We start from the raw sequence: 72089 nt of genomic DNA on the forward strand, positions 1-72089 counted from the left end.
CAAAGTGACAGTTATTGAATTTAGATCCCCATTTAATCAAAATGAGTAACCAAAACACTCCTTTGATTATTGATATAATACTTTGATACCTCATTCGATTTCTCAAAAAAGTCACCATCTCCAAGTAACCAAATGAGTGATCATTTTTCAAACCTATTTCAAAAAAGCACATTTAAATTAGCTCATTATAGCAAAATCCATCTCCGATATTAAAAATAATTCGCTAAAACTTAGATGGCGGATAAATTTGTTAGGGACTTGAGAATGTGAAGAGAAGATTATGGGAAGCATAGTTTTGCCATTTTATGAGATAGTTGAGTTTGCTTTGATTGCAGAAAGCTCGTTATATTATATGTTACTTGTAGTTGACATGCCAAGAACCTGGATTACTTGCTATTAAATCTTAAGTTAAAAGTAAAGGAATAAAGATAAGATGATAGAATAAATCAATGTGTGAATTTGCGAACACTATACACCCAGAGAATGGAATGCTAGCTCTCTCAAAACTCAGAACAAAAGTACGTAATAGAAGACGAACCAGAATTTAGAAAGGAAATAATACAGAAAAATCTAGCAAGATACTACCATCCTACACTAAGTTGAGATGGATGAAACACACAGAAGGCTCGAGAGATGCATGTCTACAAATATTGATACATACGGTAGGATAGTCTAGCCGAGATCCGGAACAGTAAAGAACTCCTCGTCGTCATCTGGCATCTCAATCCTCAGCTTCTTGTTGGGCACGCTAGACTTGGGAGGTCTATATGAGCTAACGTTGTTTGATTGGGACATTGGAAGCTGAGGAACTTCAGCTGCAGCTAAGGCTTCCTGAGGAAGTTGCTCTCCAAAAAGATTCATGTCTGTAAGCCATTCGAACTCCCCAAACTCAAGTTGCTCTTTCTGCGGAATAGAATAATAAGTAAAGTTAAAGAAAGCCAATGATTAAGCCTCGATGTGCTCCGTATACCAATAAAAACAACAATGATTCAGTAACATTGGCGAGAGAACTGCAGTCCCTTTTTTCTAAGAAATATAACTCCATCAGTTACCCCAGCTAGCCATGTATAACCTGTGCATCGTCTAGATTTAACTTTTAAATATTTGTGAAACTACCATAGTATTGTTCTCTACAATCACTCATCATGACATTTCATAGTAATGTAGAGATTTGCCTTTCGAATTCAAACCATTTTACGACTTAAATACTGAGTCAAATACACTTGATGATTAGTGGCTTCAGCTTAATGCAGCCAGGCTCAAAAATAATTAATACTAAAGCAAATATCTAAAGATATTTATGGTCATTCATCATGATGAAAAATCAAGTGCAGACACAAGTAAAGTAAAATACTATGCAGACTCTGCATAAATGTTTATTACCTTGTCAGACGATTCAAAATCTGAGAACTGTAAGAAGTCATCAACAGCCCATGGAGAAGTGAAGCTGGATTGTGGTTGCACGGGAGTTCTTGTAGACATTTGCTTTGAACCCTGATTTGGTTGTGGGTCTATGATGCTCTTTTCAGTACCCTTGGTGCAGCTAGAGCTCAAAGCCACCTGAATACCAGTAGCCAGGAACCGCTGGTGATTAGCAGAAAGGTTGCCAGCAGGATGTATGCGTTCATCGCAGTCCTTACAGAAGAGGGCTCTGTCCTCAACACAGAAAATGAAAGCTGCCTTCTCCTGCACACAAATGAATAAATGTCAGAGAGAGAGGGATAAGAATTAGAAGGAAAATACAAGGTGTGGGGAACAACCATGCTTGAATGTTGAAAAGTAAATTATCCCACAGAAAACAATTTTGAAGTTTGAATTCCAAGTTAGCAAGCAAAGAAATGATAGAGATTAAATTTTCCACTACCTAGACTAAACTTTAGCATTAAGGCAATGTTTGGGCATAAACCCAGGCGGCAAGTGTTCCCTTAACCAATATGTTCAGGTCAATATGTTTGAACATGGAAAAGTAAGACTCGGTTCTCTTCCAATGAGATCAAATTAATGGTGTTCCTCTCTGAAATCTAATCTAGATTCTCCAAAATAATAGAGCGAGATCACAATTCATTTTTGGGGAACTCTCGAGGCGTTTAAAACTTCTTCAAAGAAGTTTTTCCAACTAGATAAAGTGGCAGCATGTGTTACAAGCGTCGTTATTCATCAATTATTGACTTAATGAGGCATCTGTATATGTTGTTGGAACAAATTCACGGAATACTATGGAAGAATGAAATGGCTTCGAGACGTGTTGCAATGCCACTTTCCTTGAAGCTTTATTTGCCCCCACCAACAAAGCAATCACAAAGTAATAGAAACAGAATGACCAATTGTGTATGATTTTCTGCAGCAAACCATGTAGAAGATAATATCAGTTTTTAGCAGTTGTCTCTCTTATGAATTCACTTTGCAACTAGACACTTATATAGAGATATTGGTGCATGTTCTGAGGGACATGTCTGTTGGCTTGATGAGTCGATGACTCTTCGTAGAGACACTCTTTTGGCTTGGTGACTATCTATACAGACACATCTATTGACATCATACCTCTCCGTAAAGACATCTGTTGGCTTTAAGTCTCCGTAGAGACACGTCTTTTGGCTTGGTGACTGTCAATAGAGACACATCTATTGACATCCAACATATGCCAGGTGCAACATTTGTCTGCTAAGGACATGATTCCCCTATAATATGCGTGACCTAGTTCAAGTGGTTGGTTTGTCATCACACATACACCTAGGTGCAGGGAAACAATTTTCATTATCTCGGCTTCTGTAGCTTTATCCACATGAACTGCCAAATCTTCCCAAAAAGCTTTTTATGTAACCTATGTAACTATGTATATCGTTTTGCTTTTCATGATCCTATAAATATTTTTGCAATTGCAATCACTTTATAATATCCCCAGAATTTGAGTACGGAGCTTCAAGTTATTAGGCTTCTCCTAGTTAACGTAAATGTAAGCGTTGACATCTCATATCCAACAGCAGTTAAAATTTTCGTCCACACATAGCCATAGCTCATTATAGCCAATACAACCACATAGAGCCTCAATTTTGACAAATAAAACCAAACAATTTCAAAGAAAAGAAACCTGAAGAACTGACACCATTCAGCAAAAAAGAGTGGCACACTGGAACACCTGATCCCGTTTATAATGACCTAACTAACGTTTGTCATGTACTATGGCTTCTAAGTTCTAACCACATTTTTTGAAAATCATAAGACCCATTTTAGGACAAAATCTGGGCTCAATTGAGTTCCCAAGTTAGCAAGGAAGCTCTTCACAAAAAATTCCTCAAATTTTCATGACAAACAGACAAGAAGTCTAAAAGACAGACCAATAATTATTACTAGAACTCAAAATTGAACATCATAGATGAAGTAAACTACATCAACAGGAGGTTAAGAGATCAACATTACTTGGCATATGTCGCATCGAGGGAGCTTGTTGGAGAGGCATTGAAGGTGAAGCCTCTGGTGCTTGCTTGCTAACTTGTTTGCGGCATGAACTTCAACATCACATTTCTGGCAGAGAGCAGCCTCATCTGCACAACAAATTACTGTGGCTGGAGCTTTCTCACATACATCACACTGAATCTTCATTTTCAATTCCTTTTCCACTTCTCAAGTGTTGTAACTGATACCCACCTCTCTATATCTTCCTACAACCTTCTATCTGCCTTTAAGACGCACCCATATGCAGGATTTTCACAGAAAAAGGAGGCGCAAGTGGAGGTATGATCAAAATTGAAAGGACCCAAATGGAAATAAGCAGTTAAAGAGCCACTATCAGTGCCAAAACAACACAACAAATGGTTCTTGACAAGTTTTCATCTAATAGTTTCAACAATCTATTTGGTATGAACACATGCTCAGCATGACAGGTCAAGAAAAGGAGGAAGAGACAAGAGAGAAGGAAAAAAGAAACCGGAGAGTAGAAATTGAGAAAATATATGGACAAGGAGGGAGCAAGAAAACATGTGGAAGATACAGGAAGTGAGTGATTGATTGGTGGAGAATCGATGGAGATAAGGTACGGATGAATCAAAAGGAAGAGAGGCTGTTGCTACAGCAATGCAAGGTGAGGAAATCCCATTTGTGGTTGTGGTTCTTCCGCAAGTGCAAGTAGTCAGTATAATAAATGAGCTCTCTTTCAATGGCCTAATTCTTGATTAAGTTGATGGTACCGCTCAACAACCGTCAGCTTAATCGTTTTAAAATAAAAGTTTCAGAACCAAGCTTTTTAAAGAGCGGTTTGAAAAAGTGGAGCTGTTTTCCTTTTCTTTTTTTTTATATTTTTTTGTTTTAAAAATTAAGTTGCTCCCACGTCATGATTGCACTGTTACAAAACTCAATCGCTTGCAGTTACGAGTCACTTGGGCTTTTAGTGATTATTGAATGAATCATAGTCGGACATTAGACTTGGACATGCACTCATGGTCTTCTAGGTGTTGCTGCTTTTTTACTTCAACAACTATTCTTACTACACATTCAAACCAATTTTTGCATTCTTTGCTTCTCACTCTCTCCCTTCTCGAGCAATTAGTTTGTCTTGTTTGTGTTGGAGCATTTTAAGCAAATTTGGATTTGTAAATGTTTTTGAAAATATTCAAGTGAATGTTGTTTGACATGTGCATTAGCAACAATCAAGTCTCAATCTTAAAACAGCTTGAATATTCATCACCCCTGATAGAGTAAACTGGATGACATCAACCTGGAATTACTACAACACTCCATCATCAACAATATCAGGGACTAAATTGACAAGAAATCAGTGAAATGAACTTGTAAATACATATTGACATCTTGTCAACGAATAACATAAAACTCGTCGATTGCCAAGGTAATACACCATACACAGACTGTCAGACTGCAATAAATTTAGAACAAATGGATGGCTGCTAATCAAGAACTTCATGCTTCAATATGTGGGAGCTCAACCTGTGTCAGTATTTTTCTCAACTACGGGCATGTACAATCCATCTGGGGCATCTGAATGATTTGCAGATAATAACATTCACAGCAATTAGAAAAGGAAGATTTTCATGCAAAATATGAATGGTTTAGTTGCCATAAGCAATAATGTAATCCAGTCACGTTATCTGTAGAACTTCCAAGTATGTCAAGGTCAAGGACTATGCACATTAAGAAATAATTGTGCCAAACCTAAAACAGGCTCCAGATAAATACAAACCACACAGAGAAACAGAATCAGGGATGCATAAGCAGAGAATGAACGAAAAAGGGTCCTGCAGAGAGATTTGTGCGCATCATCTACCCTTCTCTTTTGTTCTTTTTTTCTTTTTCATTGGTAGGGTAAACTTATGCACCACTGTACTAGCAAGTATGGGGCCATCTAATCTAAACTCCTCTGAAGTTTATCACAAATATGGAAGAAAAGAACCTAGGGGCTTGGCAGCACACTGGTGCTGTGATTCTGGTGCAGTGATTCGATTCAAGTTAAAAATGTATAAATATGAGAGCACTCGACTTCATGGTCACGAATATATTATATGTGTATAGGTGGTCTATCAAGTAGCATATATGAATTATGTTTGATATACAATGATGGAGAAATAACATCTTAAAGATGCCAAGAGGAATTAATGTAATATTTACTTTATTCCAAGGACGACAACTTTCTGGCAAAAGGAAGCCAACTGATGTCAAATTTTTAGTCTTACATAACCAAAGGAAAACATGCATTTAAACCCTCATTTTTAGACAATTTTCAAGGTGGTAATCATATTGCAAAACACTTACCATTTCTTTGCATCTTCATTTCTACCTTCACGATCAACAACTCCATTAATTAGCATGGGCTGAGCCAGAGGTAGAACTTCCTTCTTGAGCACCCGGATGGAAATATTGAGAGAAGCCTTGCCCAATTGACTTCCAAAAACGTGTTGGCAACGAAGACTCCAAGTTACCAGCACTTGCATCTGTTGATAGTTCAATTGAGGAAGCAGAAGCAGGATTTAGTTCAGAGAATCTGAAAGCTCCTAGAATTTGTTCTGGAAACTCCGACTCAGTTTGGCTCTCAATGAGGAAAGCTATGTCTACTGCCATTGTCGTGAAGTAACCCAACGCAAGATGCATTATTACACTTGCAGCCATGGATGATCCAACATCAACATCTATTTCTAGAGAATTATTTGTAACACAATATTTACAGGAAAGAGTTTGACCAATTAAGCTTATGGCCTGTTCCCCCATTGCTTTCTTCACAATCCAAGGGCCCTTGACAATGTTGGCAATCAACTTCAGCCGAGAATTCCTAAAAGCATCATCCCCTTTTAAGAATTGATCCATCAAGGATCCCTCCTGAATAGGCTTGCTTACTGTGAAATAAGCTATAACACTATAGTTATCCTTGCTTGGTAGTTGTAGATTGAAAGCCCATACAAAAGGCCTATCACCAGTTGGGAACTCCTCTTCAAGGACCTTTCTGACACGGCTGTTTGGATGATTCAAGACATCCCCAATCTTTAAAGAGCCTTTAACCCAATCAAAACCAATAGGCTTGAGAAGATATTGACCACCAGCGATTTTATTCCTGGTTGACAAGTATTCGGGACCTCTGACCATGAAATTTTCTCCAGGCGGCGATGCCCACCCATATGAGCAATTATCTGGTCCAACTGGTGGAACTGAACCCCCAGACTTCACTCTTTTAATCCAGTCAGGCTCGTTTCTGCCACCACAGCTGGCCATATGTCCTGTTTGACAAAAAAATTGTCATATTTTTCAGACTTAAAATAAAGGAAACAAAATAACACAGTTGCTGCATTCAGTTGTTACAATCTTATAGTGCTTTTTGCACATAAATAGCCATGCCTAGTGAACAGAGTAATCAGAGAAAATGTAATATGCGCAAACAATAATAAAGATTACTATCTAGTGCAAGAAAGGACATTAAATACATCCAGAGTGAAACCTTAAGGTTTCTCAAGAACTTTTAATTATGCTCCCGACAAGATTTTCAACCAGTCAATATCAGGTTTATTTTACTTTCCATGTGCAATAAAGGGAAGAAACTTATAATTACCTTCTCTTTTTCTTTCCTCAAGATTAACTCATTTAAAGTTCTTATTGTATATATAAGCTGAATAATCAATACCAAGATGACAGGTTATTGTCGGTAATGAAATATACATATCCAAAAGTAGCAAAAGTAGCCTTTTCATCAGCTAAACAACGTTATGATATATCAAGTACATTTCACTAAGGATTATAGGTGTCGTGCTCAACATTACTGCAATACCTAAATCAATATTTTACCAAGAAAAACTCCAAACGAAGAACCCTATTCCAATTAATATCTAATAAATGAATGAAAAAATCCCAATAAATTTCCACCAGCATGAAATTCAAACAGACACAACGAGTCAAGGACGAGCCAGTAAAACCCACTTGATTTTTTGTATACTAAGCTGGTCATAATACCAACAAAAACAAAATCAAGCTGATCAGACTTTCACCAACCCGTTTTGCACAAAGTTAAAACTGAGTTCCAAAAACCAGCAAATAAGTTTCAATATATAGAACAGTTGAAGCTATTAGAATGATAAGGCAAACACAAACCTTGAGTTGTAGAGAAGCCCCTCTGAGCAACAGATGCTCCTGAAGAAACACCAACTGTGAAAGGATTGAGAGATCGTAAATAAGGGGTTGTGTCTGTGATTGTATCTTGTGATTTTAGTTGGGGAAGTTTCGAAGAGAGCCTCCTCCAAAAGTTAGTTCTTCCTTCTTCTTTTTATTTCCTTTTGATTTGTACTTTTGTGGGAAATTACTTTATTTCTTACCAACGGACAAATGGCTACTGCTGCAGAGAGGAGCAAAGGAAGATCCTCTTTTTATACATATGCTGGGAGGATTTTTACGAACTAATAAGTATTTGGGTTCACCAATAATTTTTGTCAAAAAGTGATGATATCTGATCATTCAACTCTTAATTTAACGGTTAGCGAGGGAATGGATTATTTTCTCTCTAAAAATTGTGGCAAATTAATATATATAAGTATATAACTATATACTACATAAGTATATAATGTAGTAATAATATATATATATATATATAATATATTACCAAATACAATTTTACATAATTAAAAGAATAAAATTTTATTATCATCTACAATCAACATCATCCATGAGTCATTTTAGAGATATTTTAAGGTTTAAATGACTTTTAAACCGGGGTTTAACCAATATTTTACACACAAAATGGTCATTTCCATACTTCAAAAAAAAATTGTCGGTTTTTAAGGTTTAAACAGTTCATGGTATATTTGTGGTTTAATGGTATTTTAGCGATTTAGACGGTTCAAATGCTTAAAAGGTATTTTAGATATATCGTACCGTTGAACCTCACAGTACGATACGGTTTTAAAAACTATGGCTTCTATCACTTTTTAGAGTAATGCTACATATTTCACATTTCAAAATATGACTCCCATTTTACTCCAAATTTAGGTGACATGTGAAATAGTCATTGATTATAAATATGTCATTTAACATTCAACACTTCACATTAATTGGGGATGAAATTAGGGTCATATTTTGGGGGTTTCAAGTTTTATTATACTTTTTATGTACTTACATGACACATGTGATTTAATATTTATTTCATGGGCCGATAAATTTATTTACACTAAAAAAATTAAATATTTTCATTTTGGGGAAAAAATGAGTTTGGATCACTCGATTCATTGGATTTGGGGACATCACAATTTCTTAGAGTTTAAAATTCACATTTAATGATGGAGAAAAATTTAGATAAATTTTAAAAATAAAAAAATAAAAATATGATGCGACACAACCCCTAAATCATTCAATTTTAATTGTTGAATATATAATTTTAAACGAATCGTGAACACCTAAATATTAATGAATGATAATAAATGAGGTGGTGTGATAGATGAATTTGTCCTGAACCAGTTAGGAGCTAGCTACGAAAGACAGCAACTTAATTGGAGAGAACATCAGGGGCAGGGCAGTTGCAATAAAGAGTTGGTCGTACCTGGTATTGCCAAGTTGATGAATAGGTGGTTTTTTGTTGGTAAATTAATACGTTAACAAGGACAGCACTATTGCATCTGCATGCATTCATGAGGCCGGCTGCCCCGTTAATATAGCATTTAAATATAGCATTGTCATGGCACCTACTTCGAATTTTCCTGAGTTTTAATGAAAATACAGATATGAGATTGAGAGGTAGCGTTGATTTAAATGCATATAAGTTTGCTGTTCAACAAGGATCTGAGACTATTACTATACAAGTATACACATACATACATATTTATATATATTAAGAATGAGATATAAGTAGCATTGGATTACAGCTGCTACTTGTAAATCACAACCAAAGGTGTAAAATGTAAATGGAGGATTCAGAATGAAGCTTTTCGGGGATCAAGACCTTGCTGATTTGCTTGCAGGACTACTCAGACATTGTGAAAATAATATATATATATATATATATGTGGATCGTGATTTTCCTACATGAGATAAACGTACAATTACTAGTAAACGCTGTCATTTTCGATTTTGAGGAAATATATACCACATATGGTTCATTTGTTGAGAATACTGACTGAGTCATAAACAAAAAATGTAAGCCATGCATGCGTTCAAAATCACACCAACTTGGAATTCAAAAGCATATAGCCATTAATAACAATAAATAGGCCATCAAGATCAAGTAGGACTCTGCAATATACATGAGCATTAACACCAACCTCCAACTGTGACCTGCCACAAATAACTCATCATTCTTCACATCATACTCCGTTTACTATCTCCAAATTCAAACTTCAAATAAATATATTTATTTATTTATATTTTTCAATAAAATAATTCTCTCAGGGCCGACTTAAAATAAGGATCTAAAGTGACCCACGCATTTTACGATCCAACCTATATTTTTTTTTGTGGACCAAACTTTGTAATTAATTCGACTCATAATTAGGCAAAATTAATTTAGTCCGGTTATACCGTTTACGCACGAAAAAGGACAAAACTCACTCTTTTTCTCTCTGGCTTTTCTTATCTCTCCATGGTGATCTGGGAAGGCATTAGAATTTTCAATCCAATACATATCAATAATATTGTCAGCTTTGGGTTATCCGGTTCCCGTGGATACATCAGGAACGCACGACTTTGCATTCCAGGAGATCACCAATCCCAATAGTGCTCTCGTAGAAGCATGTTTAACTGCGGAGTTACCACGAGATATTTTCCTCTAGGAAAATGTGTTTTTGATGGTTAGGAATTGATCAATTATTTATATATGTTAACACTCCTCCGCACTTGTGAGGTAGGTTATACCAAACCCAACAAGTGGACTGTATGGGTTAGGGTTACTTGTGGGTGGTCCGTTCGTTGGACATCCGAAAGGCCATACGAGTACTGCTCACCTGTGGGTGGTCCGTCCATAAGGACATCCGAAAGGCCAACATGTGACTCAAATGGGTGGAGTTGGCTCTGATACCATATTATAATTTTCATTCCAATACACATCAATAATATTGTTCGGTTCCTGTGGATACATCGGGTATGCACGGCTTTACCTTCCTAGGAGGTCACCCAGATCAATAGTGCTTTCGCATAAGCACGATTAACTGTGAAGTTACTACGTGATGTTTTTTTTCAGCAAAACACGTTGTCGATGTTTAGAAACTGAAATTATCTATATATGTCAACATAAGGATTTTCATTTCTTAAAATCTCTTTGAAATCCTCAAGTCTTTTTTCATTTGAAGTTTTGTTCTGAAATTGGTGCAATTTGATGAAAAGGGGGCTCATCTGGATATCCGATGTTGTTTTTACTTTTGAGCTTCCAGTTCTAAATTGGGTGACATATACTAGGTAATTTTCATATACCCTAAACATCATGGGAGCATGTACGCGTAGTCCTTTCCTGTACAACATCATGTGTGATTAAAACATATCATATATATACTTGTATAGCATGGTTATGAGTTTAATGAGGTTGCCTCAACGGTCTCTTATTTACGGTGTCCTTTTCCTGTACAATTTGCAGTATCAATCTTTATCATTCCAAAGTCTCTTATCTATATAGACATGTATATAGTTTGTAACTCTATCTTTTGATTCAATGAAAATCATCTCATCAAAACTTCTTAAAATTAACTTATAGTCAAATGTAAAGAGTTTTGAAGGAATGATTTTCATTACCAAAACAATTGAGTTACAAGCTACATATACAAGAGAGAGCAACGGCTCTTAGAAACAGAGGTTACAGAGATACAAGACATAAAGCTGATACAGCAGGTATCCGTTGAGACAACGGATATAATTCAAATGACTGACTGGGCTTGAAATATGGGTCAGAGTTATCTCTTGTTATGTTGGGCCACTTGAGTATTGGGTTCATTACCGCCCCTCAAGATATGTGGACTTGGTAAGACACCTATCTTGGATCGCAAGAGAGTGAAGCGTTGTCGTAGCAGAGATTTTGTAAGAAGATCGGCGAGCTGGTAAGTGGTGGATATTTTCTGAACGGACAGTATTCCTTGAGTAACGAGATGGCGGACAAAGTGTAAGTCAACTTTGATATGCTTCATTCGGGAGTGAAGTACAGGATTAACACTGAGATTGGTAGCTCCCTGGTTATCACAGTGAATGATAGGTCGAGTAGTAGGTGAGCAGCGGAGTTCACGCATAAGATGAGTAAGCCACACGACTTCAGAGGCTGTGGAGGCAAGGGATCGATATTCCGCCTCCGTTGAAGATCTGGCTATCGCACGTTGTTTGTTGGAGCGCCAGGAAATAGGGGTAAGACCGAGGAAGACAATGTAGGCAGAGGTAGACGAGCTATCATCTGGGTGACCAGCCCAATCTGAGTCAGAATATGCTTGAAGTTCTAAGTTTGTGGACTTGAGCACATTTAGACCATAGTGAAGAGAGCCTTTGAGGTAGCGAAGGACTCGTTTAAGTAAGGACCAATGTATCTCCGTGGGTTTTTGCATGAATTGAGCAAGACGATTTGCGGCAAAGCTAATGTCAGGTCTGGTGAGACTTAAGTATTGTAAGCTGCCCACTGTTTGGCGAAATGCTGTAGGATCAGTGAGAGGTAGGCCATCAGTGCTGCCAGTTGTGAAGTGAGCTGGGAGTGGAGTGTGCATAGACTTAGCAGCATCCATATGAGTTCGTTCAAGTATATCTCGAATGTACTTTTGTTGAGACAAAAAAAGACCTTGAGAATGAGACACCACTTCTACACCAAGGAAGTACGAGAGATTCCCCAATTCTTTGAGAGAAAAATGAGATGCCAGTGCTTTAGTTACTCTGTTTAAGAGAGTAGGAGAGGAACTTGTTAAGATAAGATCATCAACATGTACTAATACATACATTATATGTTTATTAGCAGTCAGTATAAAAAGAGAAGTGTCAGCATTAGAGTTAACAAAACCCAATTGAATCAGACAGGAACTTAAGGCTTGATACCAAGCCCTAGGGGCTTGTTTGAGACCATATATGGATTTCTTGAGACAGCACACATAGTCTGGATGAGCTAAATCTTCAAACCCCTTGGGTTGTTTCATGTGAACTGTTTCCTGCAGGGAGCCATGTAAGAAAGCATTATTTATATCCAGATGATGGAGTGGCCAAGCCTTGGAGACAGCAATGGTAAGAACAACGCGAATTGTAGCCGGTTTAATGACAGGACTAAAGGTATTGTGATAGTCTAGGCCGGGGCGTTGAGAGAATCCTTGAGCAACAAGGCGGGCTTTGTAGCGAGCAACTGAACCATCCGGGTTCTGTTTGATGCGAAAAATCCATTTGGAACCAATGGGCTTGATGTTGGGGTTTGGAGGAACAAGTGTCCAAGTGTCATGTTTGTGGAGGGCATCCATTTCTTGTTGCATAGCTTGTTTCCAGTGGGTTTGGGAGAGTGCACCTCTGACTGAGCGAGGTTCAGTGGTAGATGGAAGCGGATGTAATGTGGTTAGATTTAGTTTCTTCGGTTTATGAATATTATTCATAGCACGAGTGGTCATGGTGTGAGTTGGTGGTGTCTTTGTGGAGAGGGGGAGTCAGGTGTGCTGGTATTGGATGGAGGCAGAGTCGGTGTAGGTGGTATAGTGATAGTGGGTTCAGCTAAAGGAGATGTTTGAGGAGTGGTGGAGTTGTCCAAAACCACTAGGGAGGGGGGGGGGGAAGGACTAGATGAGGGAAGGGGGGAAGGAATGGAAATAGATGGTTCACTGTAAGAGGGGAACTCAGATTCACAAAAGGTGACATGTCTTGAGAGAAAGATGAGATTCGATTCCGGATCATAGCATTTATAAGAACTTTGTGAAGTAGAATACCCCACAAATATACAGTGTTTGGATCGGGGTTGAAGTTTGTGATTTGTGTAGGGTCGTAACCATGGAAAACAAGTAAAACCGAAGACACGTAATTTTGCGTAATTTGGAGCAGCTTGGAAAAGAAGTTGGAATGGTGTGGTGGGTGAAGTATGAGATATGGGGAGTCTGATGATTAGATACGCCGCAGTTTGAAATGCATGAGACCAAAATAGAGGTGGGAGGTTTGCAGTGTGGAGAAGAGTCCTAGCTGTTTCCGTGAGGTGCCGATGCTTCCGCTCAGCTAGAGCCACATGTTGAGGGGTATGAGGAGGAGATTGAAACCAACTGATCCCCTCCTGTAGAAGGTAGGTTTTGAGTTTTTGAAACTCACCTCCATTGTCAGTATAAAGAGATTTGATAGAGTACTGAAATTGTTTTTCTACTAAAGTTTTAAATTGGACAAAAACTGTATGAACATAAGATTTTTGTCGAATAGGAAAGAGCCACGTATATCGGGTGAAGTGATCAACAAAGATAATGTAGTAAGTATAGCCATCAATGGAAGTGGTAGGTGCGGGACCCCACACATCACTGTAAAGGATTTGTAATGGAGCATTGCTAGACACGGAGGAGTTGCCAAAAGGTAACTTATGACTTTTATTAAGATTGCAAGAAATACAAGTAGTAGAGGACAGAGTCCCAGTTGTAGTACAAGGAAGAGTAGCAGATTGAATAAGCTTAGATAGGAGTTTGGAGGATGGATGGCCAAGGCGATTGTGCCACATTGTAAGACTTGTTTTGGAGCCAATGGATGAGGTAGTTGTAACATTGCAAGACATGGAGCCAGAGTCAAGGTGATAGAGTCCTTCAGTGCATTGTCCCAGCGCCAGAGTGCGACCCGATGCTTGATCCTTTATAACACAATGGAAAGGATAAAATTCAACATAAGCATTGTTTTGCTTGGTGAGTTCATGTACTGAAATAAGATTTTTATTAACTGAAGGCACACACAAAGAGTTATGCATAAGAATGGGGTGTAGTTGTGTGTGAAATTTTGTAGTGCTAGTATGGGATATCGTCAAACCTGTACCGTCCCCAACATGGACAAAATCAGTTCCATCATATTCAGATGGGTTGTGAAGGTTGTTGAAGTGGGGAGTTAGCGTGTGACTAGCACCAGAGTCCAACAGCCACTGTGGTGGAGGTTGTTGATATTGTCCTGACATTGCATTGGAAGATGCATAGTTGGCCGAAGGAGGAACACCATTGTTTGCATAGTACTTTAGTTTTCTGCACTTGTTGGCAGGGTGACCAGGCTTGTCACATAGTTGACAAACTACTTGTGGTGGTCCTCTACCGTGGCCACCATTAGACTGGTTGCGAGTGTTGTTGTTGTTCCAGGAATTTGACCGAGGTCCATTCCAGTTACCTCTATTCCCACGATGTTGAGATTCAGAATTTCCAGATTCTTTATGATGAAAGTTAGCCGTAGCAACATGAGTGTTCTGAGTAGAGGTAAGTCTGGAAATGAAACCCTCTTGAGCAATCAACACATTTTTAAGTTCTTCAAAGCTAAATGGGTTTTCACGTGTACGGATAGACCCCACTATACCAGTATATTCCTCACTTAGGCCATCCAAGATGTAAAGAGTGAGATCATCATTTGAGACAGGATGATCTATAAGAGCAAGTTCATCAACCAGAGCTTTCACAGCTTGCATATACTCTGCCATTTGTTGATTGTTTTTCTGGCAGCGAGACAGTTGTGATTTGAGTTGGATAACGCGAGATCGCGAGGTGTTAGCGTACAACGAGTGTACCTTTGCCCAAGCAGCTGCACTTGTGGAAACATCCCCAACTAGTGGCAGTATAGTGCCATCAATGGAGGCTACGATTGCATGCAATATAAACTGATCCTGACTCTTCCAATGCAAGAGTGCCTGTGCAGCTGAGTCATCAGTATCACTACTGGTTGATTGAGCAGGACAAGGGATTTTACCATCAACATATCCCACTAGATTGTAAGCTCTGAGTAGAGACAACAGTGTTAACCTCCATGAGGTAAAATTTGTAGATAGAAGTTTGTGAGGAATGGCACTAATAGCATGAACAGTAAGATTTGTGCCAGGTACTGTAATAGAAGTAGAAAGAGAAGTAGTAGTCATGGCTGATGAAGAGGAACTTGACTCGGTGGAGTTCAAAAGCTCTGATACCATAAAGAGTTTTGAAGGAATGATTTTCATTACCAAAACAATTGAGTTACAAGCTACATATACAAGAGAGAGCAACGGCTCTTAGAAACAGAGGTTACAGAGATACAAGACATAAAACTGATACAGCAGGTATCCGTTGAGACAACGGATATAATTCAAATGACTGACTGGGCTTGAAATATGGGCTAGAGTTATCTCTTGTTATGTTGGGCCACTTGAGTATTGGGTTCATTAAAATGAACTTTCGAACTTTGAGCCTCTAATCGGTCCACTGGATACAACTTGTAAAATGATAAATCTCGTGATAAAATCATTCTCTCGCCAAAGATTGTATAACAATGCCGTCAACATGCAACTAAGCCCGTTTTGGTAATTTTGTCACCGCATAAACATCAATCACAACCGATCTCACAGCTAAAGTCAAGTGCAAAATGACTATCCCACCCCTCATTTGACACGTGGACCCAGCTTTGAGACATGTCGCATCATGATGTTTGCATGCAAAATATGAAGAGTGATTTTATTTGTTATCTTTACACTAACAATTTACTCCATATAAGTTTACAACATTTTTATCTAAGTTTACAGCAAATTATTATTGTTAATCCAAAAATACCCTTGATTTAAGTTTTCAACATACAAAGATGTTATCTTTACTCACAAGCTCATACAATCAAACCCACTTATCTAACACTTTTTTTTTTAATAAATCTGAGTTTCTTTTATTTATAGTTGACACTTTCTAAACGAAAACTATCGCCTCTACGATCGACATCTGACCATCATTTCCTCCAATTGGGTCACCGAGGACACCTCATTCTGCCTAATCATAACCATACCTTCTTGTTGTTAATTCTAACTCTTGCCATTCCAGATTTTCTCCGTAAACACAATTCACAATCGACCAATTAATGTGTCAAACAATATCACAAAATTGACATAATATATACACAAACCACTAGCATTCATATATATGTCAACAATATGGTGATCTCCGTGTATGTACGGACGTGATCTTTATGTATGTACTCACACCACTAACATAATTTGACAAAATTGTATATAAAACAAACCAAATCAATACATATTATATAAAACAAAATCAATTTATGACCTCTTAATCAACCAGTCAATTTTATATAAAGTAAAAATTCGTATAATTAACCCAGAAAATCATATTATATAACTAGAGAACAAACCTGTTTGTAGAGCTAGAATCAAACGGTTCAAATCCCTAAAAAATACCAGCTTTATGCCATGACAATTATTTTCAATGTCGACAATGGTGTTTCCGAGTTGCTGAACCTCATATGTACTTCTAATCTCCTTGGACTTATTATCTTTCATCTTCTATAGTATCCCAATGATTTCCTTCACAGTTGAATTGAAATTGAAACTCTATTACTACGTGTAGAAGTTTTGTTACGTGTAGACTTATATGAAACTAGTGGTGAACCCACAACGGTATTTTTTTAATTTATTTTTTAACAATGTACCTATGCAAACGAAGAAGCTTTGAAGTAATTCTATAGGTATATAGGTGAAGAAGCTTTGAAGTAGTTGTTGTTTAAAAATTTTATAGTGTTCGTTTACAGAGAAATTGAGATTCCAATGTCGAAATTTAAATTCCAATGCTTATCATTTTTGAAGTTGTGAATAAGATACAAAGTAACTACAATTGAGAGAAAAATGATGAGAGAAAGTAGAGAGGAAAATTGTCTTTAGCTTTGCAGCATTGTTTGGAATTGCGGGATTGTAAGGGTCTTATTATTTTTAATTTATATTTAATGCATTAAATAATCCAAGATATGATTGTAAGGATCATTTCCTTTTTTCTTGTCTCTTTTTAATTAATATTTTACCCATAGATTTGAAAGCATCATTTCGAATTCTAAGGAGTCATTTTTCTTTTCTTTTAAATTAATGTTTAATGCATTGAATAATTGATCATTTACTTTTTTTTTAATTTGATAATAATCCATATGTCCAACTCCTATAAAGCTTATTTGGTGATGTGATAACATGAGGATACTTCTTCAACTTTACTTAGGTTCCACTTTATAATGTATAATATATAGATTTAAAGAAACGAACCCAACATCTCATGTAAACTCAGCAATCTATGTTTCCAGGTCTATCCATATTTCCAGGTCTGGTCTGGATTGAGGAGTCTCCCCATCTCTTCAAGTTTTGTTTGTGTGGAGAAGGATAAATCTACATGGTTGCAATCAATTAGCGTATATCACCAGTTTGAGAATAAGTTTTCTCTCTCTGGTTGGATTGTATGTTTTTTATCTTGCTTATGGACATTTTGTTTTCGGTGGTAATCCACCAATGTTGGTGGCTCGAGTGCCTCATGACCTCACTTCTTGTACTGTTTCTGTCATTTGAATCCATATCAGGTCTCAAACCTATTTTTCACAAAAAAAGAAAAAGAAAAGTATAGTATCTTAGAGAAAAAAACAATTTGTGATTCCATACATATCTACAGCTGCAAACTTCATCAAGCTAGCATTTCAACGTGTTTCATCTAACTACAAGAGAGAAGCAAAATTTTCTCTAGTAAATAAAGAAAGCCTCATGAGGCAAAACTTGATATGTAATCAAAGTACAAAATAGGAACTTCATTTCAATCTTACACCTAGTTCTGTCTTCTGATGTCTCGGTATTAGAATTCATCAAAAATTGATAATTCATATTTCATGCTTAATAATTGTTATAGCAGATCACTGCAGCAGACCAGCAGACATGTAAATCCTATGGCAGTAACCAATTCCAGTGCCCATCAGATATAGAGGAAATCTCAAATAATTTCGCAGCACCGTAGGACGAAATAGCCTTGAGGGTTAGGCACAAGGTTCAAACAAGGAAAGACTTACGGTGGATACCTAGGCACCTTGAGACAAGGAAGGGCGTAGTAAGCGACGTCACACCACCGCACACTAATACTATCCAGATAAACAACACAGAAAGAACCCAGAGTACCATTTGGGGAACTACCACGACAAGGAAGAGCGACAATAATAGAAGGGGTTCTAGACTCCAAGGGTCAATCCTACAAATAAGCCGGAGACAGAACCATATTATATAAAGCTTAGATAGACATATCAAAACAGATTGCAACCAAAGTGCTGTCACCATTAGTACCAGGAAAGCTACATAATTCCAAATACGTTGATTAATTAAAATCAAAGTAGGAACTGCATATGAATAAAGGTAATATAGATAGTCTAAACATAATGGCAGAAAAAAGTTTAGGTGAACATGAAAAAGGTAAAGATTTCCCATGCAACTCCATATTTCTAACATTGATTTTCACAAGAAGCAACCCTTGATTTTCATCAGTCTTTGGTGGCTGGAGAATCAGCATCTGATGCTTTGTCTTTCTGGCCAGGAGGAAGTATGGATCCTATCACTTTCAGGTCCCCAGCTTGCTGTTGTTGCTGTTGGTGCAGTTGATGCATTTGGTGCGGCTGAAACTGATGTTGCTGCCTTTGAGAATGAAGTTGAAGTTGTTGAAGCTGCTGTGCGGTTAAAAGAGTTTGCATAGCGTTATTATTGGGATGGAATTGCTGACCAGCTCCAAATGAGGCAAAGTTCATCATGGGTCCACCATTTGCTATAGCTTGGCCAGTCAGTAACTTCAAATGCTGGATTTCTTCTTTCAGAGCATCATTCAATGCTATCGTGCAAAAAATACAAAAAGAACGAAGATAATGACTTAGAAATGCAATTCCATGCATGAAAGAAAAAAGCACGGGATTTTATCATGTAAAAACAGGGTATACATGCCATAAAATTAACTGTAGCATTATGGACTTCCTCACCAGAATGGGCAAAGAGAACCTTGAATTAAGTCGATTAAAGTTTGAAACCAGACCAACTATTGCTAAATTCAATCACTAATCCAAACACAAGATAGTTTAATTATTTTTGCTTCATTTGATTAGCCGAAAATGTTTAGTTAACACTATTAGTCATACTTGGTCCTTTATCAGTACAGTAGCAAGAGTACTAGAGATGCTGATATTCTCGTATGCAAACTAATTTTGGATTGTAAAATTACTTCTTAAATTGTCGACCGTGTCTCCGAAATGGAAACCATTCTTGTCTGTTAAGCTAGATATATTATTAGCAATGCACTAAGATCAGTAAAAATCCCAACTACTCTAGATTAGATATGTTATACAAAATGTAAACCATAAATTGAATTAACACGGTCATACATATGCATTATGCATATTATGCATTGTACATTTGCACCCCAACTAAACTCATTTTTTGTAAGCTAGGACATAGTGCAATGTAAGTTAATGCATGAAGCCTCTTTCGTACCATTATGTCATATCATATGAAAAGGAAAACCAGGGGAGAGTGAAACTGACTATATTATTTCTTTTCTTTTCTTTTGGTGACGTTGCGTGACACCCAGGCACGAGAAACTGACTATATATTCTGCTAAAAAAATAACATGGCTAGCATTACAACAGGTTATGGTGAAGTACGCATGCTGCTACCAATAAATACCAAAATGCCGTCAATGATGTACATTCAAGATAGAAAAACAAATGCAAGAAATCATGGAAACAAATGTAAAATTGACCAAAATGCTATGCATAACTATCACAAGATTCACGATGTTGAAAACAATAACCAGGAACCAGTTAGAATGATGATCTTATAAAGAAGATATATAGCAAAAGTTGCAATGTTCATTCATGGTTCAATATTCTGGTCTCCTAGGCGTAGAAGAACCACACCAATCCATCCAGAACTTGGTGGTTAAACTCTACTGCAGTGACGATACTGTCAGCAAAAGTTGCAATGTCCAAGTCACTCGGTGACAACTACCACAATCAGAGCATCACACACTATTTGTACATGGTTTAATATTGTCGGGCACTGATCTAACCCATACGCTGGATAACCAACCACAAACTATAATCAGCGGAAGAGTGTCACCTTCACATGGTAGAAGTCATCAGTTTGAGCTTGATTATCATAACCCAAATGTGAGTTTTTCTTGTTTGACTTGCTCCCCCACCATTGTAGTCGAATGAGAATGGATAAGAGGCTCGTGGGATTGACGTGAGAGGGTAGGGATGGCTCTATTTCTTGGAGCAAACTCTAGGGGCAAATATGAAGCGCATGGATACAAGTTGTGCTTTGGGATGAAAGACAATTTTGAATCCGCTTTTTCTATGAACAAGGAAGCTATAGGTAGAAGGGAGCTTGACTGCAAGACCCAACTGTCGAGCAGGGACGAAAGTCGGCCTTAGTGATACGCTGATGCTGAGTGGAAAGGAAGGTTTGACACCTCAATGTCAGCTCTTCGCCACCTAGGGTTGTAGTATATTCAAGGGATTGGGCTATTCGCCCATGAAAGTAGTACGTGAGCTAGGTGCAAAACCTATTAAGACAATTTGGTTCATATCCAGTGTAGGCGTTAGAGCATTGAGAGGACCTTCCCCTAGTACGAGAGGACCGGGAATGACTCACCCCTGGTGTACCAGTTATCATGCCAATGATAAACGATGGGTAGCCAAGTGCGGAGTAGATAATTGCTGAAAACATCTAAGTAGTAAACCGACCTCAAGAGGAATGTTATCCTATTTCGACTTCCCTAGAGCCTTCGATAGCACAACCGAGACAGCGGCAAATTCTCTACTGCGGTGGGCTTGAGCGATAGAAGTTTTGAGAATTCAAGATAAGGTCACAACAAAGAGAGACGGGCCGTTTATAATTACGATAGGTGTCAAGTGGAAGTGCAGTGATGCATGCAGTCGAGGCATCTTAACAGACCAGTAGACTTAAACCTTGCTCCGACATGACTTGATCCATTCGATCAGCCATTCGCCATCTCATCTATTTTCATTGTTCAACTCTTTGACAACATGAAAAAACGAAAAGCCCTGCCCTCCGTCTCTATCTAACCAAGGGATGGAAGGGCAAAGGCCTTTGGTGTCCCTTCCAGTCAAGAAATGGGGCCTCGCAATCACTAGCCAATATGTTTTTCTCTCATGCATTTCTAAGGTCATGGTTCGATATTCTGGTGTCCTCGGCGTAGAGGAACAACACCAATCCATCTTGAACTTGGTGGTTAAACTCTATTGCGGTGATGATACTGTAGGGGAGGTCCTGTGGATAAAAAGCTCGATGCCTAGATGATAAAAAGTAACACCTTTCATTCTTATTACTTTTGCAATATGAAAAAAAAGAGAGAAAGAAAAAGAAAAAAAGAAAAGAAAAGACATCTTAATCAAAATCCCAAGTATGAAATCTCTCTCTCCCCTACTTCACACCTCGAAACACACCATTCTCATAGACAGAGACATCTTCTTAACCCGAAATGGTTGGGGAGAGGAAAGGTTCCTTTTTAGGGTACTCTTGGGAACAGATCCAATGGAGAAAGAAGGGGCCTATGTGGGTCTTTTGTCGAAATGGAACAACCTTACCATTTCTTTTGATTTTATATTTATCATTAATATGGCCACTGAGGGCTAGTTTTATAAAGTATGCCCAGCTCAAATCAGCATATTTTTTTTGTTTTAAGCCTTGTAAAACTTGGGTAGAATAGCATAGCACGAGTGCAAGTAGTAGTAGCATAGAAAAAACACCCACCTATATAATTGCGGACTCTCGTGGGAATCAATGACTTCATGGTTTAATATTTGTATGTTTTTTAATGAATACATGTATATGAATGTGTTTCAAATTTCATGTCAATTAGAGTTCATTTAGTATGAATAGAGTAAACCTAAAATCATTTGAACTAATATTGCTCATTCGATTACTTTAACACTTAGCATATAATTCATGCACAATTCCAGCAGTGTAGAAGGCACATTTCATGCATCAAAGAATAGGCAACTTCACATAGATCATCACAATTTGCATATAAGGCCAATCGACCACCTTTTACCAAAACATGCTTAGTGCACAGCAAGCATAAAATTATCAAGGCATAGGCTCAATCAACTAGCACATACAATCATCAAATTCAATTAAATAGTGCATGTATATCATCACAATCAAAATGTAAGACTTAAGTAAGGTCCAACAAAACTAACATGGAAAAAAATCAGTGTACCATCGTTTGTATTGTCATATATATGAAAACTAGAAAATGAGTATAAAAGTAACACGCCTTCCTAAAGCATATGCCATTCTTTTTTAAGTAAACAGAAGTTGCTGGAAGTTAATGGCTATTTCTGCAAAACTATCTTCTAATCCTGATCTTAAAAAATTCTCAACTTCCCTCAATTCCACATTTCAAAAGCTTAGATTCCCAAAGGGACCACATAAAAAAGGGAAAAGATCATATCATTTTATGCTTTCTTTGTTCCAACAAGAATAGCTCACAAGATAATCTGCATTTGAAGCCCTTTAGTGGCACACTAGAAAAGTAGACAAAATTTTGTAAAAGGTAAAATCTGACAAAAATTTGTAGACAAACTGAAAAACAACTCAAGCCTTCTATAACTATACGTCATCAGTCACTAACCACCAACAGTAAATAATTCCACGCCACCTAAAACCACTGCCATCATTCCACCAGCATATTGCGGAGGATTACTACTGACCGTCAAAGTCATGCTCTGATCATAGAAAATGATCAATGACGAGTGCCATTAACTGTCACCATCAATCATCGTGACAGTACTAAGAGTAGAGTATTGTTTTCATAGCCACAACAAATCAAAAGTACCTAAAACATGACATTTTCTGAGACCACATGTTTCACTAAAACAGATTCTGAATATGAGTTATTTTAGGGGAAACAAGGAGAGCTAGGATTATTGATCATCATGGTTGCAAAAATCGCTAGTCGGCCGCAAGGTTTATGTCAAGGCCAAATTAGGTTTATTGTTTTCAAGCCCAAGTCAAACTATCATGTTAACCCATTCCAAGAAAAGCCCAGCCACAACTCTAGAAGTGTCCTATGTGAAAAAAAATAAATAAATAAAAAACAAATGGACTAAAAGAATGATGAGTAGTACTGTAGTAGTGGACTAAAAGAAGAGAGCACATGGGCTACAAAGTTGCTTTTGATCCCAAAGCTCCACCACTCATTTATAATTAAAAAAAGCTTCTAATCTCTCCTCAAAGCCTGTCCTTCGACGTAGCCAAATCTACCGAGATCCATATCCAGCACCTTTCACGGCACCCGGTGTCGATACATGCTGCAGCAAGTGTTCGCGAAGAAGATGAGAGGCTGTGCAAGTGTTCATCAACCACTGAACCAGTCGATCAGGCTGAGCAAGTGCTCTAGAGTGATCTGCAGCCAAGAACAGCTACAGAACCAGTCGATAGGAGTGGAGAACTGGGCCAGAAGAACCGGTCCCCGATTTAAGTTTCCCAATTACCCTCTAGTCGAAGAGGCAAGCCTCGACTAGCGACTAGTAGGCCGACTAGAGGGATTTTTGCAACAATGTTGATCATTCACAAACTTAAGAACAGAATACTTTGGTATTCAAAGAGAACAGAATACTTTGTATCCAGATTTGTAACAGACTAAAACACCTATGCTATGGTAACTTCTGATATCTCCAAGGTAGTAGAAGCTAAATGCCTAAAAGTAAAATTTTTACTAGCAAAAGAAGGTATTCCTCTGGATCTTGTCTTAAAGTTTAGCGAGACATACCATCTTGCAAGTGCACCTGCTGCTCCATTGTTTGCAGGCGCAGTTTCAGCTCACTATTTTCAGAAGTTAAACCATTTGTATCTCTCTGCATATAATCCACAAAAAAATAGCACAGAATTATATTCATCATATAAGCTGAAAAGAAGACGGGGTGGGGACCCCTAAGTATAATTGGAAGAGAAAAGGTGCACTTTATCATACTAATGAAAACCACGGATAATTGTACCAAACAACATTCCTACAAAAGGAATATGTACTGAACCAACAAGATGTACCTGCAACAAAGTCAATTGAGCCGACAATGAGGTTGCTTCTGTTTGCAGTGTATGCAATTTCCTTTCAAGCTCAGCTATATAACGCATCTTCCTTTCTTTCGACCTTGCAGCTGATTGCCGATTTGCCCAAATCCTATTACACGAAGAAAAAAATAAGAGAGGCGAAGATAAGTGAATAACATAATGATGAGGAATTATGCATTTCGAGAAATGAAATTTTGTACATGGGGTTAACAATCTCCAGATCAGAGTGGAAAAAAGGACGAGTTGATGACAAGAGAGGCCCACGTAGCCGCAAATTAATGAACCAAACAAACAATGATCGCCAGAAATCGGGAGAAAAGGGGGACAAAGGCTGCAGCTTTATCACTGTATAAATAAAGCAAATGTGAAAAAAAATGTAAACAACTCTCATGCACAAAACTCGTGTAGTGGGCAGGGCCGGGGATAGGCAGGATGTACTTAGACATTACCCCCACATTATATGTGGAGAAACTGTTTACAGAAATTGAACATGTGACCTCTCTAGGTTGTACCCCTACAACTCTACCACTGCGCCACGAGTTCACACGTGTATGAATGAAGTGGAAAAAAAACAAAAGAAAGGCATCAACAAAGGATTAATACAGTACTTGTTACAAATCAACAAAGGATTTCATTTAGCGAGATAATAAACCGAGAGACCGGCCTTTTTTCAGTTCTGCTGTGTATCGAGGAAGTGATGTAGAGAGATAGATAGAGGCAAAATATAAACCTTGGACAATAAAATGCAGGGTTAACAGATGTTAAAAAACAACATATTCGCATTTAACATCATGAAACGCGACAAAATTTCAGTATTAATACGTCCTTTACTTTTTATATTTAATGGAGGCCTCATGTTTGGTCAATTTCCTTCAAATTGCCAATAACAGATTCAATTTAACAACAGTCTATGCAACAATAGGAGAGTATATAAAACAGTTGAAGTAAGTATTAACTTTTATCCATTATTATCCGCATACCACGAGCAACAATTTGGATTTGTAAAGGAAGTGAACAATCACAATTTGTATAATTTAGTGGCTACAGAAATTGGATCGTCCAGCATTCTTGAAGGTTTAAATAAAAATGAAACTTGTGAGGAAGTGTTAGCACCAACAATTTAATCAAACTTTAGCATAACTGCTAATCACATGCACCGCGATTTATTTGTTTTTCTTTTCTTTTTTATATAGAATACATTTGTGTCAAGGTTGATGTATTTCCCGTCCCTAGAAGACCTAGACTCCATATAAAATCTTAAAACCCTAACTTTATTTTTGGAGAAATTATCTACTATTTTCTTAAGATTGTTGTCACTACAGAATACAAACACAATATGTTCATTCAAAATGTGCAAAATTGACACGATACGCTACCACCGAACTAGAAGATACTATGATTTTCTTTGACCATACCTCTTTGCACGCTTGGGATCTATAAGAGCAAGCTCAGCAAGCTTCGCTGCTGACAGGGATTTCCTCGCCTCAGTCGCAGAAGGTTCTTCTGACCCTGAAATGAGCATATCCGGCTTAATTGTCATTGATCCATCCATTGATTGGCTATGCTGGTGCCTAACTCTAGGTCTCTCAAAAGATCCACCAGCAAAAGCCTCCATTGAAGAAGTTCCAGCTCCTACCGCTGACACCTGCCCTGTCGCTGCAGCTGATGATTCACCGAGTTGAATTCCAGAAGTAACACATGATGAGTTAACCTTGTCCATATCAAGAAACATGGACATCAAGTCCTCCTCAGTCTCATCTGACAACGAGGGCTCAGCACCGCCTACTACACCAAGATCACTATCGAAGCCAAGATCATCAGGGAGAGAGAGTATCTCCGAATGTGCACGACGATGACCCAAATTCTTAACTGGGTTGTCAGGCATTCCACTAATATCATGACTAAACCGACCAGAATCAGAACTAGCACCAGGTGCCATTTGATGGAATGAAGAGGAAGCTAAAGGTTCAGGCTTCACATTAAAAGAGCTCCCAAGAGGAGAAAAACTAGAGTAGCGACCCGATGGGAGTGGCAGACCTCCACCATGGCTTGGGGATTTGTCCTTATCCATCTGCAAATCACCTGGAATCCCAATCAAACATCACTCCACATAAAAACCCTAGAAAACACAAGGAGATTAAATAAGCAAACAATTAAACCCTTGAAATGATTATTCCTAGTTGAATACCAACAACAACTCTAAAGACCAGAAATTTAAGCTCCAAGAAAACTATTCATCTTATTTAAAGTATCCTTATTATGCTTATAGAATTACTTCTATCGAATGAGAGACCAAGGGCGAACCATTTTCCCTTAAGAAAATAAGGGATAAACACAATTAAAGTTATTACCATTGTTAGCTCAAAATCTATGGTCAAAGTACAAACTCATGACATCCATGTAAGATCAATAGTCAATACCAAGATGACAGGGCATTGTCAGTAAGGAAATACTCATATCCAAAAAAATTACCAACCTCACTTCCAAATCTCTGCGGGCGAAATCAAAATGAGCATTTTCGTCAAGTTAACAAATAACAATGTTATGATATATCAGGTACATTGCATTAAGGGTTATAGGTACCGTGCTCAACATTACTTGAATAACTTAGGCAATATTTTACCAAGGAAAGCAGCAAATAAAAATTGAAACAGATATACTTAACCATCACTATTTAACTATGATATTCTAGAAGTTGGCTCTTCAATAACATTGAAGCCCATTAAGAAATCTCTAAACCAAGAGCACTATTCTAATTAATGGATAAAAACATTGCTATAAATCCTTCGTCTTTAGCAGTTATGAATTTTGAGCATATCTCCACAAACATGAAATACAAACAAACACGACAGAAACTAGTAGAACCCACTTGATTTTTAGTACACTAAGTTGACCATAATTGTACTTCCACAAGGAGCAAAAAATACCAACAAAAAAATGAAGCCCATCATAGTTTCACCAACCCGGTTTGCAGAAATTAAAAATTGAGTTTCAAAAGCCCAAAACCATGCAAATAAATTTCAATATATACAATAATCGAGGATAAAACATTTCAAGGTCCTCAATACACAAACCTTGAAATGCAGAGAAGCGCCTCTGAGAACAGATGCTCCTCCAGAAACACTAATTGTGAAAGGAGTGAGACATCCCCTTATTCCTTTTCGATTTGTGCTTTTTCGGGAAATCACTCTATTCCACCGCAGAGTGCAGAGGAGCAGCACCTAGAAGAAACAAGATTCAGAGAGAGAGTTTAGGCTCGGGAAGCAAGAGAACACGGCAACAAGTAATTTGGGAATTTTTTCCCCCGGAGTAATAGCTATGGGCCGAGAGGCCCATAAATAAACTCCAATATTTATTGGGTCTGATTGGCAAATATGAGTCCGTTTGGAGCACAATTTTATTAGTAGCATATATGGCAGATGATAAATGGTGGTAATAAATGATAGTAGAAATGGTTCTTGAAATGTTGATAGGTGTTTGGTACAATTTTGCTGTTAGTATATATGGTGTTCTAATTGTTGTGCAAATTACGTCAAACAGATTTAAATTAAAATCAAATTTAATTGTTAATACTTTATAAAACTGATTATAACATTAATAAGCAATCAAAAAATATTTATATTATAATTATATATTTTTTAATGATCAAATAATATAAGGCATTTATTAAAACGTAAATTAAGACATTTTTTAATGCTTAAGTACACACATTTCGCATACATATTCCAGCTAACAAATTCATACATATTTTTAAGGTGCCTAATAACTTTATAAATTAATCCCATACATATATTACTTAATTTATAAAAAAACATAATCATATCACACTGAATAGTTGATTTGCGAACATGTCATGAAAATAAGTCATATTAGCATTGTCAATCACGAGATAGTCGTCAACTTCATCATCCATAGCTTGATTAATTAGGTTTGCCACTGAAGTATCTCCCACAACAGACGACATGCCAATGTCATTAAAATCAATGTCCATAACAGCATGCACGCGTATAAAATTATGTAGTGTTATGCATGCTATTACAATCATCGTCTGTACCTTTATATCATACCAAGTCATTGCATTCAAAATCTGTCATTTCTTCTTCATAACCCCGAATGTCCTTTCAATGACATTTCTAAGGCGAGCATGAGCCTTATTGAATACTTCACGTGGACCCGAAGCGGGTCCTCCATTCTAAAATACAGGAATATGATACCTCTCTACCTTGTATGGCGTGAGGAATCCTATTTTGTTCGCATAACCGGCATCGACAAGTAATACTTTCTTACAAATTCAAAATGTTAGTAGATATGTGGTTTAAAAAGAGTTTAACTCTTTTATTATGTTTCACAAGAACAAAAGCAACAGATATATAAGAAAACAACAGTATCTCTTCACCTATTCCCTGTCTCGGCCACAAAGACCCAACGCCACCCTCTTTCTCCTTTTTATTAGCTACTGTCTAAACCTCAAAATCTGTATCTTTTTTTTCTCTATCCAACCTCCCCTTTCTTCTTCTTTCCCGTCCCTCATTTTGTTCTCTAACCGAGCCAACTCCCCACCAAACTCTTCCCTTTTTGCACACTTTGCTACTGCCTTTTTCCTCACCAAAACCCAGCCGGCCCCCACTCTCTATTTTGTCTCCAGACCCCCTCTTTCTCTCTTTTCTTTCCCTCTCCTAAAACCCAGGGGAATTTTGTAAAAATGACCTTCTCAAAAAGTCAAACCAGAGAAATGACCCATTTTTTTATAAACCGCAAAAATGACCTACCTTGTAATTTTTTGGACCCAAATACCCCTAATGTTGAAATATCCTTTCTTCCACTCACAATACCAGAATACACATAACCCTCTTAACAGCTATTTCTCATCATCTTATCTGCACTCGATCGGCTATTTCTCATCATCTTATTTGTTCTATAGAGCTCGAAAAAGCCAGATCAGGTTCGGGTTCTGAGTTATTTGTGATCTTCGTTATCGCAAGTCTGAAGAGAGGTTCGTTGGTTAACATTTCATATCACTTTTGACAAGCGAGTACATCTATATTCTGAGTAATTTTGTTCCATATGTTTCTCAAGTGCATGTGAAGTTCTGAACGAACACATTATCTACTCATAGCATCTGTGTAGTTAAGCATATTGAGTTTGTAGTCGAACAAATATATATGTAGTCGAGCATTTGTGTTTTTATGGTCGAGCATTTATGTTTTCATGGTCGAGCAAAGTTGTTTATGGTCGAGAATTTGTGTTTTTATGGTCGAGCAAAGTTGTTTATGGTCGAGAATTTGTGTTTTATGGTCGAGTAAAGTTGTATTATGGTCGAGCATTTGTGTTTTTATGGTCGATCAAAGTTGTTTTTGGTCGAGCAAAGTTGTTTATGGTCGAGCATTTGTGTTTTTATGGTCGAGCAAAGTTGTTTATGGTCGAGCAACTTATTATACTTTTTTTTATGGTTTTTTGTTATTTTCAGGAATGACATCTATTGATTTTGTGATCCTCTATGGTGGCCAATGGGAAATTTGTCGAGGGATTTGCAAATACAAAGGTGGGAAAAGCCAAGGTGTAATAGTGTCCGAAACAATTTCTTTTGCGGAATTTGTGGATTTGATATATGAGTTGATTGAAGTGGATCGTAGTGCTGGTGAATTGTTGATGAAATTTGCTTATAATACACATTTTGATATGGAACCGATGGTGCTAGGCAACGACCGTGACTTGCAATTCTTTCTTAGGCAAAATGATGATCCTCGAAGACCTGTAACTTCACTTTGTGTAACAATTCATCTGAGAGAGTTTGTTTCTCAAGATGTAAGTTTCATTCCTCCTCAGCGGGAACAATTTCATTCACAAGATGTGGGCTTTGTTCCTAATACGCAGCAGTCGTGACAGTGTGGCAGTGAATTACCTTTACATGTTGATTTTGACAACGATCCGATTAGTCCTCAAGCCGGATGCATGGGTTTTAATGAATGTGGTTTTAGTCGATACGATAAAGATAATGCAGATATTGATGATGGGGTTGATGACTATCAAGAAAATATTGAGGTTGATGACTTTCAAGTGGATAATAATGGGATTGAAAGTTCGGTACTTCATCGACACCCGCCTCCATGTGCGGGCGGTAACTTAGCGGATGGGCCTCCTAGCAACAATAACATTGGCTCAAATTCGCTTGGTACGTCGAACTTTGTTGGGAGTAATAGTAGCAATAGCTATTGGGGTGGTAAAGTTACGATTGGGCAGATTTATTCAGACAAAAAAGAGTTACAAAAATATATTGCTATGTATGCTATGAGCAAGAACTTCCAATTTCGCGTTATTAAGTCGACCAAAACTCTTTTTATGATTCAATGTGCTGCTAAAGGGTGCGAGTGGCGTATGCGATATATAAGAGTCAAGGATTCGGAGTTGTTTAAGGTGACGAGGCTTAATGACAATCACAAATGCTCTTTGGACTTTATTAATCGAAGTCATATGCAAGCATCAGGAAAGGTTATTGGAGAATGCATTAAGTCAAAATATAATGGTGTTGGTCGTATTTACCGACCAAAAGACATAATACAGGATGTGCGGCAGGAATTTGGTGTTAATATTAGCTATGATAAAGCTTGGAGGGCTAGGGAAGCTGCCTTGGAATCAGTGCGAGGAACGCCTGAAGATTCCTTTTCTTACTTGCCACACTATTGTGCCGAGTTAGAGAAGAATAATCCTGGTACGATAACTTATATAGAGTCCGATCACGAGAAAAGGTTTAAATATTTTTTCATGGCTCTCGGTGCTTCGTTAAGAGGATTTCGGAGTGCAATGCAACCTGTCATCGTCGTTGATGGTACTCACCTAAAGGGCAAGTACATGGGCACGCTCTTTGTTGTCGCTGCTCAAGATGGCAACAAGAAAATTTATCCAGTGGCTTTTGGGGTTGGAGATTCCGAGAATAATGCATCTTGGGAATGGTTTTTCGAGAAACTGCGAGTTGCACTTGCACTTGAAGATTTCTCGGAACTATCATTGATATCGGATAGGCATAAAAGTATTGAGAGAGGTGTTTCACTTGTATTTCCGGAATCTTATCATGGGCACTGCATGCACCATATCTAACAGAACATGAAGGCCAAAAAAATTGATGATGTCGTGTTTCCCATATATTTCAAGGCAGCAAAGGCTTACCGTATTTCAGATTTTGAACATCTAATGACACAGATCCGTGGTTTTGAAGGTGGCAAGGCATATAAATATCTAGAGGATTCCGGATTCGATAAGTGGTCTCGTGCACATTTTCCCGGATATAGGTACAGTATACTCACTACCAACATTGCAGAAAGTATGAATGCTGCACTACGTGATGTGCGGGGTCTTCCAATAACAACGTTGGTTGAGCAATTGAGATCCTTAATTCAAAGGTGGTTTCATGAGCGTCGTACAAAAGCGGCATCCATAACGTCCCAATTGTGCAAGAAGGTTGAGAAAAAAATGACAAAGCGGAATGAAAGGGCTTTACGTATGTTGGTTGAACCAATAAGTCATATCGAGTTCTATGTACGAGATGGCTTCGGAGATGGCAAGGTGAACTTTCCTGACAGAACATGCACGTGCAGGAAGTTTCAAATGCAACAATTGCAGTGCGTTCATGCATTGGCTGCTTGCCGATTTAGAAATGTCACTGTACATTCTTTGTGTTCACGGTATTACACCAATGAAGCTATTATGGTGGCTTATGCAGAACCAATATACACAGTATCTCTTGAAAATCAACGCATAGCAAGCCGAGATAGAGTTTTATTACCGCCAGATACAAGAAGATCGGGAGGGAGACCAAGAGAGCGAAGAATACCATCAGCTGGTGAAACAGTGGCAGTTAGACTTTGTGGACGATGTAAGCAACGTGGACATAATCGTCAAACTTGCAAGGAGTCAATATCGTTGCATCCAACATGAAGAATTTAATAATTTCTATGTAACATAATGTATTTTATATTTCTTGCTTTGATAATAAAAACTCCATATTTATGACTTCATTTTATTCACTTCTCAATAAGTATAAGTATGTAATTGTACAGGTTTGTGCGTGTTTTTTATTGAATAAGTTCGTGCATGTTAACTGGGCAGGTGTGAACAAATGCTTGACTAAAGAAAGCAGATGTTTGACTAAGAAAATACGTGCTCGACTAAAGAAAACAGATGCTCGACTACAGAACATCAATGCTCGACTAAAGAAAACAAATGCTCGACTACATAAAAATGCTCGACTAAAGAAACAAATGCTCGACTAAAGATCATATGCTCGACTATAGAACATATAAGCTCGACTACTTTAAAAAATGCTCAACTAAAGAAAACAAATGATCGACTAAAGAAAACAAATGCTCGACTAAGACAATACATGCTCGACTACAGAACATACATGCTCGACTAAGTAAATGTAAGCTCGACTACATTAAAATCAGACTTTTTCATATACTATTCACAAAAACTGGCAAAATATACATGCTCGACTGACAAAAAAAGTTGCTTGACCATGAATATAAAGCATATTTACATTAAAAATTCTCCACCCCATGCCTCTATAGTGAACTTTTTCCTGTAGAATACCATGTCCTCTTGAGTTATCAGACTAACTGGCATGCTTGCAGTTAATACTTCAATGAACTTGATGGTGAACATGCCACAATCTCCTCTGTCATAAAAAAATATGTTAATGTCCTAACTAACTCATGTAACATGGACTACAATTACACACAGAATTTGAACTTAACTTACCCATTATTTTGTTGAGGGCAGGATGGTACCCTTTTAAGTTTCCAGGGAGAGAGATTTTCATCATTTATCGCAGCTGCTCTTAATATGTATGGCATCATCAACTTCAAGGGCTGCATTAATTCATTAAATTTTGGAATTTTTGTGCAGCTTGTAAGTGAGTCATACACGTTAATCTGTCTTTCCCCCAAGATCATCTCTACAGCCACCCAATGTGCATTGTTGAAGTTGGCAGGGAAGTAAACGTAGTCTACGTTAGACCAAGACACAGATTTCACTGGACTTTCTCCTATTACATAGTCCAAAATCAGATTATCATTGTCCCAAGAACAATCCTTGCTTTCATTGAAAAGTATGAAAGCCTGCGTAACCCGGACCTGTTCAGTTTGTAATAGGTTAAAGTAGCTATTGATATACTTTACAAAAGTTATGGTCTAACTAGTTGGAAATATACTTACAAAGAAAAAACTGTCGAGCACTGCAGACTTCTTCTTAAAAACTTCAGGGTTATTGGCAATCCTTCTACGAATATGGTACATTGCCACATCAAGGTGCTACATAAAGATTATGAATATGTTAAAGAAATTTTCATCATATATCTTTTCAAAATAAAAATTTTCAGTACATAATAATTACCTTGTCCGATAACCAGGTTTCTGGTCTGATGGCATCCACAAACCAATTCTTGTCTACTTGACATGGCTCCCAACTTATCAACTTACTTTCAATCTCAGGGTTGTGGCGATTATTGTCCTCATCTCCAAACAAATTCTCAAACGCATCCACCGCAACATTGCCCTCATCCGCTACATTGCTCTTCTTCTTTGAGCTCTTCTTCTTTGTCTTGGAGCTCCCCACAACATTGGTCGTCTCCTTTAACTTGTGGCTCCCAATACTACTCAAATATTCCTGCCCTAACTCTAAATCAGTAGGGACAAACGTATCATGCACTTCTAGCTGTAACAAATAAGCATGGAAAACATTAATATATATATATATATATATATATATATCATGCAATATATACCATGCAATATATACCTTTTTCATATCAAAATATTGGAGACAATAGCATTAGATTCTGGAGTGGCAGTGCTGCTCCAGTTCAATATTCGGGGAAACCGGTTTTCTTCCCTCACATTTGCATAAGACATACCGATGCGCGGCACCGCTTCATAAAGCCATATCTGCAAACAACATTATTTTTCAAAGATATATTCACAACAAACAAAGCATAAACTTGTTTCAAAATAATTTAAGTACTACCTGAAGTACTAGCGGGAATCCATATATGCTGTACTTTTCCATCTTTGTCGATCTTTTTTTAAATTTTTCAGCACGACCTACCATGACAGATGCAAGAGACTTTGCAGTACGTGCGTAGCTCACAGATCCCCATGGATACTTATTAAACACATTAACATTATCAACCAATTGCAACCACTGAATATCTATGTTCCTACTACGCTCCCTAGGCAGTAAAACAGAATCCAAAAAATATACCAGAGCTAGCTTCAACACATCTTCTTCCTTTCCAGGTTCAGGATCACAACTCATGAAAACTTCATCTAACTTATTTCTACCAATGCTCTTATTTCCACCAAAATACAAGTCCCTAATCCTATGCACAGAAGTGTCAATCAAGCTAGACAGGGGAGGGACATCACCACATAACAAACCAGTGATAAGAGCAAATTCAGCAATAGAAAATGTTGCCCTCTTTCCAGCAAATTTGAACCTGAATAATATCACACCAGATTCTTCTTTAGCAGAGTTTACAACTTGTCGTAGTAGAGCTTGATGTACCAACTGGCCAGAGAAATTCATGTGCCCCACATCCAGAAACATGCCAAAGCATGTTCTCCTAAACATCTCCAGTTGATCCTCACTAAGCTTCCTTTTGATTTTGCTTATGGATTCAGATATATTTGAAAAAACACTAACCTTACCTGGGAAATGATTTTTCATTTCAATCATGTAATCCATTTCTTTGAAAAATTGTCTATCTGAAAAGAAATAAAATAACCAAATTAATATTCACTTCAATCATCATACTCGACCAAAAAAACACATTTGCTCGACCACAAAAATAAATATGCTCGACCACAGTTTCATAAAATGCTCGACCACATAAAATTAACAACATTAAATGCTCGACTACAACAACAATGCTCGACTACAACAATTCTGCTATGCTCGACTAATGCTCGACCTACACAACAATTAAGCCCGACTACAACAATTATGCTATGCTCGACTACAAAGTTAAGAATACTGGAACACACATAATGCCCGACCCTAAATAAAACTGCTCAACTAATGCTCGACCTACACAACAATTAAGCTCGACTATAACAGTTATGCTATGCTCGACTACAAAGTTAAGAAAACTGGAACACTCATAATGCCTGACCGAAATAAAACTGCTCGACTAATGCTCGACCTACACAATAATTATGCTCGACTACAGAACATACATGCTCGACTACAAAGTTAAGAATACTGGAACACAGATAATGTCCGACCACCTGCATGCAAGCACCACCAAAAACCCAAGACTTCACCCACAATGTCACCCAATTAAACAGAGTTTCACCAAAAACCCAAGCCGGCCATAGGTATGTACCAAAATGCAAACCTTTTCATGTAATACCAAGTTAAAATCGAGTATATGTTAGGCAGAAAACTGAGCCAGTAATATACTAACCTCAGAGGGGGAAAAATCTCTTATCTGTTGCCAAAAACTGATGATCGGAAGTTGTACGGTAATCGTCGAGCAGCCCGTCGAGCAAAATGAGTTTGAAAGAAGTGGGTTTTCGTGGGAAGGGGAAAAGCCAAAGGGTGGGTTATGTTTTCTAAGGATAATTTGGTCTTTGTAATATAAAACTAGGTCATTTTTGCGGTTTATAAAAAAGTGGGTCATTTATCTGGTTTGACTTTTTGAGAGGGTCATTTTTACAAAATTCCCAAAACCCAGCTCCCTTTCCTTCTCTGTTTGCTGCGCCTCCTACTCTATTTTTCTCCCTATTTTTTCTTTCCTGCTCGCCCTTTTTCATTCTCTTCCTCCGCAGCCGTGTTTTTTCTTTTTTTTCACTGTAGCGGCCCTCCCTTATATCTTTGGTAGGAGACTTTTTAGCCTTTGAGGTTGTGGGCTCTTGAACTTTGTGGGCTTGGGTTTTTTGAAAGATGGTAAAATTTGGGCTCTTGACACAGGTTGAGTTTTATTGAATTGGGTATTTTGCTTGGGAATTGAGCTTTATTTGAGAATTATGCTTTTAATATGAATTTGGTTTGGTTAAATTAAATTGGGTTTTGGGTATTTTGTTTAGGAATTGGACTTTATTTGATAATTGGGCTTTTAATATGGATTGGGTTGGGTTGAATTAAATTGGGCTTTGGGTATTTTTGCTTGACAATTAGACTTTATTTGATAATTGAATTTTTTTGGTAGGTTTATCTGAAAATTGGGTCACCTAAAATTAAATAGGTTTAAACCTTTTTCCCCTTTTTGTTGATTTTGAATTTAATTAAAAGAAGTTTAAATGTATAAATTGAATCAAATAAATCCAATGGTCTATCTATACGGAAAGAAAAATATTTACTGAAAAATCGACCCGGACAAAATTCAGGTATTACGTCTTGGAAAAATATTTATTGAAAAATCGATCCGGACAAAATTCAGGTATTACGTCTTGGATCAAATTAAATGCAACCAAAGAGATGAGATTAGTTGCCTCCCTACATGACCATTATTCCCTCAAACTAGGAGATTGAGCTGCAACCTATTCCATGCATGGGCAACTCCTACATACAACAAGATAACTGACACATACAATTAAATAAGGAAAATTACTAACACAAATTAATAACACTCCACGTACAACCACCACTCCCTACACATAGTACAACACCACCAAACTTCTGCTAAGGCACAAGTGTACCTAACTGCAGCTAAGGACACGTCTGTACAATAGTGGTACCTAACATATATATATATATATACATATAGTGCAAAAATGTCTCTGCTCTTTCCTTTGCTTTTTCACAAAACAATAATTAAAATAATTTTGTCCAAATTAAATGATACCACTGCAAAAATGTCGCATCTAAATCTAAAAAGTGGTTTTTCCACTATATAATGTTGGCATAAAGTAAGTATGGTAATTAAAGGCACATATATATTCTATTCAAATCACTACACACAAAAGCAACACATGGGGATGGGAAAAGGCTAATTTCTTGCTTGCCACCAAGGTCTCTTCTTGGCCCCATTTTTTTCTTTATGTCAATTTAAATTATTTGAGTATTATTAATTTTACTTCTCAATCAATCTTTTACCAATAATACAGTTCATGCATTTGTTACACATGTCAATATATATGGCTTCGTTAAAAATAAATTAATGTTCTTATACTTGTGTACATATTTATTATGCATATATATAAAATAAAAAGACACAAACACACAAATTAAGACAACACCTAGAAGTAGTTTGGGGTGAATCCTTGTGCTTGGGGACCAAGTTTAACGCCCTAAAACATTCAATTTACTCTGTGATTTGCAAAATACTTGAAACTATTGGATATTCAAAATATAATTTACATTAATCAAAAGAGCTATGATTCTTATCATTAGAAATAAAAAGAATATTTCAGATTTCAAATAATAAATAAAAAATTAGTTTATATATGTATAAAAACTTGAACGTCATTAGTGATGTCATCTCATATCAGTAATTTTGGGAATATATATATATATATATATGTGTGTGTGTGTGTATATGTATATATATGTGTATATATTTATGTATATATATATGTATGTATGTATATACAATTTGTCTCATATCAATGTTTTAAAGAAGGGTTGGATTCTACAATCATTGTTATGCTTTGCTTTCAATACTACATAATTAATTAAAATACGACATAATTAATTATTAATCCATCCATGCAATTCCACAGATATGCCATTGCAGGCCGCCTAGTATGTACATGTCCTCAATTGGTTCCAAAACATATTTATAGATTTTTACTGATCAATTAATTAATTTGTCTTTTATGGATAGATTAATAAAACCCTAGATAGCAGCTATCCACCAAACCAATTAATATAATTGTCGTGAATATATGCACTTTTTCAAGTTTTTGATATTCTTTTTAAAAATATTTTGATATTGTCAGCGGACCAATTTAGTTATTTTTTTTTAAATATCACATAGAAATATGTTTGTAGTTGGAATCGAAACTTGAGCGCACAAATGCCTAACCCAGTTGATTGTCAACCGAGTCACCTCTCATTGGAACCCTTTAGTTTAGTTTGTTGAATTTGAAAGTTCTCCTTAAATCTAAGACTGTATGTTTCACTTACCTAATCTATTAGTCAACAGATGATGAGATTTAAGAGAAATTTCTATTTATTTAGGGGTTTGACCATCAAATTTAAAAAGTGAAGAGGTCGGTTGGCAAGTTCGCTTATTATAGAGATATCATGAACAAGAAAAGGGGTTTTTTTTTACGGTATAATTGTATATTATTAATGAACTAATATTATTATGTTAATTTTATCTCTATAAATCTGTATGTATTTATTGAATAACATAATAAATTATGATGAGGGAAAGATACTGATCAAGAAATGCTAATGGGGAATGCCGAATGGGAGGTTGGAATTGACAGTGGATGGAAATAGTGCAAACACCTTCAAACAAGAACAATGATCTAAACGCATATGCATAAAAAAAAAAGAAAAGGAAAAAAAAAAGAAAAGGAGAAAAGCAAACACAAAGTCCCAAGCATATATAACTAAACCTGGAGACAAAAAGATAACCATATACAGTATTAATGTTCTTTAATGCAAAATCTAGACATATAGGGAACTGAGTGTACTACACTACTACGCCCATTTCTATGCAAAACCTCAATATATGACCATGGCTATACATTTTACACATGGCTTCTGTGGATGAATATATATATATATATATATATATATATATATAACACTTTGTATGTAGAATTAGGGAAAAGGGGAGGCACTATATAGAATTAGGGAAAGGATACAATAATGGGGGAGGAGAAGGATATTGAGCAACAAATCCAAATGGGAACTTGTACAAACATGAACAACTAGTGCTCTAAAAAGCAGAAAAGAAGAAAAGCAAAGCACAAACTCCCAAGCATATAATGGAACGTGACTACATAAAGTTGCATAAACGAGAGCAAAGCAATGAAACTATGAAAGGGTTTCCTAGCTAGCTAGTCCTCCCATTCCCATTTAAGTAAAATCATAGATATCCATGGCTAACTAGAGCTTCCATATATAGAAACATATTATGCCATAAATTCTTTCTAGGGTTTCCATACTGAAGCCCATGCAACAGGCTCATCTTTCCATGTTAAGTAAACTCCTGATGATTGAGGAATTTGATTATTCTTATCATCATCATCATCATCTCCTCCCCCTGATTTTGGTACCATAACTGACCATCCAGCTTTATATCTCTTCAACAATGCTTTGACATCATCCACAACATCATCACTAAACCCAACTGGTGAAAAGGAAGCATCTTTCATTCTCTCACACCATTGGCTTCCTCTCTCTCTCCTCTCACACCACCCTTCTTCTCCATTACTACCGTTCTCATTATTCTCATTCTCATCGTCATCATCATCACAAGCCAAAACCTTGACTATGCTCCTTGAACACTCCCTCTCCAACATCAACCTTTCATTGCTTGTTGGGGCAAAGCTCTCCTCTAGCATCTCAAAGTACAATGTGTAGAATCTAAGGCACTCTTCAAAGCACTTGACAAAGTCATATCTTGTGCTTGTGAAATCAGCTTCTTCTTCAACAATTGTCACAGCTTTAGGCTTAAGTGATTGGAAGAATTGGATCAAAGCAACTCTTTCTTCCACTTCAACTCTTCTTAAGGCCCCAATACAATTCACAGCTATAGCTTCATCATCTTGAACTCCTAGTCCTTCCTTTGTGAAGTGGTTTAGACCACTTACTACATTGAATTCAAATGGAACTCCCATCAACCTTGCAAACTTCTCCATTCTTTGCCCTATCTCCTTCATGACTGATCCTACAATGGATGCAGTTACAACAACCGTGAGCTTCAATCGAGGCGTCTCGTCGTTTCTTGTAGCTAAAGATTCCAATAGAGTAGGCCACTGAGTGCAAAAGGTGTTGCTTATATCAATTATGTGAAGCTTGGTTTCACCATCTAAGGCCTCCAAGATTGCACCATTTGAAGCTACATGACCAAAAGTTGTCCATGGACTTACCTCTTGGAACTTGAGTATTAACTTCCTAGCTGAATCAAAGGAGTGGCTCTTCTCAGCTACACAGGTTAGGGTTTTGTAGCATCTCCGGCCGGAGCCGGTCGCCTTACAAAACAAGGATTGCAAGAAATAAGAAGCCAATTTCTGATCACAATCTCCATAAGGAGATGCTAACTCATTCAACATCCATAGGAGTTGGTGGATTTTGGTGGAGTCCTTATCTGAGATGGCTCTTGCACACTCATTAAGAAGCCTTGAAGCCCATTTGTTATCAACCGGGGAGGCGGCAGCGGCAGCTGCAGTAGATGGTGGCTCACCGGAGTCTGATGAACGGCTTGTTGATGTGTGGCTTTGATGATTGCTGGAAGTAGCCATAATTGCTAGTTGTTGAAAATGATCATTGTTGATGATCATCTTGTGGTGATTGGAGGGTACAAGTGTGTATTTATAATTGTGTTATTGTTTAGATGTGAAGAGAGGAATCCTTATGTCCATATGTAGAAGAGGGTGTAGACTTCTTTGAGTCTAGAGGCTCCTTAGCTAAACTTATTTGAGTTAGAAGTGGCTAAGTACAAAGTTATGATTTAGGAAAGTTATATAGTATTATTATATTTATTGTCATGGTCATATTATATTGCATGTATACATATATGTATATTACTATATGAGAGTACATCATTTTCAATAATTAATTAAATTTCATTTATATAATTGAAACCTAACTTTAAGGACTAGCAAGTGCATATATGATTTGACTTATGCAACATAATTCCCTTTGCTTGTGGAAATCCGGATTTTTTTGGTAAGTCATATATAGATTGTTAATGTTGAGAGTTAAACTTGAGTCTACACAAGAAATTTTTTTATCCCAACCAATTCGGCCATACAATCTGATTGTTAATTAGAAAATTAGAAGATTCATCTATGGAAAATGAAATATTACTCACCAACCTAGCTATATATTTTTATAATATGGGGCAGTTTTGGATGCTTTATATCTAGTGATAGGGGTCTGTTGTTATAAAAATTACAGTAGACCCTGCTGTAACTATTTTGATAGTCAATTTTTTTTATTTAATTCTTACAAATTGTAAATGTGTAGTATTCCTGTCTAACGAATCCAATAATCTATTATTCGTTCGAAACAATAATCAAACTTATCGCGATCTAAACTTTGAGTGTTTTGAGTTTATATATATCCAACTATTTAGAATTGTTATGCATTTCTCATGTGTGAATTTGATTTCTGTTTAGAACAAAAAAAAAATACATTGTTGAACTAGTTAGGTCGAATACTATACATTTATAATTTATTAAAAATAAAATAATTCTTTTTTGATATTAAAATAACATTACAACGGGACCTACCTGTAATAATTTTAGGGCATGTCCCCATCTCCCCTTCATATCACTCACAAACTTTTCCTTGTAATTAGACTCTTGACAATGCATATCACCCTACATTTTTAAGTGACATTAGACTCAATACCTTAATTGCCGTTAAACACAAAAGTATAAGAAAAAGAATACCACTAATGATTAAACCTAAAACAACTGGGATAGGGGTTGGAATCATTCCAGCTGATTCCATAGATCTAAACCATTGGAATGATTTTGAGCCCCCACCCAATGCATTGGATGTGACAACTATACATCCAATGCATTCAATGGTTTGTGTCTACGCAATCAGTTGAAATGATTCCAGCAACTCCTATCACCAAACGACTGAGGTTAAGTTTAGTGACCAAAAAAATATCATATTCCTTATCTGTAATTAACAATAATTAATTAGGCCTTAGAAAAAATTAATTAGGCCTCAGAAAAAATTAATCAGGGCCGATCACCGTCATTAACAGTAGTCATGACGAGATGATTTGGAAGAGAATAAAACATTTATTCCAAAAATAAAATAATATAATTAATACTCTCAAAGGAATCCTCATCTTTGAATGGCCACTGAATAATGCTAAATAAAAAAAACAAGCAACATATTTTGCTGAGTTAACACAAAGAGAAGGTGATAAAAGAAAAGGGAACATTAGTATATTATAAGTATATGAAGACATGATTATTCATTATTGTGATTAATGTTGGTGACAAGCTTCTTCTTAGAAAGCAAACATTGTCAACTTTTTTAGTATACAAACTCCGTCATGCAACATAACAATTTGTACCTTTCCTCTTGGCCATTATTGTCCTTAATAATATAAATATATATGATAATAATAATATATATATACATATATATTATAATACACATCATCAAAGTGATGTCTGGATGAGTAAATTAATACAATGATGAGATGATAGCTTAAGTCTAGTCGGTAAAACTTTCTAGAGATAAATCGTATGGATTAGCGAGATCTTAAGTTTGATTCTCATTATGAGAAATATTCTTATGTCAATGGATACTTCACTCCCAAATTTAATTTTACGGATATACAAGTTCTTAATTAATTTTATCAATGATGTCTTTCAAAAATGAAATACTGTAAGATCAATGGTCCAAAACTATGACAGAGGGTGTTAGAAGTACTGCATAAACATTATCTTATTTTCTTCTTCATTTGTTGCTGGTTTAACTTTACTTGAGCAAACAATTCAATATTTTATTCCAATCATAAACTCTCACCAAGTGGGGTTTTAAAATATTATTTGTTTATTTCCAAAACAAAAATTAAGGGGTATCTAAATGAAGTTTATTCCTGGTTAATGAGTAGACAATAAGACAAGGTTTAGACTCCTGCTTTTCCATCCAATTCCAATCATTTGAGAAAATGTCTTTGCCTTCACAGATAATCATTTCTTTAATCTTTCTTGATATGTCTATTGCACTTGTGTGGTCAATGATTTATATTGCAGCCTGCGCTGTCTCTTTGTGTGTTTCCAAGTTTAAATATTAGAAAAACAAAAATTCAAAACTAAAACAAAGGGTTTATGCAAGGAATTTCTGATTGCCAATCTAATAGAATACCACATTTAAGGTTCTTTCATCGCCAGCTTCACATCACAAAATCCCTGATCAGTCGTGAACCAAAATGCATGTCAAGTACATACTTGAAGTATATCTGAAAAACTTTGTGTACTCAGATATCTACAATTTATGGAACAAAATACGGAATAACAAAACGAATGTAACACTACAATTTTACGAGGAAAACTCGGATAGGAAAAACCTCGAGTCTATAGAGCGCTTAACCTTGAAACAATAAACTATGATGAACCTTAATTGCACCACAGTTTTTGCTCAGTACATCTCAGTCTAAATAAATCACAGCTTAAATTAAAACAATTATGAGTTCACTCCATTTTTCAGTTTTTCAAATTTTCCAACCTACACCCCATGCACAACAGTTACAAAAACAGAGTATCTATACAAAAACATATACAAAATGAAACCATAATCATGTAAACAAAATCATTTCAATAATTTAGATCAATCCTACACAAAATCAATGTTCTTCATATCAGTCCCACACAAAATCAATGTTCTTCATATCAGTCCTATACATAATCAAGGAGGAAGTCATATAAATCCTAAACAAAATGAACATAGAAGTCATATCAGTCCTAAAAAAAATGAACATAGAAGTCATATCAGTCCTAAACAAAATCAATTGAGACATTGCCCTGAATCAATCTATCAACTCCACAGTCGCTATGTTACTTGGTTTACACCCAAAAAGTGTCTTGAATTTTTCGATCCTCGAAGAAAACATTTCTGGCCAACCTCTGGCATTGGCTTGATGATGATCTGTCCACATCTTTGAAACAGGAGGTATGGGACTATCTTCTGCTAATTCCAGTATGATGGAGTGGGAGTCATTTATATACCTGAATACCATGATCCCTTGCTTATAATCCAGTGGCAGTAGATCCCTAAAGGTGAAAAATGTGAGGCACTGTTCTTGTGAAATTAGTGCAACAACAACATTGTAACAAGTAGTTACCACATTTCCCATATAAGGCATGATCATCCAATTTTTTCTATCTGCCATAGTGGGAAAACACTCAACACTGGATAGCAGCTCAAATGTGCTTGAGATAGGAGCTAGTACCTTGTCATATTGACGTCTATTCATGCGAAGCTCATTTGCAAGATCTTTCCAAGCTATTTTCCAACCGTCGTCACCCCAATCATAAAACAATGCCACAACTCTGAACCCACAGTGGCCATCTCCAGGGACATCAAAAATTTTAGAAATGGAGTTTTGTAAGAAATTAGGAAACATGGACACCCACTGTTCCTAGTTCTATAAATCTTCAACTTTCCCTTTTGTTTGACACTCTGCTTTGAGTTCTGACTATTTTGAACATCTTCAAACACATGAGACTCAACAACATGCTCCAATAGGGTATGTCACTAAGTGGGATGGCCTTACCTTTATTTCTGTAATACCTCAATTTCTGGTTCATAACGATGTCTTGTAACGTACCCATTCTCAGTTAATAACATGAACAACTATTGATATGTGACTTACCGGCAGTCTCAGAAAGCACATGCAATGCCGTTTACGTAGTGAAAGGAGATATCTGAACTAAACCCTAGCTTTTGGTAGCGGTTGGGATAGGGTTAAACTTACCAGTTCTTCATCAACGTTAGGTTCTCCGTCAAATGAGGCTTTATCATCTTCCATCGTGGCCTCGTAGTCCATATCATCATCGTCGACTTTGCCCATCGGAGAGAATGGCGTTGCAACAGAGAGAAAATCGTGTGATTTGAGAGAGAGATAAAGGCGTTGTAGAAGACAGAGAAGAGGGAAACGAAGAAGAACGATAGAAATGGGAGGGAAATGGTAGGGTCAATAGGGGGTGTGAATAGATGAGGGTCTTTTGTGATTTTTTGTGGTGTACTTAGCAAAAGTGGGGGTGCAAATAAGATTCATCATCAACTATAATGAATTTTAGATTACAAAGAAATTACTTAACCTCCATTAAAACCTTTAGTACATCTAGACTCAGTGTATGCCTCAACTTAGCAGGAATTCTCCAATGCTAAATTTGTTTGGAATCCATCAAAGTCTTTTTGCTTGTGTTGACCTTCAATTGGATTCCACCAACATGAATCAATTCAGTACCTCGAACTCTTCACTGCTATGGTCTTCACCAGCGTATTTCTCAAGCAGTTATCAGATGCGTATAGTCACTCATACACAAATCACTCATAACCTCTGAAAGACTCTGATACTCTAATTTGCAGTTGGCTGACTTCAATCTCTTTCAACGTCGTTGTTAGAATCTTTCAAACCTTCTTTATAGTTTTGTATGGGATATGTCTTCTATTCTTCCATGTCAATCTATTTGAAACCAAACTTAACAATCTTTAAGATATATTGTGAATCCACGAGTTTGTTGAGTCACGGTTTAAGATAGGAGTTTGCTTTATCAAAAGAGATGTTTTACTGTATCATAGTAAGAAACATATCTTTTCTCAGCATGTTTAAGATGAAAGACATTAGAGAAAAATTCTCTTACCAAATCAGCACAGGCTACTCCCTTTAAATCTATGGAGGGAGTCCAAGAACGAGATTCAAAGATGTATGTCAGATAGCATCGTCCAGTGTGTGAAAACGAAAGCATCTCTCAGTGTTGAGAGCACAATTCTCATAAAATTCTTTGTATTCCTCTTCGGCTGGCTCATTGACAAATAGATTGGCTGGTGGACGCCTTTTAATCACGATTTTGGAGTTGACAGGGTGTCAATATCATAATCGTTGCCCTTGCACTTCCTTGTGTTCACCATGATTGAACTTTGATGATGACATCTGAAAGCAGAGAACATATACCCAAAGAAAGAATCTTGATAGAAGAAGAGATGAATGATCAAATCATGTTAAGAGATTGTTGTAAATCAAGATTGCAATCAAGGGTTTCTTGGAAACCAAAGTTGAAAAGATGTCCATTCACAAAAGAGTTACTGCGAGTATAAAAATCATCACAGGACTTACAGGAAGTTCGCGCCCAATTGATGACAATAGATATTTTGGACTGCGTTGCTATTTTCACCAATCTAATTTGCTTCTTTCACCCCCACGTCATAATCATATCATATCATTTCATGTGTCATAATGACAATTAAAAGATTCCATTTTATTATAATTTTTTTTGGTTTTCGTTATTGCCAACATATATATACACATATATACATATATATGTAATTCTATTTAATTAAGATTTTTATTTTATTTTTATTACCGCAAGCATAAAAATGTTTCAATATACAAATAAATTTTTATTTTTATTTTCATTTTATTCTTTACTTTAATTTTAATTAATTTAATTTAATTTTTATTTTTATTACTGCAAGCATAATTTTTTTATTTTTATGCTTCAATAATCTTTTTATACATATATATGTTTTGATGCACTCACTGATTTTCATTGGTTTCACTTATAAGCTGGCTCTCTTTGCCAAATATTCAACTAAAATACAGACAAATAACATTTCAATACTCAAAACATATTATGTAAATTACAACACCGTGATTTCAGGAGTAAATATAGAACATCTACACTTAATAAATGCTTCTAGTTGTTCTGTGTACAACGTAACCCATGTAGCTGCCAATCGTACCTGTATCTAAACTATTGAATCATAATGGGAGGCATCGGGTAATCGTTTGTCAAAGCAGCTTGGACAAAGTAATTATTGTTAACGAACCCGATAGTGATAATAACATGTTCATACGGCGGTGGAGGCATTGATCGCAACAGCAAAAATGTCAAGCACTGTTAAGAACTAATAAGATGTAATATGACATTGTACCTTGAAGTAATCAAGTGACCCATGTCTGACATTGTCATCCAGTTCTGAAGTGGTGCTGGTCTATCTGATTCCTAGAAGTTTAGTGAGTTGTAAATGGAACATGCCTGACCATAACCACCAAATATATCAACACACTCTGCCCAAAATATTCTCAACTCGTCATTCAAGTTTTGCCGGACGTTTACCCATGCATCCTCTCTAAAACCAAGTAATCCAGCAATAGCCCGGAAACCACATGTTCCATCAGCTCTTACATCTTTTACGAACATAATGTAAGGATGCAATATAAGTGGGAACTAACTAAGATATACATGCTCATAGGCAGTTGACCTTGATCTTGAAATCCTTTGCATAGGAAATGGGGGAGTGCTATAAAGAGATAAACAACTATGTCTACTTGGTTATTGAGAATAACAAAAATCTTGCTAAATGAACTTGAATGCAGACGTATCACCACTAGCAGATCTGTCTACTTTCTTCTTTGAGGAGTGGCGAACTGATGAGCAACTGTGTCTACCTGAATCTTAAGAATGATTCAAATTGTGATGAACAAAATCAAATGTATACTGATTACCACGAGTAGATATGTCTACTTTCTTCTTTGAGGAGGAGCATCCACGAATATTTGTTTTAACAACTATTGAAGGAGTGCAGCTACTGATGGATTAATTATCTCCCTCAACTTCCTCAGAAGACTGACTTTACCATGCCTTGACTGATGCTTCAATTGTTCTGTGAACATTTGTAGCTCGACACTACAATCGATATTATCATCTTTAGAAGAAACACATGGCGATAAGTTGAGTTTTTTCCAAAACTTGTCAATGCAACCAAGTGGTATAGGATGACCTTTATTCGTGTATATTGCAAGCTCGTGCGCACATGGCAGTCCATTACTCATTCGAAGATTACATCTGTAAGAGTGGATGTCTTCTTCGATAACTTTAGACTACTCAAATTCTACTGAGATTAGGTTCAATGCATCAACTTAAACAAAACCCTGTAACTCTCGCAACAGCTTTGTGTTGAATCGATGTTGGACAATATTTTTACTCTTTTCCAAACTAGTTTTTATTGCTGTGATCTGACATTGGATAAGCTGATGAATAGACGACATTGTTGCCTCCAAATCCGTCTGTGATGTTCCCAAATATCACTTCAACTTAGAATGTCGACTCTCAGCTCTGTTAGTTGTAATGTTTCAGAAATGCATATAGGAATCTGTCTAGGCGGATATAAACATCTCTTTATATGGCGTCAACCATACGTCTTTAATATAATTCACGATAGTGGAGTCGCACTGTAAATTTACCTCAAAAGTGGATAAATTGTATAAATATATATTCTCAATTTATGATTCCAATAATGTGTGCCACATGGAGTAGAATGCATCCAGGATTGCTTGTCTTTGATTATTTTTTACAGTTCATTGTACCAGCTCTATTAATGTGACATCTACAGAGCAGTTTATTTGCATCGGGAAATACTTGGACACATGACCTCATCAATGCCAAATCTCTATCGATGACAATAACTCTTGGAGTATCGCATTCATCCATTGTTGACCGCAAACAATTTAGTGCCCAAGTATAATTGTCCACCTTTTCTGATTGCAAGAATACAAATGTTATACAAAATGTCATCGTCATTGAAGTCACGTCGACAATCTCAAATAGAAGCATTCTGAACCTGTTAGTTTTGTACATCGCATCCATCAATAGCACATGCGGAAATGAACGCAATAGTTCTAACGCGCCTGGATGTGCAAAGAATAATTCTTCAAGCTCACCGGTTTGAGCATTGCTCTGATGAAAGAAAATCTACCCATAATGATGTAGGAATGACATGAGTTGTTGCATTTGAGATTTACCAACTTTCTCTGTAGTCTGAAACTTCTGACGTGCATTGTATATAGTTTTGATAGTGGACAGTTCTTCAGATCCCTGTTCTTTAACTTGTACAAGATGTTTCATGGCTTCACTAAATTCTTAGATATATCTATCAATATATCATTTTCTGCAGCAAATAACCTACCAAAGTATGAATGGCCTTCCATATACAATATTGTGATGGTTATGCGTTCCACATACCACCCTTACCATCCAAGCATCATTTGTCTTCAATTTCATCCCTTTCACTCTGAATGGACAATCTTGTTTTTTGTGCCAGTTGTCTTTGTGGAGGTTATCTTGCTTTTGTGTGTGCCACTGTGATCACATTGTAACAATAATTTGTGTATTCTCCTGAGTCCACCAATCTCTGACCTTTTGGTAACAATAACAAATCTCAAGTTATGCCCAATATTTTGAACCCATTCAATTAACGATTGACGCGAATTGAATACCTGAAAATGTATTAATTTTTAATAAAATTAATAAAATATAACATATATTAATTAAGTTATTCAGCATACCATTGCAAAATTCATTTGTAACATCAACTTCAATATTTTCTTTACTTTCATCCACAACCTCAAGTTCTTCTTCTTGTTTTATTTCATTTCCAATAATATCATCCTGTGAACAATACAAATTCACTTATCTACAATTAATCATTATAATGTTTTTAAAAAATAAAATTAATATATTTACCTTGTCACTAGAACCACTTGACAACCTTAGATCTTCAGCCCATAGTTTTAGTTGATCCATTTTTTTAACCTTGAATGGGAGAATCTGACTAGAAAAAGAGAGAGAGAGAGAGAGAGAGATGGAACTGATATAGGCAGTATACAAATTCTAACTTCTTCAAGTCACTACTCATGCAATTGCGCATGATAAGAAGAAAAAATAGTTGCCCCCTTCTTATACTACTTCGGTCTCTATTATTGGCACACAAAGGACTGTCGCTACTTGGGAAGATAACTACAATTATCAAGTTACATTTTCAAAAACAGCCAAACTGAATTCATAGCTCAAGAGAATCTTGGTTCAAATAAGTCTTGTGCTGTACTTTTATTCTCTGACAAATACCAAAGGCGAGGTAGAAATAACTAGAATGCAGTAATAAAGAGATTGAAGTTACGGAGAGAGAAAGTTGAGAGTGAAAATTTTTATAAGTCAAACTATTTTTGATTTCATGTGACAGCGAGATAGTGGGTGGGTTCCACACCTGAAAGTAATTGACAAAAAGCTCATTGCGTTTAGGTGCTTGGACTTGTCTTTTCAATAAAGGGTTTAAATAGCAAAAATGGGGTGTCAATAGCAACACCCTATTTTGAAAGCACAAAAAGATTTTTATAGTCAAGCCATCCTATGAGAAACACAAGAAAACTAAAATATGCAATACCATGTGAACATCAAGTCGTCCATCATCTTTTGAAATCAAACAAAGAGAAATCCGATCTTGTTATTCTAACTCATGATAAGTGTGTGAAAACAGAGCTTGTAATGAATCATGCATTAGACGTAAAATTTAAAAAATTATTTTCCCAAGCGGATTGTCAAATTTAGGGACCCTAAGAAAACTTTTTATTGGTGGCTTTCATAGTCAGATTTTCGTATCCTTTTTTACTTCAAAAGGAGATTCCTCAAAATTGAAAATCCCTCTTTATTTCAAGAGGTGATATTCTTTAAGTTTACATCACTATTTATTTCAAGAGGAGAGTACCTATTTTTTTCTTGATGGCATAGCCCTTTCCAATTTGAGTGGCATTTTCTGATCCTCAGGTATCACTGTTCAATAGAATTATGGGACAATAATTTCAAGAATTTTTGGCCAGTCACGATCTTATAAATTGTTAGTGCAATACATTCAGCAAATAACCAGACCTTTTCACAAAGATGATTCATTCTAGAAGATTCATAAATGAACTCATGGATTTGAATGATAAGAGTTCCACAAGATCAACCATAGAAGAGTCATGCATGACACATATCCCACACAATCATCAGGCATATAAACTAACTACCTAATTAATTGACACAATCCCTAGAGCTTTCGACAAAGAGACAAATCTTAATATATCAAGAGAGAGATTTTGTCTTCAACAAGTTCTCGGATAAAATGATGACGGATATCAATGTATTTAATCCTAGAATGTTGAACAAGATTTTTTGAAATATTGATTGAGCTCATACTATCACAGAAAACAAACATCCAATCCTGGTTCTTACCATAATTCTTTGGCATCAATATCATCCAGAGCAACTGAGTGCAGCAACTTCCAGCAGCAATATACTTTACCTCTATAGTAGATAAAGAAATAAAGAATTTTTTCTTATTGTGCCAAGAAAACCGTTGGTTACCTATGTAAAAACATCCTCCAGAGGTGCTTTTTCTATCGTCACAGCTAGGGGTGTGAATTGGTCGGTTTGGTCGGTTATTTTACATTGGGACACCCGGGCCAAAATTTCATTTTTTTAGATATAGAAAACCGATAACCAACGGTCACGCTTATCTTGACATGAAAACTGTCCAACGGTTTTCGGTTATTATGGTCGGTTTTTCGATTTTTTGGTTATTGGTCAAATATTTGGGCTTGATACACTAACTTAGTATACTAGCTAAATATGTGAAAAATTAAATAGCCATTTGGCCCTTGCCCATAAGGCATATGTTGCACATCCAATATCCATAATTCAAAGAAGTAAAGAAAGATTGAAAGACTAAAGTAAAAAACGAATTTAAGGTCTAAGGACCACACTTGGGCCATTGATTCAAAATTCAATGGTCCAAATTACAATTATCATTATAGTATATTTAAGTCATTAGTAATAAGAAATTATTAAGAATAAAAGATTATAATTTTATAAGTAAACTTGTAAATTTGTAAATTTGTAAAACTTTAACTTACTTAACTATATTATATATTTAATATTTATAAATATATAATTTCGGTCGGTTTGGTCGGTTTGTCTTGATAAATAAAAAACCGGCCGAATTTTCGGTTTTTTTAACCTAGCATAACCGATCAATTCGGTTTTCACTTACATGTATTATATGAACCGCCCAATCGGTCGGTTCGGTCGGGTGGTTCAATTTTTTCGGTTAATTTTCACAGCCCTAGTCACAGCATCCAACCCAGTCTACATCAGAATATCCTACCGGAGATATGTTGGCTGCAGCCAAGGACACAACAATTCAGGAAGTATGTCTCTAAACCTGAGTTAACACAAAGAGAAGGTGATAAAAGAAAAGGGAACATTAGTCTATTGTACGTATATGGAGACTTTTTTTTGTTGAAATACTGTTGAGAAATATGATTCTCATTGGAATTGATTTTTCATTATTGTGATTAATGTTGATGACAAGCTTCTTCTTATCAACCAAACATTGCCAACTTTTTAGTATACAAACTCCGTCATGCAACATAACAATTTGTACCTTTCCTCTTGGTCATTATTGTACTTAATAATATTAATATATAATATATATATATATATATATATATATATATATATATATATATATATGTAAAGGAGTTCTCATAAGTTCATTCCATTTTTAGTTGATTAAGAGCATGTCCAACGTGTCCCTCAAAATGGAGGAAAAGTCATTTTGAGGGACCACTTTATAGAAACACTCCATCCAACCGGTCCCTCAAACAATCCCTCAAATTAGAAAAATCCCAAAATTTTCCCCAAACTTGGAGAGATTCCAACCTCCCCCAAACCATTATTTTATTGTTTTCTCTTTCCTCAGTCTCCTCATCTTCTCTTTCCTCTCTAATAAAATAATTAAAATCAAAAGAATTTAATAATAATAAAATATTTGATGTGATGTTAAAATGGGGGATGTGGTTGGAGTGGTGTTAAAATAAGGATCCCCTAAAATAGATTTTTGATTAAAATGGGGGAGAGGGTGTCCCCAAAATGATGTTTTGGGTTGAACTTGCTCTAAGAGTTGATGTTGCCTAAGAAAGCTATATTTGCATATTGTAGGTGCTAAGGCAAGAAAGGGAGGAAAAGAGTGCAAAATGAAGATTTGGACTCCAGAAGTGATTTCCGATCTACGGAGCCATTCCCGATCGATCGGACCTGCCAAAACAACCTTGAATTCATGGAGACAAATTGCATTTCCAATCAATCGGAATAGTGTCCGATCGATCAGGGTTACTATTCACAGCACGCATAGTTTCACGAAAAAGTTTTGAATTCACGTGTTTTTTAGCCAAAACGACCCCAACTTGTTTGGGAAATGACATAAGAGTTTGGGGAAGTATAAATGGGCATAAAATAGGGTTTTGGGGGTATTCTTTGAGCTGAGATTTATTCTCTACCTTGGAGGTCACCATTGGAGCTTGGAGAAGAAGAGGGTTCACAAGGGGGTTTTTTCTCTCCTCTTTTATCTTAGTTTTTATGGTTGTTTCCATTGCTTTATGATGTATCTTGACTCTATGAGTGACTAGATTTCTTTACTAGGGTCTTAATGTAATCAAACCTTGAAGATTCAATAACCTTGGTTTCCTTATTTCTTGATTTCTCTCTCTTATTGATTGTCTATGGGTGTGCTTAATGTTTTTGGATGTTTGGCCATCATTCAATTGATTTGTTGCTTAGATTGAGACAGGAAGGAGATATCTAGGATTTGTCTCTTGTCATAGACGACAAAGGTTGCATGAATCATAGGAATATAGGGGCACGACCTATGCAATCGCTACACGGTTAATCCATAAATCTTAATGGATTTTTGTCTCTTGAACTCGAATGTTAGGAATAACAGGGATTAGGGATAAAGATACTTCCGGTGTGACTAGACATAGAGCATTGGATAGGATAGGGAGACCGATTGTCATTATTAAGAGAGGAATTAGGGATTAAGGGACCAAGGGAGTTGAATTGGATAGGTGAGGTGAAATTAAGTACTCTAATGCTTCCCATCTTTGATTACATTTGTGATTACTTAATTGCTCTTTTGTTCTTTGCTTTAGTTTAGTTTAAAAACAAAACCAATCTCGAATCCTTTTTCCCAATTTACATAGTTGTTGCTTGTTTTGACATTGATTTTGATTGCCAACATATCCTCGTGGGAACGATAATTTACTCATCTCTTTATTACTTGTGCGATTTGTGCGCTTGCAATTAAATCCACATCAATTGTCAAAAGAGAAATTTATGTGTACGTCGGACTGATGGCCCGAATTTATTTCCATATCGAATGTTCAAAAAGAAAATTTATATGGTGTCGTTATCGGTTATCAAAAAGAAAACACTAGTTGTGAACACGTGTAATTACACCAAATAATTTGGATGTCAATTATTCTTAAAGAAAATGCATGCATATCAAGTTCGAAATTTGAGAAACTTGAATTTTTCTATACCTCATATGGGTTTTCTTTCTCTTATTTTTTTATTTTAACTAATGTCTGGACCCGTGCGATGCACAAATAATAAAAAAAATATTTATAATTTATCTAAAATGATTGATTATAAAAGAATCAACACAAATTGAGTTTCTCAAAAGTGTATGCATAATTGTGTTTACTATAAAATATTGATCTAGAAATATATTGCTAAATATAAATTGAGTTATGTATATATAGTTTTCTTGAATACATAAGATAAAATTTTCGGAAAAAGAAGTAAATACATACCCAAATTCTACCAAATAGATTACTAAATAAAAAATGACATTGCCAATAGAAGATTTGGGCATGCAAGCTAGCTTATCATCACCACACTATGTCGGTGTAACCAAGAAAAGTCCCAATGATATTGAGAACAAAGTCAAATCCTAATAAAAGAAAAAAAAAAGACATTAACTTTGAAACCATTGAAAATACAATTACAGAAAAGAAAAAAAATAATGTATAGTCCTAACCTTTAAGGTAGTCTCGATAGTGAAATTGAGTGAATCCATAATAGTACTTGAAGGATGTTTTTACGAAAACGATCAATAAAATAATGTTTATGCTCACTCTAATTGATGCACACTGGACTTTGGCATGTATGTAGGCCTAACCCCCATTGTGTCAGAGCAAGCCATAAAGTTAAGGTTCAACCATAATCAAATCGAAAAAGTAATTTTACAACCTTATAACTCCTCATAATCTACTGTAAATAAAAAGATAAGATAGTGACGATAATGATTTTGAACTTCTCTTCTGTTTCTCAAATTAATGGCCGCGAACTCAACAAATGAGAACGTAACCAAAAGCAAATGAGAGATATGATTGATGTTCAAATTGAAATTATGAAAATTAAATCCTTTTATAGAAATTATGAAAATTACTAAAGTCATGATTAATGTTGAGATTGTAAGCACGTATTGTGGCACTCAACCAGTTCCATAACTTTATACCAATTAACTTGGAGGAAAATACCATTAAATTTTTTTACATTTACAGAATGAAACAAAATGTGGTTCCTCACAGGTTGAGAAGATGTAAGATAGAGCTCCAAACCATAATCCATGGCCTCTCCGCAGCTGGAACTGCAAAATTGAGCTCAAGCTAGCATCTCCTTTGACATATTCCCACCTTCACAAAATCCTACATGCTTTGCTACTATATATATATATATTTCAGCACTCTCATGCAAATGCTTCAAGTACACCCGAATCCATTCACATCTTGCTTACAAACTGCAGCTTCATCTGTATAGTCCTAGCCTCGTATAACTATGTTGCTCTGGTTCACAAGCCTTGACCACTCCAATATAATTCAATAACTAGCCAAGCCTGTCTTTCATGAAGTCTTTATCGGTGATGCCAAACGCACACCCGATCGAGCAGCAAGAAGCACATTTTCATCTTAAGAGAGGTGCACTAAAAAGACATGCGTAAGCATTTGCGTTTTTCTCAACAGGATTAATTATTAATGATGTTTTTACCTTCCATCCTGTTGCGAACAACTAAATCAAACGTCAAATATGATTATTAATTTATGATAAACTAGTATCTGGACTCGTGCGATGCACGAAATTTTTTTTTTTTTCATAACTTTAATGAAATACTTATCATAAAAGAACCAACAGAGTTACCGAAAAGTATGATAATTTTGTTTGCTATGGAAGATTGATCTAGAAATATATCGCTAAATAGAGATTGAGTTAATGGTATATACAGGATACACAATTCACAAGCACCATGTACTATTTTTTGAAGTTGTTCTTACTTTAGAGAGTCTCTAGAGACATAATCATCCTGCATACCAAGGAAGGAAAATTCAATGCTTCCCTCTTTGTATGGGTTTGAGGGTATTTCTTGGAACTTCGACAAAACTTGACAATTTGAAACATGGTTACATTCCCCAATGAGAAAGCATTAACATATTGAAACGAATACCAAAACATAGGAGTCAAATTTACCGATGCAAGTCACCCACTTAACTTAAAGTTCATCAATTTCAAAAGGGGTGCCCTAACTGCGTATAGTGCACATTGCCTATTGTAGCAGTATTTCAATCCAAGCTTTCTAGTATCTGATGACCACCCAATTAAAATCAAATATTGATAAGAGCTTCAAGTAAATGGAGTCCACACGACTTGGCCAATGCCCAAAGTCGTTTTGATCCCTTTAACAGCTTGTACCTATCCACTGCTAACACAGTCAAGTGAATCACATAAAAAGAGTAGCTTAACTAATAAAATTGCATCTTAAAATAGATAAAGAGAGGTAGCATGAAACCTGTCAACACTAATGCAAAGAGCTGCATAAGAAAATTTATCCTAATCTACTACGATATTTTTAAATTCAAACCAATATAATGTATTCTTCGTAATTGAGTGAACCTCAAATCAGTGGTTGCTTGTTTGAGGGTTCCTAAAACAGCAACATAAGCAAAATCAAGCATAGTTTTCACAAAATAAAGTGAAACTAACCATTAGAAGCAGTTTTTCCCCCCCAAATTTAAGACGAAGCACTTATGTTGTTATGCAAGTCAAACCCCCGACTTAACTCAACATTGTGAATGGAATGATTGCTGGGCTAGCATCCTCAGAGCATCCATGCATGCTAATTCACCTTCCCATGCAAGGTTCTGTGCAAATCAATGTAACCTAACTTTCTAGTAACACTGATGATAATCATTAATAAGCACATTACTTGTTGCAGTGAAACCATATTGTTTGCAGGAGTTGAAAAAAATATTAGAAAACTTTCAAAAACATATTACATGAAAACAACATCCTTCCTTTCTGATCTGAGACATTTCCAAAGGAAAAAAAAGCAACAGAAGAATCATTCATACCTTCTTATACTCAGATGATCATACAACTAATTTCTGTATTGGTTCTTCTGTGCTTTTATGGTCTAATGGAAAATAAACATGTTGAGGACAAATGAAACCAAGTAAAGATGGTGCAGTTCTCATAAAAAATCTAAGTAAACAAACGTACCATAGAATTTGAGTATGGAGCCTCTAACTGTCTTGGAAAACCATAAAACACATTAAGATCGAACAATTTTCAACTTTGAAGACTCACGTTTTCATTGTTTGGTTGGCTCTTACATCTTTCTTTCACCACCTTCACCTGTGGCCTTAATGCAGTTTAGAAGGACTGTTGATACGTTATTCCTACCAGAGGTGGGACTTCCATCACCGTCCTGAACTCTTCGTCACTCTCTAAACCTGGTATCACAATCCAGCAACAATTTAGAGAATAAAGCTCATAATTATTTTTAAAATTTGCAACAGAGGAAATGGTGCAAATCACCTAGAATGGTCTCTAAGAAGCGATTATCAGCAAATAAAACTCATAACAAACCCCAAATCACAGAGAGGTTCAAGATGAATAACAGAAATCCAGGATAACAATCAAACAAATCCAAGAACATTTTAAGGTAAAAATTCATATCAATCGATGCAATAAAAAGAATTGTTTGGATTGAATTGGGCACCTGATTCCTTCTCAAGAACACCAAATTGAACACTCAAGAATCGATCAGGCAAAAGCAAAGCTCCTGCCAAAAAAAAAACAATCAAAACCAACAGTAATCATCAAGGTTATAGTGAATGTAATGCACTTGATATCGATATAAAGAATGTATAGAACTTTCCAGTACATTAACAAACATGCCTTGTTTGTTAAGCTATTGGCACAGTACCTGGTATTTATTTAATCATTGTCTAACTTATTAAGCATCAATTACTGAGCATTTGTCAACAGTCCCATGAAAATGCAATCGTTTGGGCCATAAATGTGATGCCCAATTGACCGATTGCTTACTCTGTAACATAAAAACATCAGAATATCAGTTTAAACCTTAATCTTCGCTTAAACATCTCTAAAGACAACAATTTTAAATGAAGGATTAATAACTTTAAACTGATAACACAAAAAATTAATGAAATAAATATTACAAACGTCATAAAACATAGAAACATAGTGTAAATGTAAGAGCAGGGAGCTTATTGTCAAGACAGCTAGCAAGAGAACTGGATAGGTGGATGTCTTCAGGGCCTGCCCAAGATATTGATAATGAAGTGAGACATTTTCAGTATCAGAAAAATCACCGAAGGTAACTTGGCCTGTACTCTGGATATTGCTTCGTTCGCTCCTAGAACAAATCAGCCTTTTGTGTTTCTTCTGGTTTTTTTGTTCCTCTCTACGCTTCAATCCAAGGATTGTATGAGTTGTAAAAAAGTCAAAGTGAGGGAAAGAACCCAATTATCCATACCAAAGAGCACATGCATCTACAAAACCCAAACGATTACCTGAAACAGATAGCCGAGAATAGAGAAAGAACCCAATTATCCATACCAAAGAGCACATGCACCTACAAAAACCCAAACGATTACTTGAAATAGATAGCCGAGAATGGATAAAGGCCAACGCTTAGAAAAGAGGAGAGAGCCTAATGTGCTGAGAAGGAAACGTGACAGCGTGAAATATCTTTTTTCCTCAACGGAGATCTTTGCGTTAGTTATCAAAATCTATTTGAATATTTAAAATTGCTGACTATATGATAATAGTTAGTTTTTAGGTGTATTTACATAACTAAGATTTTTAATTATTATTAAGCTTTTACATTTAAAATATGTGTGTTTTAATTTATTTTCAAAATACTTAAAGGATTAAAAATGTTTAAATATGTTTATCGTTATTATAGTCTATAATTATCTTAATTTAAAAGTTTAATTTTTATTGGAATAGTAATAAAGAATAATCTTACCTGATAAGGATCATTTTAAATGGTTGTTAGATGAAGGAATAGAAATATGTTTACGGTTCTGAAAAATACCTGAAAAATAATAAGAATAAAAAAAATCCAAAAAAAACATTTGGAGGTTTGGGAGGGAAAAACTGTGAAGTTGTATTCTATTTTTATATATATATAGATAAAAAATTTGGACCCAGATTACCTCTTCATATATCCATAAGGATCATCTCGATCTAACAAAATTTGGAACCATCCAGAACCGTATAACTCGAATCTCCAACTTTCAATCATATTTATCATGAGTAATAGTATTAATAAAATCAAACATTGGAGCCATTTGTAGCATACAATAGATAAGAGAGGAAAGAAAATAGAGATATGAATAAGATGTTTAATGAATGCGTAGACCTCACAATTTATAGGCAATACTATCCTATTCAAAATTTAAAAATGCAGTATTATCATAATTTATTTAAAACATTGACATGTAGTTCATTTTAAAAATATTGTATGGAACGTCTTATGTTCAAAATTGATGTTAAAAAGAGATGAAGGGTAATTATTTTTAGGTGTATTTAAATAACTAAGATTATACATTTTAAACACACTTTTTTACGATTATACCATCAAAATGTAGTTCATTTTAAGAATATTGCATACAATCTCTTATGTTCAAAGTTTGATGTTAAATAGTGATAAATGATAATCCATTTTAGGTGTATTCACATAACTAAGATTTTTAATCATTGTCCAAATTTTAAATTTAAACCATGTGCGCTTTAATTAATTTTTTAAATAATAAAATGATTAAAATTCAAATATATTTGTGGTTATAATAGTTAATTTGAAATTATCAATTAATGATTTTGCATAGTGATAGAAGATAATCATTACATTATTAAATTAATGATAAAGAATATTTATAAGTGGTTGTTAGAAGACTAAAATGATAGAAATTCAAATATATTTAGGGTGATGAGCAAGCAGCCAAGACATGATAAGATTAAATGGTGGTTCTTATATATTAATATATTTATAGTATTGTAGGAAAAAAAAATTTTGCTGGCGAATATTTTGTATTATATAATATTATCATCTATATTATTGATTTAAAAATATTTCAATGTCGGTTGAGATAATAAATTAATACGGTAAAAACTCTAAAGTTTAGGAGGGAAAAAATTGAAGTGTGTTATACTCTTATATATTGTATGATCTTACTTTTATTTATGATACCATTTACTTTTGCAAAATTATGTTTTATCTATAGTATTTCGTGGAAATTAGCAAGTGAGCCATTAGTTGAACGACAATCACATTGCATGTAAGGGATCACCCACTCATTAGGTCATGGGTTCGAATCCTACACCCTCCCCAAATCCCTGTTTAAAAAAAAATATATTTCGTGGAAATTAAGATTGATATATGGAAGGCGCAACGTACATCCCCAAAAGAAGATTAGTAAAATTGTAAATATTAATTACTTGATCGTTCAAGCTTTATTTTTTATTAGTCATATAAATATTGGGTAGAGCAAGTAATATTTATGTATTAGGAATCAAAAGAACCAAAAAGAAAACCTTCATATATTTGGATTGTTCAACTCTATCGACGAAGAAAAATTAGGGGTTGCATGCCATGAAATTCAAATTTTACTTATGCCTTGTCAATTGAATTTTTCATTGTTGTAACCAACTATAAAATTGATCGTAGCATAACCATAAACCTCAACCAACGTATTTTTGAACCTTTTTATTAAATATGTTTTTACGGATGCATGAATCTTTCCACCCTATTATGAACAACAAATTGAGATTACATTTTCATACATAAGGATCATCTTATGTTTGTTTGATCATGTCTCACAAAGTTTGGAACAATTCACAAACGTATAACTCGAACCTTCAACTTCCAATCATGTCTATCATCAGTGATAGAATTAATAAAGTCAAATAATGGAGCCATTCGTACCATGCGATAGATAAGGAAAAATAGAGACAATGAAGAGAAGTTTAATGAATGCGTAGATTTAACAATTAAAATACAGTATTATCATATTTGAAATTTAAATGCAGTATTCTATATTAGTTATCATAATCTATTTCATTATTTTAAAATGTAATTGTATGCAATATATTATTTTGAAATAGTCTATAGAATCTGAAATTGCTAAACTATAATTCAAAGAGTGATCAAGGATAACCATTTTTAGATGCATTTACATAACTAAGATTTCTAATCATTATCAAATTGCTAAATTATTTGTGCTTTCTAACACTTTAATTAATTTTTGAAATACTAAAAGAATTAAAAATTTTAAATATGTGTGCGATTATTATGGTCTACAATCATTTTAATTTAAAATTATCAATTTACTATTTGGATAATCATATTATAATTTAAATAGTGATAAAGGATAATCATTACATTGTTAAATCATAAATTCAAATATGTTTACGGTTATGAACTTATGATTAAGTAACTAAAACATAATAAGAACTAAAATATCTTCAAAATAATATTAAAAATACCTTGGAAGTTTAGGAGGGAAAAGATAAGAAGTGTTTTCTGTAAAAAATTTTTTTTTTTTAATCCAATTATAATTCTTAATAAATTTTTTATATTATTTTTGAAGAGACACTTCACTTGTCATGTAAGTTACTATGGGAAATTTGAATTTCGATAAGGAAACTTCAAAATTTTCATTTAACTTAATTATATATTTGTTTTAAGGATAATGCTTGAGACTCTAAAACATGATCTTAAAATACCTCTATTTAATGTGTAGTGTTGGATGTGATCTACTGGGACTGGCCAGTTGGAGTCATAGACCTATTGACTTTTCTGGTCCAACAATTGGTCAAACTGGTCAACTATAACAATCTGGTCAAACTATTTAAAGTCTAGTCAATAGGCCAATTTATTTAAAATGACTAAATTAAATAATGTGGGCCAAATTATTTAAATGGGGATTATACTCATTGGGTTCAAACACTTACCTAATGGTCAAAACACAAATTCTAGTCAATGGTTTAAATTTAGTCAATGGCCTATCCAAAGTCAACCTAATAACATTTACATATAAATTTGTATTTACTGTAAATAATAATTCAAAATTAAATCAAAATCAAATAATCTAAAACAATTATACTGGGTTTAAAAATGGGTCAATGGGTCGAGCAATCGGGTCCAAAACGGATCTACCTTTTTCGATGGCCATTGCGACTGTCCACTGGATGACGTATGTTCTCCTTGCTCCAGTGAGTCCAACGGTGGTGTCCGTTTGCAGAGGTTGCAATATCTAGTCTTTTTCTCCCATAGTGGTCGGGGTTAGCTAGGTTGCACTTCTGGTAAACCGACAGTCATTCTGTAGGTGGTGGTGACATGAACCATGGTCGGACGACCATGATGGTAGTAGAGTGAGGATTGAACCCATAAACTTTTGCAATCCTCTCAATTTCACTCCTATTTCATATTTCAAGTTTTACCCAAAACTTTTTAGAGTGGATCAACTAAGCCCCCCTCGAAATCTAGGGTTTTAGACCGATTGTCTCAGAAAACTTATATTGATCGCATTCTGAAAAGATTCAATGTGCAATCTTGTTCTCCTAGAAAAACACCACTTGTGAAGGATGAAAAAATCTCTAAGGCTCAATGTCCGCAAGATGAGATTGAGAGAGGCCACATGAAAGTCGTCCTATATGCATATGTTGTTGGCAACCTGATGTACGCTCAAGTGTGCACACATCCTAATATTGCTTTTGCATTGGGTGTGCTAGGTCCTTACTTGAGTGATTCCTGGTCAATACCATTGGCAAGGGGCTAAGAAAGTCTTTAAGTTTCTTTAGGGGACCAAAGATCTTATGTTGACATATCAGTGAACGACACTCTTGATATAGTTGGATTTTTTATGCTCATTATGCAGGCTGTGTGGATGATTTGAAATCCACTTCTAGATATATCTTATGATGGCTGGAGGAGCTATCTCATGGAAAGTGTCAAACATAAACTTAAAGCTTCTTCCACCATAGAAGTAGAGTATGTGACGTGTTATGAGGTGACATGACACGCGTTGTGGTTACGAAACTTTGTTTCCGGTTTGGGAGTTGTTAACTCCATTTCTAGACCACTAAAGCACTCTAAGTGCAATGATATTATGTTCTATTTTGTGAAAGCAAAGATAGCATAATCCTTCATTGATATTGTATACATGCCTACAAGCAACATGTTAGCAGACCCATTAACAAAATGCGTAACTATATTCGTGTTAAGAGAACACGTCTCTCGTATGGGATTGATAGGACCTAGTTGTTTTGAACTAGTGGGAGTATTGTTTATGTTGACATGGTTGCTATATTTTTTTAGTATCGATGGTGCATGGTTATATATAATTGCTATATCATGTCAATATATTGTTATGAATAACTGAGATGACCATTTGTTATTGATACTTACTGAAATACACTCACTTGAATGGATGAGTTTAGCTATTTTAATTATATAGTCCAAGTGGGAGAATGTTAGAATTATTTTATGGACTTGCATAATTCTCTTGTAAGCAACTCATTCATAGTATATGCGGGCACAATGGGATGAAATTTTGTTCACATACATTTAAGCAAGAGGCCCATGGGTTATATATAAAGTTTTGGCTAGCCCATTGTGCCAAAAGCCTTCTTTAACATCTATGGTCTAAACCCATTTGGTATTGCCTAATATTATCACTAGTGTAAATTAATGACATAGGAGCATTTAGGGTATTTAAGACGTATATGTGTGCTATGTATATGTGTTTATATGTGTGGTGAGAAAGAGCAATAATTGTTCTAACTCATAAACACACACACACGAAGCTCTCTCTCCCTCTTGTACTCTTGGAGTTGAGAAGCAAGGAAAAGATTCACTAGAGAAATATTCATCACCCCCTTGCCATGGCAAATCTTCCGACGACTTCATCAACAACCCTACAACTACCACATGCTCCATCAAACAATGGATATGGAGGTATGTTCTTGATTTTGTTTTTAGGTTTAACATGCTTCAATTGCAAATGGATTCCTTGGAAGCTCAATTTGATTCTAACACGTAATGGAATGACGGGGATCACCAGAGTAATCCCAGCATGACAAAAACTCCATGGCAATCTCCGTGTCGGAGTCGACTATAGGGATTATTGGAGAAGGGATTAGGCCGCATGGGTCACATGCTTTCTCTCTTAAACTCACTCGGTCATCTATGGCTGGAGTGACTATAATCACCAAATGGATCGTTGGGCATTACCACAGTGATCTACGACCTGATAGAAATCCAATAACAACCTCCGATTACCAGAGACAACACCTTTTGGCCGTGAAACTGGAGTTTGATCAAGAGTGCCCGAACTTTTATTGGTGCATATTGTTTGTACAGTTGACGTCGGACCACCAAATCATCTTCATGGTAATCACAAGAACGATATAATCACAATCATACCCTCGTTGGTGCCATTGGCTATCGCTGGATGAATAGTGTGAATAGTAATAGAGTACGTAATCAAGTTGCATGCATGCAAACTCGATGAAATAAGTCAATGACATTTGGTTAATTTTTCCTAGGGTATTTAATAATTTTGTCCAATGGTATTTTGATAATTTGACCAAGGGTAAAAAGGTAATTAGGACTAATAAATGATTATTAATGTTATTAATTAGTATAATATTGATATATGTGATATGAGGGATCGACTAGACATGATAGACGTTGTAGATGCATAGTATTTGTGCACTGCTCTCAAGGCAGGGGTTTCTTATCTTTAGCTTCCTGTACCCACAGTTCCTTTCCTGTTTACTACATAATTATTTTTCCGATATTTCTATCCTTGTGATATTCTTTATTATACCATTCTTATTGTTTCCGTATATTTGCTCTATATTTCGATTACTCCATTCTGTTTATGAAAATCTTGTTGTCACTTACATTAGGGTTTATGTTTAAATCTATTTGTGTGCATTTATTCTTCGTTTCAATGTTGATTATCCCATTTGACATGTAGCATAGGCATGTATTTTAAATGGGATTGGGATGTAGATATTATTCTAATGCACTATTTAGAAAATTATTTAATAAATCATTTAAAAATTGGTTTATAAAACTTGTATATTATTTTCGGTATGAAATATTTTTCAGACGAGTTTTGCATTTAGGATATATGCCTGGGAAATTTACATGCATCATATTATGGTTGTTTGTGGATGTTTCAGATGGATCATTTGGGCTTGTGACTGTGGGCCATGTGGGGTCGGACCATTTTGAGTTGGGTGGTTGTCATAGCTACACACCACTGAGATGTCATAACTGTATGAGGATTTATCCTATATTATTATTTTATGGATATACCACTATGATGTATCTGGGGTACATGAGCATCACAGAATCGGTTACTTGTTTCATAAGTACTGGGCTCTTGTCAAACACATCTTCAAGATGTATAATGCTTAGAAAGAGAAGTTGAAAGATGATTTGAAAGGTTTTATGGCCTGAGTAAGTCTCGCCACATATATGTGGACTTCTTCAAATAATTCAAGCTATGTGTATATAACAATGCACTTTATTGACAAAAGTTGAAAATTACACAAGAGGATCATTAGTTTTAGTATGGTTGAGGACCACAGCGTGAAGGCATTGGGAAACAACTCAAAAGGATGACTAAAGAGTGGGGGATAAAGAAGATAATGTACATCATTGTTGATAATGCTTCTGCGAATGAAGGTGGAGTGGAATGGGTGAAAAAATATTGGTGTAAGCATTTGTTAGGTGGGAATTATCTTCATGTCAGATGTTACACCCATATATTGAATATCATCATGAAACATGGATTATAGAAGTGTGTTATTTCAGTTGAAAGAATCAGAAATGAGATGAAATATGTGAGATCATCTCCTTTTAGGCATTCCAAGTTGTTGGAGTGTACTAAATAAGTTGGAACAACGAGTACTAAATCTTTGTGCCTTAATATGATGACAAGATGAAATTCCACTTATTTGATATTGGAGGTTGCCGTGGAAATCTGCTTCCCGCACTAGTGATCGTGTGATAACGGCCCGACGTAATTCTCTGCTGCCAAGAACTATTGAAGTACTACTATGTGCATATAGTTGGATGAAAAATATCATTGCAATCAATGTCAATGAGGTGATTTTGAATGATGACACCACTCAAGAAGTGGAAATGGCCGCTATAGAAGGTAGTTACTAATTTACTACACACATATCTTTTTGTGAACTGTTTATTTACTAAGTACACCACATTAATCTTCAAAAAACCTAATCTATCAACACTCCACTTGATCCTACTATTCTGCCCCCAACTCTTATCTCCTTCTTTTTCCTCCATGAAACCCTAAAACCGAACCACCTAACCCAGAAATTCTCCTCTAAAGTGCTGATCAGCCTCATCCTCCGGCTTAGCCTCCACGAATACTTTATTCTCCTCCAGCTTAGCCTCATTCTCCTCCTCCTCTGGCTTAGCCTCCACGCAAACCTAGTATATTGATTCGATCGAGAATAGACTGGGTTTAATTCTACAGCTCTTGTTGTTTCAAGTAAGTCTTTTGTTGTTGGAATTGTTGTTTTTGGAGTTGTGATTTCTGAAGGTTATAGGATTTTATCAGGTATATGGGTAATGATTGTTGTTGTTGATGTTGCTAGAGAAGAGTGGCTATGGTTTGTAGGAGTGGATATGCGAGTGCTTGTGGTTATGCAAGTTAGTGTTGTTGGGCATAACATTGTTGGTGGGTGTGGGCAACAGTGGTGGTCGTGAGATGCTCTGAAATGTGAGGTGTACTCATAATTATTATGGTTTTAATTGGGGTTTGTTTAGAGTGTTGTGTGTGGTTGTCTAGGTTACTGCAATCGCCAATACTGCATATTTTCCTACATTTTATCTTTGGCAGCTTAAGGCATTAATCAATATATCATATGGAGCCGCCATTCCCACATGGGTTTATACTCAATGCACACAACTACTCAATACACCCTAATTATTTTTTAATACACACATAGAGTTTCCTAAAAAGCCCTTCATACTTATTAACTATATAACATCAGATATCCAAAACTACCCTTCCATCCATATATATCTCAATTGTTTTTCATAACTAGTAAAAAATTATCTTTCTTTTTTATGAAAATGGATTACATAGACAAAATCAAAAACTATATCAAAAATACTAAATCAACTTAAATGTTCTAAGTCAAAGGAAAAAGTCAATCCTATCAGATCATGGAAACAATGATTTTAGTGGACTCCAAGACCTTCTTCCGTCATCTCTTCATATATATCCTCATCCATACTTGCCAATCTTTCTCCACAAAAACTTGCACTGATGTAGGAACTTTCTCGACCCAAACCTTTAATCCATGCTCCTTTAAGGAAATCATCTTTGCTAAACTATGTGTCACCTCATTAACTTTCCGTCGTACATGAGATATAGACCATTCCAAAAAGTAGGACTGGGACTGGGTCCGTTTTACTGGTCATTATCAGCCTATCGATAATCTACCATCAACCGACCCACGGAGTCGGCCCGATAATATCACCCAACCCATGCAGAAGTGGGTCGGTTAATGGTTGCTAAGATGCCCAAAAGTCGATTGACCAATAATTATCGGCCAACCGACTATTAAAAAAATACTAATATCTATAATATTGTTATAGAAAAGTCTGAAATTATTAAATATTAAATATTATTGTTAATTGTTATAACGTTATTTAACTCATTTATTGAAGAAACAAAATGTACTAATAATCTAACACTAAGTCTTTAACAACTCACAAACTCTATTTGTTAGTCTTACCGTCAAAAACCTTAAAACCCTAGAACTAGAAGTCGCCTCTCTCACTCTCTCTAAGACTCAGTCAGAGACTCAAAATCATTATTCAGGAATAAGGTTCATCTTCAATGGTGGCTTCCCTTCTGCAAGGTTCGTTATCAAGGTATTCTCCACTCGTCTTTCAAGTGGGAGCAATTCTTTTCTGACTTCAATTGGGGCTTCCAAATCCATCATCTATGGTGGATCCTCTTTCACATCGGCTCTCTTCTATTGTGATTTCAATGGATTTGCGATTCTCACTTGATCATTTTGGGTCACAAAATCCTGGTCTCAATTGCTGCTTTCTTTTTACAGCATGATTAGGCGTTTTGTTAAACTTGATTTGTATCTCAATCAAGGATCTTGTTTGTTGAGAATTGTTCTTATCCTTTATCCATTAATAAACTTTCAATGATTTATAAAAAAAAAAGCTAAGTTAAACTGAACTTTTGTTGATTTTTTTTAGTGTTTCCATTTTTGAAATTTTTTATTGTCAATGAAAGTCGGTTGTTACCAAGCCATCGAACAACAGACTTTATCGGTTGCCAACCAATACCCAACCCATAAAGTCGGGCCAGTAATGGTTTTCAATATATGACAAAGTTGATTGGTCGGGTTGGTTGGATGATCGGCCGATAATCACCCGACCCGACCCGGTCCTAGCCCTACCAAAAAGAAAGATAGAAATCATTTAACTTCCTCCATAATTGTCCTCCAGATTGTCAAAGGCACCTTACCTTCTTGAAGTGACCTCTAGTCTTAATTTTTACATTTGGCTTTTGAAGTGAGGTGGTATAAGGAATTACAACTTCCTTCAGTTGCCTTAGGAAATGCAATCTAGATGCATCATCATCAAACTCATTGAACCACTGATTAATTAAGTCCACCATAGGTTGTGTCGTCAGTTCAGAACATTTATTCTTAGGAACCATATGTAATTTCTTCCAATGTGCATCGATGCAATCGAGTGGGATAGGCCTATCGTAACTTTTATACTCAGGTAGTTAATGTGCACATGGTAATCCATGTGTTCATCAAACATGGCAACCACACATAGATGCATCGACACAAATATGTTCAGCTCATTTGACTCATCTCTAATCCTCTCTAGTGCTACCAATGATACAAATTTACCCTTTTAATTCCTTGTATTCTGACGGTCTAAAATCATGTTGCACCACAGTCAAACTTTTCTCGAAAGACATCTTCACCTCTGTTAATTGTAGCTCTAGTAGTACATGAATCTTTACCCAACTTCCCCCAAAATTACATGTACTAGATCCAAGATGATGTTTCAAGCTTGTATGAGCACTCTCAACCCTTGCATGATGAATAAAAATTTGAAAGTTAAAACAAAACTAGATAGATATATGATGGAAACAATATTTATAATTGAATACTTACCTGTTAGTGTTGTCCTAAAATTCATATAAGTATCCGTCCATGCTACCACAAATTTGCTTCTAAATGGGTTCAACCATAAAGTTGTAACATACTCGAGAGTATGTTTATAACTTTTAAAATTCTCATGTAATGGTAATAGTTGTTTGGCATATAATGCCTCTATCTCAGACAAAACTAGAATATTCCATTGAAATAAAAACAATTCCTACCTTTCTTTTATTTCAAAATCATTTTTACATTATACCATCAAATTTTGATTAATATGTCATCTGCATAACAAATGTTTGGTTAGGGGGAATACACACTTGATGACATTCATTAATGTCATGTCTTTATCTGTTATGATAACGTTAGGTAGCTCCAAATCATCAGATAAAGTTCTTAATCTATCTAGTACTCATGCATAGCTACCCTCACATTCAGATGAAAGATATGCAAAAGCAACTAAGAATGTTATATCGGTGGAAGTTACTCCTACAATCTCCAATAATGAAAGATGATATCTATTTGTCTTGTAGGTACAGTTCATTATAAAAAATCTAGGAAAGGTATGTATCAAATTAACACTGGTTGGATGTGCCCATAATATGTCCATGACAACCTCTGTCTTGTTGCGACTTCCATGCCACTCCATATAATTTTGCTCAGACAATTGTTTCATAAGGAATTACATTTGTGATCTACCAGCCTTTTATAAAACCTTATTCCGTTGCTTAACATTGTATATTGTTTTCAATGTAGTAGAATTAAGTAGGTCTTGATCTTTCAACATTGTCAAAATATCTTTAGGTCAAGTCAAACTCTTTGACATATCAACCACCAATGCAACCTCTTCTTGGTTTAATCTACCAACAAATGAATGATCTTCAAAGTATTTAATTATAGTATGATTGTGAACTCCACAAACTACCATTAACATCCAACCCTGATCGTGTATTGATTTCTCAACTCTCAGTCTAAAAGGACAATTACACTTCTTAGATCTTGCAACTCTTTTACTTTTACTATGGGCAACATTGTTTTGCCTTCTACCACTATTATAATGCTCACTTCTTTCACAACTAAACAAAATTCAGTCCCTTTTTGTCACACCATCCCTATTAGATGATATTATCATAGTCACAATCTCATATCTTTTTCTAGTCTCACAAGTCCATTTAACCAAATATTCTCTTGTCTTGAAAATCTGCACAACAAATAAAACGCAATTAGTGTATTATATAATTCACTTATATATGTACAATAAATTAAAAATATATATATATTTCGCGTTCTTTCGCTGCCTGCTACTAATCTCTTCAAATATAAATGGAGTCAGTAATTATGATTGATGTTTTCCAAGGAACTTTATTCTGCATTTATATATTGACTAGAAACAAGCTTTCTTCTCTACTACTACATCTCTCTCTCTCTCTCTCTCTCTAAAAATCTCTCAATGTCTCAGTTCAATTTTTGTTCAGTAGCTATGGCCAATAGTTGACAGATATAACAAATTTTGTTTCATCTCACCTCATAATTAGTAAATTCACTTGTTTAATCCACGATGCATTCTCTAGTGAATACAATAACATTCTGCACACATCATTATATGGAAACTGGGTATTTAGAATAATGTTAAATTAGTGAATGTGTGTGTGTGTGTGTATATATATATAATGTTCTTGGCATGTGATATTGGTTTATAATGTTGCTATAACCACACTTCATGTGCAAGTTCATCTGAAAAGATTCTAATACAATATAATCTGCCATGAGTGGCCACTTAATGTTGTTGCAAGTTAACTTACCTACAAAGAGAGTTAGAGAAAGAAAGAGCTAGTCACAACTATAGAAATCTATCAAAGATGGAAATTTCTTGTATTTAAATCTACCAACAACTCTAAAAGAAAGAAAAAAATTCTTAGAAATTATATGTAGAATTGGATACAATTACCATATTACCCAATGGAGATGTATCAATCACATTCGTATATCACTGTTGCCATCAACAAGTTATCTTTAGCTTTGTCAAAATTTATCGAATCCTTGTTGCCGTACACAAATAATTGGGAACCCAAAATTCGGTGAAGTCAACCCAGAAAAATTAACCCATTTATTCATACCTATCCATGACTTAACATAAAAGTAGTTCAACACATAACTAAAATAGAGAATTTATATACTTACTTTGTTGGGAGAATTTTGTGTAGTATCTTTCTCTTCAACATTCTCTATATGATTCTTACTAGTATTACTTTTCTCATAATTTTCTCAATGTTTCCTCTCTTCTTCAATGTAACTTGACGAAATCATTGATTTCATAATCTTATTCTTGTTATGCATTGAATATTTGATACTAGGAGAAATTGTAAGATTAAGAGAATACCGGGGGGGAGAGAGAGTACATGAAGATTATATTAGAGTTAGAGAGTTTAATTTTTAATGTAATTGTTTTTAAACAAGTGTGCGCATTGAGTCGAAACCCGTGTGCGAATAGCGGCTCCTTATATCATAATATGTGTTGGGTTGGGGCTGGACCT

The 72089-nt window shown here is 35.7% G+C and overlaps 7 protein-coding genes and 1 long non-coding RNA gene across 11 annotated transcripts; 2 read left to right on the plus strand and 6 right to left on the minus strand.

The window, feature by feature from the left end:
• Nucleotides 1–423: 423 nt before the first annotated feature.
• LOC120005336 (B-box zinc finger protein 24-like) lies at nt 424–4091 on the minus strand. Its single transcript, XM_038854920.1, has 3 exons — nt 3418–4091; nt 1384–1686; nt 424–903 (listed from the first exon to the last, which is right to left on the minus strand). The coding sequence occupies exons 1-3, from the start codon at nt 3598–3600 to the stop codon at nt 673–675; spliced, it is 717 nt and encodes a 238-aa protein (XP_038710848.1). The 5' UTR covers nt 3601–4091; the 3' UTR covers nt 424–672.
• A 561-nt stretch (nt 4092–4652) lies between these two features.
• On the minus strand, nt 4653–7851 carry LOC120005373 (protein ENHANCED DISEASE RESISTANCE 2-like). 2 transcript variants are annotated; one of them, XM_038854975.1, is made up of 3 exons: nt 7582–7851; nt 5761–6716; nt 4653–4989 (listed from the first exon to the last, which is right to left on the minus strand). In XM_038854975.1, exon 2 carries the CDS (start codon nt 6709–6711, stop codon nt 5806–5808), a length of 906 nt encoding a protein of 301 aa, XP_038710903.1. In that variant the 5' UTR covers nt 6712–6716; nt 7582–7851; the 3' UTR covers nt 4653–4989; nt 5761–5805. The 2 variants fall into 2 exon arrangements, with proteins under 2 accessions (XP_038710903.1, XP_038710904.1); XM_038854976.1 differs by lacking the exon at nt 4653–4989 and having other exon boundaries at nt 5601–6716.
• Nucleotides 7852–18595: 10744 nt separating this feature from the next.
• LOC120005877 (probable transcription factor PosF21) lies at nt 18596–27777 on the minus strand. 3 transcript variants are annotated; one of them, XM_038855748.1, is made up of 5 exons: nt 27544–27777; nt 25885–26540; nt 24446–24578; nt 24171–24255; nt 18596–19208 (listed from the first exon to the last, which is right to left on the minus strand). In XM_038855748.1, exons 2-5 carry the CDS (start codon nt 26538–26540, stop codon nt 18868–18870), a joined length of 1215 nt encoding a protein of 404 aa, XP_038711676.1. In that variant the 5' UTR covers nt 27544–27777; the 3' UTR covers nt 18596–18867. The 3 variants fall into 3 exon arrangements, with proteins under 3 accessions (XP_038711676.1, XP_038711674.1, XP_038711675.1); XM_038855746.1 differs by having other exon boundaries at nt 25885–26551; XM_038855747.1 differs by having other exon boundaries at nt 25885–26588.
• Nucleotides 27778–30421: 2644 nt separating this feature from the next.
• On the plus strand, nt 30422–31564 carry LOC120006003 (protein FAR1-RELATED SEQUENCE 6-like). Its single transcript, XM_038855880.1, has one exon. The coding sequence runs from the start codon at nt 30422–30424 to the stop codon at nt 31562–31564; it is 1143 nt and encodes a 380-aa protein (XP_038711808.1).
• Nucleotides 31565–31570: 6 nt separating this feature from the next.
• LOC120006004 lies at nt 31571–32401 on the plus strand. The gene has a single exon (XM_038855881.1). It carries the CDS (start codon nt 31571–31573, stop codon nt 32399–32401), a length of 831 nt encoding a protein of 276 aa, XP_038711809.1.
• A 6851-nt stretch (nt 32402–39252) lies between these two features.
• LOC120006537 (protein SHORT-ROOT-like) lies at nt 39253–41096 on the minus strand. The gene has a single exon (XM_038856595.1). It carries the CDS (start codon nt 40921–40923, stop codon nt 39571–39573), a length of 1353 nt encoding a protein of 450 aa, XP_038712523.1. The 5' UTR covers nt 40924–41096; the 3' UTR covers nt 39253–39570.
• Nucleotides 41097–44144: 3048 nt separating this feature from the next.
• On the minus strand, nt 44145–44741 carry LOC120006006. The gene has a single exon (XM_038855882.1). The coding sequence runs from the start codon at nt 44739–44741 to the stop codon at nt 44145–44147; it is 597 nt and encodes a 198-aa protein (XP_038711810.1).
• A 12718-nt stretch (nt 44742–57459) lies between these two features.
• Nucleotides 57460–58727, minus strand: LOC120004964. Its single transcript, XR_005469684.1, has 3 exons — nt 58262–58727; nt 58055–58117; nt 57460–57785 (listed from the first exon to the last, which is right to left on the minus strand). It is a non-coding gene; the product is annotated as an uncharacterized LOC120004964 (long non-coding RNA).
• Nucleotides 58728–72089: the final 13362 nt, after the last annotated feature.

The sequence above is a fragment of the Tripterygium wilfordii genome, chromosome 9, assembly GCF_013401445.1.
Source record: "Tripterygium wilfordii isolate XIE 37 chromosome 9, ASM1340144v1, whole genome shotgun sequence".
Lineage (NCBI taxonomy): Eukaryota > Viridiplantae > Streptophyta > Magnoliopsida > Celastrales > Celastraceae > Tripterygium > Tripterygium wilfordii.

Excerpts from the sequence above, each read along its gene's own strand:
- LOC120005336 (XM_038854920.1), bottom strand. The coding sequence starts at position 3,600 with ATGAAGATTCAGTGTGATGTATGTGAGAAAGCTCCAGCCACAGTAATT. Across the intron at positions 1,687-3,417 it reads CTCGATGCGACATATGCCAA|GAGAAGGCAGCTTTCATTTT; the intron begins GTAATGTTGATC and ends ATTTGTGTGCAG. Across the intron at positions 904-1,383 it reads ATTTTGAATCGTCTGACAAG|AAAGAGCAACTTGAGTTTGG; the intron begins GTAATAAACATT and ends TCTATTCCGCAG.
- LOC120005373 (XM_038854975.1), bottom strand. The coding sequence starts at position 6,711 with ATGGCCAGCTGTGGTGGCAGAAACGAGCCTGACTGGATTAAAAGAGTG.
- LOC120005877 (XM_038855748.1), bottom strand. The coding sequence starts at position 26,540 with ATGGATAAGGACAAATCCCCAAGCCATGGTGGAGGTCTGCCACTCCCA. Across the intron at positions 24,579-25,884 it reads GATCCCAAGCGTGCAAAGAG|GATTTGGGCAAATCGGCAAT; the intron begins GTATGGTCAAAG and ends TTCGTGTAATAG. Across the intron at positions 19,209-24,170 it reads GCAGGTGCACTTGCAAGATG|CATTGAATGATGCTCTGAAA; the intron begins GTATGTCTCGCT and ends TTTGCACGATAG.
- LOC120006003 (XM_038855880.1), top strand. The coding sequence starts at position 30,422 with ATGGGTTTTAATGAATGTGGTTTTAGTCGATACGATAAAGATAATGCA.
- LOC120006004 (XM_038855881.1), top strand. The coding sequence starts at position 31,571 with ATGAAGGCCAAAAAAATTGATGATGTCGTGTTTCCCATATATTTCAAG.
- LOC120006537 (XM_038856595.1), bottom strand. The coding sequence starts at position 40,923 with ATGATCATCAACAATGATCATTTTCAACAACTAGCAATTATGGCTACT.
- LOC120006006 (XM_038855882.1), bottom strand. The coding sequence starts at position 44,741 with ATGTTTCCTAATTTCTTACAAAACTCCATTTCTAAAATTTTTGATGTC.